Source organism: Triticum urartu, chromosome 6A (genome assembly GCF_056163025.1).
Source record: "Triticum urartu cultivar PI428250 chromosome 6A, HENAU_Tu73, whole genome shotgun sequence".
Taxonomy (NCBI): Eukaryota; Viridiplantae; Streptophyta; class Magnoliopsida; order Poales; family Poaceae; genus Triticum; species Triticum urartu.
The window spans coordinates 30,616,606-30,688,694 of record NC_141878.1 but is presented as its reverse complement, the minus strand read 5'-3'; the positions used below and the strand labels follow the sequence as shown (position 1 = coordinate 30,688,694).

General features: G+C 46.7%; 2 protein-coding genes across 2 annotated transcripts; both read left to right on the top strand.

The window, feature by feature from the left end:
• The first annotated feature begins 36,104 nt into the window (after positions 1 to 36,104).
• Positions 36,105 to 39,209, top strand: LOC125514296 (uncharacterized). Its single transcript, XM_048679608.2, has 7 exons — positions 36,105 to 36,217; positions 36,867 to 36,937; positions 37,166 to 37,657; positions 37,759 to 37,869; positions 38,221 to 38,373; positions 38,528 to 38,653; positions 38,784 to 39,209. Exons 2-7 carry the CDS (start codon positions 36,878 to 36,880, stop codon positions 39,039 to 39,041), a joined length of 1,200 nt encoding a protein of 399 aa, XP_048535565.2. The 5' UTR covers positions 36,105 to 36,217; positions 36,867 to 36,877; the 3' UTR covers positions 39,042 to 39,209.
• Positions 39,210 to 41,247: 2,038 nt separating this feature from the next.
• Positions 41,248 to 41,865, top strand: LOC125515685 (histone H2B.3-like). Its single transcript, XM_048681201.2, has one exon. It carries the CDS (start codon positions 41,314 to 41,316, stop codon positions 41,722 to 41,724), a length of 411 nt encoding a protein of 136 aa, XP_048537158.1. The 5' UTR covers positions 41,248 to 41,313; the 3' UTR covers positions 41,725 to 41,865.
• Positions 41,866 to 72,089: the final 30,224 nt, after the last annotated feature.

Below are 72,089 nucleotides of genomic sequence, written 5' to 3'. Positions count from 1 at the left end.
ATAACTACGCTCTGGAAATACCATGGGCAAAAGGGGAGGGGCACCATCACGGCACGCCCGAAACGCGGCTTAAACCGCACTAGGGGCTGCCGATTTCTTAATTTTCTCTTACTTTCAGGACTCCACTCTTTGGAAGGCCTCTCCGGCAGTACAATTGCCGCACAAGCGATACAACAACCAGGGGAGCAGAATGCTACGCCGCACTACGGAACTCTAAGGTGGTCTCTATAACGAGCAGTATACCTGTTTCACATAAAATTCCGCAGCTCGCCCCTGGAAAGGACATATTTGATAGTCCCATCTTTTGCTTATCGCACTATTTGTATCGTCCTGCTTTGATCGCAGCCTTTTTAAATAAACAATGCATAGCTTCCGTCTATTATTGCATTACTCTTTTTTATGAATATAAGTTCATTAATGACATGTTGCACCCGTACACTTTGGTACGGCCAATACGCCAGGGGCTTAAGTACCCCACAATACGGTGTGAGAAGTCTGAACACTTTCACAAGTGCGGCACCCCGAACTTATAGAATTATATGCATCGGCTCCGAATCATGTCTTGGGTCAATAGTTGGGTTTGCCCGGCTCCTATGTTTTGGTACCTTACGTTCCGTTATATCGGCTAAGGTAGCACTAGGAGAACTGCTGCGATTGTGCCCCAGTTGAGTTGGGCTAAGCACCTCAGTAGAGAAAGCTAAAACTGACCGTCATGATGAGGCGAGAGCTGGTCGCTGTTCGAGAGGTTTTCGAGTCCCTAAAGACTTATGCCGCTTAGAGCGAGGAGTCGGCTTTGTCCGGCCTAGGCGTGGATAGCGCCCCGAACTCGGTCTTCCGAACACTAGGGGCTTCGCCGAAATTTAAAATTATAGAATTCTATGGCTAAGTGAGAGTGTTCAAGCATTATAGTCCGATTGCCTTGTTCGTTGTGTTGAGCGCCTCCCTCGAAGGACCCAAGAATGGGAAAAAGAGCGCTCATGTTTATCCCGAACACCCCAGCACTCGTGCCATGGGGGCAGAAGCCGACGACTCGCCATCTCTCAAATTTGATAAACGGCCGCACAGAAGGTAATATTTTAAATTCAAAAGGCATTGCTTAGTGCACATGAACAAGTTTTCAGCGCACATGACAAAACGACGAGTTTACTGAAAAATTACATCCATGGAACATTCATCCGCCACAAGGCGGGCACCCTTCAGAATGCCCTCATAATACATCTCGGGCTTGCGATGCTCCTTGCCCGGCGGTGGCCCATCCTTCACAAGCTTCTCAACATCCAGCTTGCCCCAGTGCACCTTCGCACGGGCAAGCACCCTACGGGCACCCTCGATGCATACGGAGCGCTTGATGACTTCGAGCCTTGGACAGGCCTCCACCAGCCACCTCACCAGCCCGAAGTAGCTCCCAGGCATGGCCTCTCCAGGCCACAGCTAGACTATGAGGCCCTTCACGGCCTGTTCGGCCACCTTATGGAGCTCGACCAGCTGTTTCAGCTGGTCGCTTAAGGGCACTGGGTGTTCGGCCTCAGCATACTAAGACCAGAACACCTTCTCCGTCGAGCTCCCCTCCTCGGCTCGGTAGAAGGCGGCAGCATCTGACACGCTACGAGGCAAGTCTGCGAATGCTCCTGGAGAGCTCCGAATTCGGGTAAGTAACACTTTTACGTGCTTGCTTTGCATAAAGAATGCCTTACCCGCCGCTATCTTTTTTATTGCCTCAACCTCCTGGAGGGCCTTCTGGGCTTCGGCCTTGGCAGACTTGGCATCTTCAATGGCCGCTGTGAGCTCAGACTCTCGCGTCTTCGAGTCAAGCTCCAAACTCTCATCTTTTTCATGAGAGCCTGGAGCTCTTGCCGCACCTCACCAACCTGCGTCTCATGCTTCTCCCGCTCGGTGCGCTCCGTGGCCGCCCTCTTCTCGGCCTCGGACAGCGCTTGCTTAAGGTTCGCCACCTTAGTTGTGGCCCGTACAATAGCCGCGTTAATCCAGTCACTTTTTGCAATTGCACCATTCACATACTTCAATAAGGTATTTCTTACCTTCCGTCTCCTCGAGTTGCCTCTTGGCATGGCCGAGCTCGTTCTCGGACCGCTCGAGGTTCTGCTTCAGCGTGCCCACCTCCACAGTCAGTGCGGCGGATGCTAGCAGCGAAGCCTGCATACGCATATTGACTTACTTTTTTTAGACTCCTGCGAACGTTATTAGATCCTCTATTCGGCTTTTCTTTCCGAACGCCAAACAGAGCATCAGGGGCTACTGTCTATGCGGTAATATTTTTACATATCTTTTACTTACCTCAAAGCCTGTTAGAAGGCTGGCACAGGCTTCAGTCAGTCCGCTCTTGGCGGACTGAACCTTCTGGATCACCGCACTCATAACAGTGCGGTGCTCCTCGTCGATGGAGGCGTCGTTAAGCACCTCCAGCAAATTGTCCGGTGCCTCCAGTTGGACGGAGGTCACCGGCTCGGTAGGCTTGCTCCTCTTGGAAGGAGGCTGCCTACCAGAGTCCGGAACCGTTGAAGGTTCCGGCGCGGTGTCCGGCTCAAAGCCGGACTTAGAGCCCTTGGGGGTTCTATCCCCTTCACGCCTGGAGTCCGGGAGGTCGCCTTACGGCGCCTCCAGGACCACCTCCTCCTGGCTTGGAACCTGTTGGGATGCCACCTCGGCGTCGTCCGTAGGGTGGGGGGAGGTAGCCGCCGGAAGCGAATTCACATCCAACGAATCCAGGGAGCCGCTCGACGACTCGTCGAGCCCGGCCTTGGGCGGACTGCATAGATATGTTCGACGTAAGGAAAAGCTATGCAATGGGGGAATACTATGAATCACTCTGGTATCTGGATACTTACGATCTCGCCAGGGGCTTGGCCCTGTGCGGTGTCGGTGTACTAGAGTAGGGGTACCCTAGTATCCCGAACTTGTGCACGGGCAGTTGCAGCATCCCGCGGCAAGGCTTGCCGGGTGACCGCCAAGGTCCTCCGTGGTTCCTTTGAAGACCATTCAAGAACAAAGTACTCAAGCCAAGGCCCCGGCAAGAGGCGCTGGCCGGGAAGGAAACAAAACCCCGGCAAGAGGAGCTTGCCGGGAAGGCCAACCAAGGCATACCAAGAAAACTTGCCGCGACGCGCCGCGCGTCCCGGCAAGGCCCGGTGAGCAACAAGCTCCCGAACACGACAAGACGACGACCGCGGCAAGGAGCTTGCCGCGGGAAACCCCCACTTCGTGCCCGCGCTCCAGCACATCCACCAACGTGTCGCTCTGGGGCCCCTCCAGGCACACGTGGCGGGAGGCCGTGCAGCTAGGGGTGCGAGGTGGCAAGCAGGCGCTGACAAGATAACCATCGTGGCAAACGGTGGCGTCCCTAGCGGTCCCTTTCGGTACTGTTCAGGCGACACAGACAGGCATTTAATGCCCTTGTCCCCTGCCGTCAGGGTTAGGTATGATACACTGTAGCGGGTAGCTGTGCCTACCACAGCACCTTTCCATTTTTGCCCTTTACCTCCGTTGCCGTATGTCGGTAACCCCTTGAGCATATAAAAGGAGGCCCGTGTGCAACGGGGAGGGGGAGGAGCCAGTCCGAACACTCACGCTCGGTCTTGCTAGCTGCTGGTGTGTACTGTAGCACTCCGCGCTCCCGAGCTAGAAATCAATCCAAAACCACAAAGCAGGAGTAGGGTTTTACGCATCCGTGCGGCCCGAACCTGGGTAAATCGCTCGCGTGCTTCGCCTCGATCTGCTCTTTGCACGACCTCCGCCCCCGCCGAACCGAAAGGGACCCGGTCCGCCGGTCCCATAGGTGCCCGTGGATCAGCACCCCGACATCTCTGGCGCGCCAGGTAGGGGGCGTCGAAGTTGTGTGAACCAGATCCGGCGTTCTCGCGAGCTAGATCTTCATCATCTTCATCAACATGCCGCCGAAGAAGAAAGTTTCGGAGGCAGCTGCTCCGTCCGCGCCGAGCCAGCCACCGCCGGAGCAAACGGTTGGTGGGGCAGGCACCGGCGGAAGAACAGGCATCGACGAGGGAGCTCGCGGTGCTGCCAGGTCCCAGGACAAGGCTGCGCTGCCTATCGGCGGCGTAGCCGGCTCCCACAACGACCGGGCGCACTCCAAGACCTCGGCGTCCGTGCATGCACCACGCCCATCTCAGGAGGCGCGGGACCGGCAGCGTCATGGTACTCACGGTGCCATGCGTTCGCTAGATCAAGATCGAGCTGGTGGATCTCGGAGCGCTCAGGACCACCATGCGCATCAACCTGCTGGCGCGAGCGAGACACGGTCGCCTGGACGAGATACTGCTCCTTCTAACGTAGTAAGAAGTCCGAGCATATCCCGCTCCTCGCACCGTTCGCCACCCGCCACCGCAGTAGAAGCTTTGGCGCGAGCTTAGCTGCTCCTAGACTACCCTCCGGCGGCGGACAAGATCGATGACTGGAGGGCCACTATCTAGAGTCTCATCGGCTTCGCCAACGGCGACACTCCTCGGCAGCCGAGCACGTCGCAGCCGCAGCGAGCCAGCCAGGCACGAGCCAGAGATGACAAGACTGGTGGGGGTGCAACCACTGTGCACTCCCCACCCCGAGGGCCAAGATCGCCGACTCGCCGGGTCCACCTCGACAGCGGCTCCACCGCGTCGTCAGATCCGCGAGCTCGTCGCGATCAGCGCCAAGTTCTTCAAGAACGACAATAAGAAGACGCTCGTACTCGCATCGAGCGCCGGAGAGAAGCGCGGCGTCAATCAGATCAGTGCGCTGGGCCCTCTGTTGACATGCATGCGCCAGGGGAACCAGGCGACTTGCCGTACGCGGTAGGTTGCCCTGCGTTCACTCGTGAGCTGCGGCAAGTCCAGTGGCCCAGTACGAAGAATTTCAAACCAGATGTGCCAGAGAAGTACGACGGCAAATCGCATCCGTCGGAGTTCCTCAGCATCTACACCATCGCGGTGCAGGCTGCTGGGGGGCGGGACGATAAAATCCTTGCCAACTACTTCCCGTTGGTGCTCAAGCCCAACGTCAGATCCTGGCTCATGCACTTGCCGGACAACTCCATATCCTCCTGGGCTGATCTATGCCATCAGTTTGTCGGCGCCTTCACAGGCGGCCACAAACCTCATGGCCAAGAGAGTGACCTTCACCTGCTCGTCCAGAAGGAAGGGGAGCCCCTGCGCAAGTATATCCAGAGGTTCAGCCGTGTACAGCACAACATCCCAAATATCCACCCTGCCACGGTGATCAGCGCGTTCCATCAGAACGTGCGTAACCGCAGGATGCGGGAGGAGATGGCGATGTGCAAGATTCGGGACGTCAGCGAGCTATATGCCCTGGCCGACAAGTATGCACGCGCTGAGGAAGGGAGGAAATTCCCTGGAGAAAGCACTGGAGCAGGGGGATCTGACAGCGAGGATGCCGCCCCGGCAAAGAAAAACTGGCGGCGCAACAACAGAAAGAAGCAGAACAAAGAGGTGCTGGTCGTTGAGCAGTCCGGCAGCGACGGCGACGCCAAGCGAGCCAAGGTCAGTAGCTCCGGCAAGGAGGTTGCCGCATGCACCAACTGCCAGGCTGTGGCAGCCGCCGACAAGCAGGACGGCTCCGACAAGCAATACTGCAAGATTCACCGTACCAAGGGCCATGACCTCCAGAGCTGCAAAAAGGTCGAGCAGCTTGTCCAGCAGCAAAAGGCTGAGTACGAGCGGCGAGCCAAGGAGAGGGCCCAAGGTGGCGCCGCAGAATCTGGCAAGAAGCGCGCCGGCCAAGGAGGACGCCGCGGTAAGGCCAAGCAGCGGCAAGGAGACAGACCTCCCCGCGGCCGCGACAACGATGAAGACGACGACGACGACGAAGACATGGATGATGTTGAGACCAGTGAGCAGGAGTTTCAGAAAGCCACAGAGGTCTTGTGCATTGACGGTGGTGCTTCTCTGCATACCTCACACCGCCAACTCAAACAGTGGGTGCGAGAAGTTAATGCAGCAGAACCACCTATCGAATCACGCAAGCTTCTGAAGTGGTCCGGCACGCCTATCATCTTCGACATTGAGGATCACCCTGATCGCACAACTGCAGTCGGGTGTTTGCCGATGTTGGTATCCCCAACTATCCGCAACCTCAAAGTCACCAAGATGCTAGTTGACGGCGGGGCCGGCTTAAACCTGATCTCCTCCGCTGTACTCCAAAAACTCCAAATCCCCGACAGCGAGCTCGAAGAGACCGGCACGTTCCAAGGAATCAACCCGGGAAGGAGCAAGCCGAAGGGGAAGGTCACGCTACCGGTAACATTTGGCAGCGAGCTAAACTTCAGGACTGAGAAGGTCACATTCGACGTTGCCGATATTCCATTGCCTTACAATGGGATACTTGGCCGTCCAGCACTCGCCAAGTTCATGGCAGCCTCTCACTACGCATATAACATGCTGAAGATGCCAAGCCCGATAAGCGTCATTTCTGTCCCTGGCGACAAAAAGGATGCTCTTATCTGTGCCGACAAGATCTACCGGGAAGCAGCAGCCACGGCAGATCGCAATCCACTTGCCGCTGAGGCTCCCGGGGGGAAGAAGACCAAGTCCGGCAAGAGTTCTGATGCCCACTCCGGCAAGCGCACCTCTTCGGAGTGCTGCGCTGCCGTCGAGGACGCACCATCGAGCTCCACCGGCAAGTGCAAGAAGACGATGGCAGCTCCGCCGGAGACAAAGAAGGTATCCGCCAAGGAGGACAGCACTGGTGGTACCTTCACCATCAGTGCCACGCTTGACCCTAAATAGGAAAGCGCGCTCGTTACTTTCCTGCGGGCGAATGTCGACGTGTTTGCATGGCAGCCGTCTGACATCCCCGGTGTTCCCAGGAAAGTGATTGAGCACCACCTTGCCGTTTGTCCTCATGTGCGGCCCGTCAAGCAGAAAGTCAAGAAGCAGGCGGTGGAGCGCCAAGAATTCATTGCAGAAGAGATCAAGAAACTGGAAGCAGCAGGCCTTGTCAGAGGAGTGCTCCATCCCACGTGGTTGGCCAATCCTGTAGTCGTGCGCAAGGCAAACGGGAAATGGAGGCTTTGTATCGATTTTACCGATGTTAACAAAGCTTGCCCCAAAGACCCATTTCCTTTGCCGCGCATTGACCAGATTGTTGACTCCACGGCCGGATGTGATTTGCTTTCATTTCTTGATGCATACTCAGGATATCACCAGATCTTCATGGCAGAAGAGGATGAGAAGAAGACCGCATTTATTACTCCATGTGGCATGTACTATTTCGTACGGATGCCTTTCGGATTAAAAAATGCTGGCTCGACATTTGCAAGAGTAGTCCATATTGCTCTCGAGCCACAAATACACAGAAATGTGGAAGCCTACATGGATGATATAGTGGTCAAGAGCAAGGACAGAGCAACCCTGATTCAAGATTTAGACGAGACCTTTGCAAATCTGCGCAAGATCAGCCTCAAGATCAACCCAGAGAAGTATGTGTTTGGAGTTCCCTCCGGCAAGCTTCTCGGGTTCTTCGTGTCTCAACGGGGAATTGAAGCCAATCCCGACAAGATCAAGGCCATTGAGAAGATTGAAGCACCAAAGCGCGTCAAGGATGTACAGAAACTTGCCGGTTGCGTGGCTGCTCTCAGCAGGTTTATCTCTCGGTCTGCTGAGCGCGCCCTGCCGTTTTTCAAATTATTGAAAAAGGCAGGTCCAATGAAATGGACTCCGGAAGCGGAAGCTGCGCTGCAAGACCTGAAGAGATACCTGTCCTCCCCTCCAATACTTGTCGCACCTAAACCACAAGAGAAGTTGCTGCTGTACATAGCGGCAACCAATCAAGTGGTTAGTGCTGCGTTAGTAGCAGAGAGGGAGGTAGATGATGAGCCAGCAACCGCGGCAAGCGCATCCAGTGACAAGCAGGGAGCTTCCCTGACAAGCTCTGGTCCCAACAAAGATGGATCTGCGCAGATACACGACGAGATACACAAGAAGATGGCGCAGCGCCCAGTTTACTTTGTCAGTTCCCTTCTACAGGGGGCTAGGTCAAGGTACTCTAGTGTGCAGAAATTGCTTTTCGGCCTTCTCATGGCCTCGAGAAAGCTGCGCCATTACTTCCAAGCACATGAGATCACAGTTGTCACTCGCTTTCCGGTGAAGAGGATACTGCAGAATCCAGAAGCGACAGGCAGGATTGTTGAGTGGGCACTGGAACTGTAAAGCTTTGGCCTCAAGTTTGAAAGCACTTCAACTCTCCAGAGCAGAGCATTGGCAGAATTCATAGCAGAATGGACGCCAACACCGGATGAAGAAATTCCAGAAACGAGCATCCCCGACAAGGAAGCAAGCAAAGAGTGGCTGATGTACTTTGATGGTGCCTTTTCGCTGCAAGGCGCCGGCGCTGGCGTGCTGCTTGTCGCACCCACCGGTGAGCACCTCAAGTACGTGGTCCAGATGCACTTTCCCAAGGAGCAAGCAACAAATAATATTGCAGAGTATGAAGGCTTGCTTGCCGGTCTCCAGATCGCGGCAGACCTTGGGATCAAGAAGCTCATTGTCAGGGGTGACTCACAGCTTGTCGTCCGCCAAGTAAACAAGAATTATCAGAGTCCGTTGATGGAAGCCTACGTTGACGAAGTGAGGAAGCTAGAAGAACGCTTTGACGGCCTACAAATGGAGCACGTTCCAAGAGCTCACAACACCATTGCTGATGGCCTGTCAAAGTGTGCCGCACTTAAGTTACCTGTGGAACCAGGGATCTTTGTGCTCAAGCTGACTCAGCCGTCCGTAACGCCATCAACTGGACAGAGCAAGAAGAGGAAGTTGATTCCTGGTGACTACCTGCCGGCAGAGCTTCCAGAAGCCGCCGCCAAGAAGGTCCCTAAGATCAACACCGAAGGCGCTGAGGAGCAGTCTGCTCCGGCAAGCCCTAGGGTTTGTTCCGTTGAAGCAGAAGCTCCCGACAAGTTTTGCTCCGGCAAGCTTGTCGGGGAACGTCAAGCTCCGGCAGAGGTGCAGCTCCTCGCCGTAGAAGCGGATGTTCCCGCAGCGGCTGGGAACAACACCAAGAACGCTGAGGAGCAAGATGCTCCGGCAAGCCCTAGGGTTTGTTCCGTTGAAGCAGAAGCTCCCGACAAGTTCTACTCCGGCAAGCTTGTCGGGGAACGTCAAGCTCCGGCAGAGCCGCAGGTTCTTGCCGTAGAAGCGGATGTTCCCGCAGCGGCAGATTTGCCTTTAGTCCTTGTTGTCGAGCCACGGGCTCCAACATGGGCGCAGCAGATTGTCCGTTTCCTTCAGACAGGAGAACTTCCCGAAGAGCAAGAAGAAGCGGAAAGAGTAGCCCGGCAGTCAAGTATGTACCAGTTTGTTGACAAGACACTGTACAGAAGAAGACTGAACTGTGTGAAATTGAAGTGTATTCACCGGGAAGACAGACAAAAGCTGTTGGCAGAGATACATGGAGGCATATGTTGTCACCACATTGGCGCAAGAGCACTTGTCGGCAAAGCATTCCGGCAAGGTTTCTTCTGGCCAACAGCCCTCCAGGATGCAACTGCACAAGTAACCAAGTGTGAAGCGTGCCAGTTCCATTCCAAGCAGATACACCAGCCAGCTCAAGCTCTCCAGACGATCCCTTTATCCTGGCCATTTTCGGTCTGGGGGCTCAACATCCTCGGCCCCTTTCCCCGAGCTGTCGGGGGCTTTGAGTACTTGTACGTCGCAATCGACAAGTTCACAAAGTGGCCGGAAGTGGAACCAGTGAGGAAGGTGACCGCACAGTCAGCCGTCAAGTTCTTCAGGTCGATTGTTTGCCGCTTCGGGATCCCTAACAGGATAATCACCGACAACGGTACACAATTCACGAGCCGCACCTTCATGCAGTACGTCCAAGATCTTGGCGCCAAGGTCTGCTTTGCTTCTGTTGCTCACCCGAGAAGCAACGGTCAAGCGGAGAGGGCAAATGCTGAAGTGCTGCGCGGGCTCAAGACCAGAACTTTCGACAGGCTGCACAAGTGCGGAAGAAACTGGATCGAGGAGCTACCGGTGGTTCTTTGGTCGATCAGAACGACGCCAAATCGAGCCACTGGACAGACACCCTTTGCTCTAGTCTATGGAGCAGAGGCAGTTATCCCCACGGAACTCGTATACGGGTCACCTCGAGTGCTCGCTTATGATGAGCTCGAGCAAGAGCGGCTGCGGCAAGATGACGCGCTGCTCCTTGAGGAAGACCGTCTTCAGGCTGCTGTGCGAGCTGCTCGCTACCAGCAAGCTTTGCGCCGCTACCATAGCCGCAAAGTTAACGCCAGAAGTCTCGAGGAAGGCGACCTTGTTCTTTGGCGCGTTCAGTCCGCCAAGAATTCCAACAAGTTTACGCCGAAGTGGGAAGGCCCTTACCGGGTGAAGCGAGTCACAAGGCCTGGCGATGTCCGCCTTGAGACCGAAGATGGCGTACCAGTGAGCAACTCCTGGAACATCGAGCATCTTCGTAAGTTTTACCCGTAAGGCGCGGTTGTCGGACCCTGTCCGGCAACCACCCTTTTGTACAAGTCTTGCCGCTGTTGCATGTAATCCTTTGTACAAAGCTAGGCGCAGACCCTGAGCACAAGTAAATGAAGCGCTGGCACCCCGGGGTTATAGCATGCATGCTAGGTCGAGTCTCGTCCTTGGTTAGGGTTGATAGTGCCTAACAGCGGCTAACCCCTAGCTTAGAGGTCGAGTGTCCGTCCCTTTGCTTTTCCTTCGTTCGCAGGGCTCGCGCATCTTGGCCAGACCGCTTGAGGACGAAAAGGAGAAGAAGGGCGCGCCGGCACCTGGGCCCCGGCAAGCCAGTGTTGCTGGGGGCTGTGAGTGCCAAGATTCATCCACGGCAAGCCAGAGTTGCCGGGGGCTGCGATATCAGATAAGATTTTCGTCCCTCATCATGCATCCTCTAATGGACTGGGGAATGCGAAACCGCGTTTCTTCCCGAAAACTGCCGTGCTCCCTCAACTATAGGCCCTGGGGCTCGTTCTCGGGGCCAAGTTTGGTCGTAGTCGCGGCAGCAAAGGGATGAAACGAGGAGGCCGCACCCACCTCGTTCCCGCCTCCGTCAAAGGCGTGAGAAAGGTCGAGCGACATGGGAAGGCGGCAGGGCCTGTTGCCGGGAGATGGAATGTCTGTCCGAGGGATACCAAGGATTCGCTCCTTGGCATGGGTTCAACCCGCGAGACAAATAACCCGGCAAGCATCCCCTTTTCATTAAAAAACATCCCACTCAGGTACAGTCCATAGAGGATGAAAAACATGAAAGAGAGGATTACAAGTTTTAGATGCAGCTAAGGCCCGAAGGCTTACAAATTAAAAAGATAAGATGCCTGTAATCCCTTTCCTGTCCCTCTCTTCAGGAGGTAGGTCAAGGAGGCGAAAAGGGGAAAAGGGGCGCCTAGGCGAGCTACGGATGCCACAAGACACCAAGAGAACATCCCGGGGGCCGTCCGAAGGCTGGACGGTGATGGCGGCGCCGGGAGCGGGGCTCGAAGACGGGGCGGCAGGACGTCAGCACACTGTCGAGGGCACCACACCCTCGTACTCTGACCTGACGGCCTTGTCTCCAGCCCTCTTCCCCTTCCGCAGCCTCCCTACGCCAGCCGCCCAAGGAGACGGCCCCGGGGAGTTCAAGGAGCCGGCGACACGGATGATGGGGTCACCGGTGCCGCACGGAGCGGCGCCCGACACCTAGTCGGGCCCGCCATCCCGCCGCCCTCTACCCTCATCGTCGCTGTCGCTCTCCTCCTCATCACTCTCGCTCGAGGGGGAGCCTTCACTATCGGAGGAGCTGTCCACGCAGCACTTCGCCCGAGTGCCGAAGCACCCGAAGGCCTTGACGGAGAGGAGATCGCCCTCCGTCAACTTAAAATGGAGGGTAAACCCCTCCATCAGGCTGTGGATACGGGCGAACGTCTTCCACTCTCGATCAAGATACATCACATTAGGGGCTGGGAATACAACGCGGACTCGCGTGCCGCTGATCCCACAGCCCCTCATGTGCAGTCTCAGCGTCTCGGGCGGGTCCAGCTCCATCGCGCTCGCAAACGGAGCTGGAAGCCGGAGGCGACGATGAGGCGCCCGGCGCAGCCTGACGAAGAACTCACAAGGGTCGTCCCCTATATGGACCGCCGTGGGGAGAAGAACCGCCGGCGGAGGCGAAGCTGGCGCGCCGCCCCGTCCGCCTCTTCCCCGAGCGCCTCGACCTCGTCCTCGACCTCGTCCACGACCTCGCCCCCTCCCTCTTCCCCTTATGGCTGGCTCTGCCACCACGGGCGCGGGAAAGGGAGGGGTGCGCTGTCTGGCGGCGACCCTCGCCGCCACCGACGAAGGGCCAGGGTTCCCTTTCTCCATGACGAATGAGAGAAAGGAGAGCAGAAGCTCAAGAAAGGAGGAGATGAGAGAGTGCGGGCTTCTGTGCTCCCCTCCCGCCCTTTATAAAGGAGCGAGGTGGGGGCTCGGCCGCCCGGCTCAGCGAATCAAGGCACGGGAAGAGCAGGGAGTCGGGGCCGACCCGCTGCCTCTGCTCGCGACGGCCCAGTCTCCCACTTCCACCGTCCGCGACCCCAAGCGCATGGGAGCCGCGTGGCGGGGATGCAGAACCGAGGCGACGGATGAGGCGGCCTCGCCCCACCCCGTGATCGCGGGGAGTGGGCACCTCGAAAACCGCGCACCGGCCCCGTCCAGTAAATGCACCACGCCCCCACGCCTACCTCCGTTTGGGGAGGAGGGCGTGAGCCGTCCCCTTCATCATGGCCTGACGCATGCTCGCGGGGCTTGGCCCCGCGCACGCCGCCCACGTCACCCACGACGCTGCGTTTGACGCGTGCCATTCTGGGCGTGCGCGGTGGAAGCGGAGAGATATGCGGCGTGACCTAGGCGGCGCGTGCCCGTGCACTGTTTTGGGCTTGGCCCAACAGCGCTCGGCACCGTGTATGGCCCAGGCCCGGGGGCTCCTGTCGGTGTACTAGAGTAGGGGTACCCTAGTATCCCGAACTTGTGCACGGGCAGTCGCAGCATCCCGCGGCAAGGCTTGCCGGGTGACCGCCAAGGTCCTCCGTGGTTCCTTTGAAGACCATTCAAGAACAAAGTACTCAAGCCAAGGCCCCGGCAAGAGGCGCTGGCCGGGAAGGAAACAAAACCCCGGCAAGAGGAGCTTGCCGGGAAGGCCAACCAAGGCATACCAAGAAAACTTGCCGCGACGCGCCGCGCGTCCCGGCAAGGCCCGGTGAGCGACAAGCTCCCGAACACGACAAGACGACGACCGCGGCAAGGAGCTTGCCGCGGGAAACCCCCACTTTGTGCCCGCGCTCCAGCACATCCACCAACGTGTCGCTCTGGGGCCCCTCCAGGCACACGTGGCGGGAGGCCGTGCAGCTAGGGGTGCGAGGTGGCAAGCAGGCGCTGACAAGATAACCATCGTGGCAAACGGTGGCGTCCCTAGCGGTCCCTTTCGGTACTGTTCAGGCGACACAGACAGGCATTTAATGCCCTTGTCCCCTGCCGTCAGGGTTAGGTATGATACACTGTAGCGGGTAGCTGTGCCTACCACAGCACCTTTCCATTTTTGCCCTTTACCTCCGTTGCCGTATGTCGGTAACCCCTTGAGCATATAAAAGGAGGCCCGTGTGCAACGGGGAGGGGGAGGAGCCAGTCCGAACACTCACGCTCGGTCTTGCTAGCTGCTGGTGTGTACTGTAGCACTCCGCGCTCCCGAGCTAGAAATCAATCCAAAACCACAAAGCAGGAGTAGGGTTTTACGCATCCGTGCGGCCCGAACCTGGGTAAATCGCTCACGTGCTTCGCCTCGATCTGCTCTTTGCACGACCTCCGCCCCCGCCGAACCGAAAGGGACCCGGTCCGCCGGTCCCATAGGTGCCCGTGGATCAGCACCCCGGCATCTCTGGCGCGCCAGGTAGGGGGCGTCGAAGTTGTGTGAACCAGATCCGGGTCATAGACAGACAAAGAACCTTGCTTCAGATTGCGGAATTCCTCACGCTTGCTTTCAACCACGCTCTGCGGAATGTGATGAGCTCGGAAATCTCGACGGAAATCATCCCAAGTGATAACACGTCCACCTTTGGAATCCTTGTACTGCTGGAACCATTCTGTAGCTTGATCTTTGAGTTGGAAGGAAGCGAACTTCACAAAGTCCTCAGGCCTGACGTTGCTGCACTCGAAATGCTTACACAGATCCACAAGCCAATCGTCAGCATCGGTTGCCTCAACACAATTGTTGAAAGTCTTTGGCCCGTTAGCAACGAACTGGTTGAGTGTAGCAAAGTGACTCTGATTGCTGCCTTGATTCCCTTGACTGCCTTGATTGCGCTCTTGAAGAATTTGCATGATCAGCTGAGTGTTTGCATTGGTTGCGGCCATCACAGCTTGCCATGCCTCTGGAGGAGGTGGAGGCGGTGGCGGATCTTGATTCTGGTTCTGACTGGTGCTCTTAGCGGGAGCCATCCTGAAGATGTTGACCACCGTTAGCACATTGACAGATAAATATTTAAGCTGAATCCAACGGAATGAAAATTGCAACATATAGTCTTCACATCCGAACAAAATGAACGAATGCATTCCTCTTCAAATGGTCACATATCCATAAATTGAGAAGCCACGTAGAATTAAGGTAGAGAAATAAATCAACAAGGTACAGATCAAGAATGAATAATCGGTAAGAAATCCCAATCTCAAACCAATATCCGTGGAAGAAGAACTAGAGCTACTAGAATTCCCACCTATGAAACTCCCGAACCTTTCCGGTTATGCAATCAGGTGTTGGGGATACATGGGAAGCATAATATCTCACCCAAACTAGCAAATCCTACATCCAGCTGTATCCATCCTTCAACACATAACCAAGAAAACTTCGGAAACCATCTACCTCAACCTTCGAAAAGCATCCGTTATACAAGTTATGGCGATACTCCCGAACTCCCGCCCCAGTACTGGGTGGCGTCGAGGTTATCTCACCAACGAACTGCATAAAAGAGATTTTCGATGTCGGCGAACATATCTCAAGTATTCCAGAATTGCAACGATAAAATTATGATCACAACACCTCAGAGCTCAACTCCCCGGGACACTTCCACTAAACCCCTGACAGGAGGCACCAAGACAGTATTCTCATCATAAGCCATCGGAACAAATCCAAGATACTCGCGTGATCCTAAAAAAAAATTAGTGAAATTTGAGAAGAGAAGAGCCAAAACTCTACGTCAGGATGCCTTACCAGAGCGATGAGGAGACTGGGAAGTAAAAATAATTCCTAAGATCTCCGATATATAATTCCTAAAAGACTCAAAACATTTTTCTAGACACAACTCGGCTGCTAAAAACGATCAAGCAATGGGGCTCCTAAGGTCGGGGAAGGCTCTGATTACCAACTTGTAACGCCCTCGATGCGGCCATAGCTCCCACGTGTCGAGGCACGACTTAGAGACATAACCGCATTGAAAGCAATGTCGCAAGTCAGGCAATCATTACAACATCCCATGTAATATATGATAAAAGGGGGAGATACATAGTTGGCTTACACTCGCCACGTCACATCAAAGTACATAAATAACATCCATCATACAAACACTCATGGCCCGACTACGGCGCCAAAATGGAAAAGAACCCAACATGCGACAAGGCCCTGAATCGAACCCAACTAGGCACCACTACTGATCATCGGGAAAGGAAACATAATAACGCTGGGAGTCCTCGTCGAACTCCCACTTGAGCTCGTACTCGTCACCTGGAGCGAAATCACCTGGACCTGCATCTGGAATTATAGTATCTGTGAGCCACAGGGACTCAGCAATCTCGCACCCTCGCGATCAAAACTATTTAAGCTTATAGGAATGGATGAGGCAAATATATGTGGAGCTGCAGCAAGCGACTAGCATATGTGGTGGCTATCTTATACACAAAAGAGAGCGAGAAGAGGAGGCAAGCACGAGCGAGAATCTAGAAGGACAACCTGCGCAAGCATAACTCCAACACCGTGTCCACTTCCCGGACTCCGCCGAGAAGAGGCCATCACGGTAACTCACTCAGTTGATTCATTTTAATTAATTAAGGTTTATGTTATCTACAACCGGATATTAACAAATTCCCATCTGCCCATAACCGCGGGCACGGCTTTCGAAAGTTCAAACCCTGCAGGGGGGTCCCAACTTAGCCCATGACAAGCTCTCACGGTCAACGAAGGAATAGACCTCCTCCCAAGACGTTCCGATCAGACTCGGTATCTCGGTAACTCAAGACACTTCGACAGGTTAAAACAAGACCAGCAACACCGCCCGAATGTGCCGACAAATCCCGATAGGAGCTGCACATATCTCTTTCTCAGGGCACACTCAGATTGTCCTAGGTACGGGTAGGCCAGCCCAGAGTTGCCCCTGGTGGCCACCGGTAGCTGACAGGTGGACCAACACTCAGAGGAGCACTGGCCCGGGGGGGTAAAATAAGATGACCCTTGAGTCTGCAGAACCCAAGGGAAAGAAAAGGCTAGGTGGCAAATGGTAAGACCAATGTTGGGCATTGCTGGAAAAGCTTTAATCAAGGCGAACTATCAAGGGGTTCCCATTATAACCCAACCGCATAAGGAACGCAAATCCGGGAACATAACACCGATATGACGGAAAACTAGGGCGGCAAGAGTGGAACAAAACACTAGGCGAGAGGCCGAGCCTTCCACCCTTTACCAAGTATATAGATGAATTAAGGTAACATAGCAATATAATGATATCCCAACAAGTAAATAAATGTTCCAAGAAGGAACGGCCTCCAATCTTCACCTGCAACTAGCAACGCTATAAGAGGGGCTGAGCAAAGCGGTAACATAGCCAATCAACAGTTTGCTAGGACAAGGTGGGTTAGAGGTTGACATGGCAATTGGGAGGCTGACAAGCAAAAGGTAGGCATCGTAGCATTGGCATAGCAAGAGCGAGCAAACTAGCATAGCAAAGATAGTAGTGATTTCGAGGGTATGATCATCTTGCCTGCACAGTTGTCAGAGTTGACTGGATCCTCACAAGCAAACTCAACGGGCTCCTCGGTAGCAAACTCGTCTCTCGGCTCTACCCAACAAGACAAACAAGCAACAAGGATACAATCAACCACGTGCAAGACCAAGCAATATGATGAAATGATGATATGCTATGCGGGATGCGATGCGGGATGCAAAATGCAAGATATGACAGGAAATGCATGAACCTGGCCTTAAGTTGGAATTCCAAGGGTTCCACTGGATAGAGGGGATGAAATCGCTTGAAAACGATATAAAGATCATCGGGATCGGAGTTACGGTTTGGAAATGGCAAGCGTTTTAAGATATGACACCGGTCTGCGATTTACAGCAAGTAGGCATCTAAACGCAATGCAACGAACATGCTACAGCCACCAAACGTGACAGAAAAATACATGGCAGGGATGCACACAAGATGCTTAACAAAAGACTAGCACTGAGCCACGGCCAATTCATCCATTATGAGGTTCAAACAAGCATGGCAAAAACGCAAATGCAAAACAGATTCCAGACTTAATGAAATTAACACTTGTCTGAAATTTCAGATCACGAAGCCCTCTTCGGAGCAGCAAAACAACATGATACATGACCTGAACATGACAAGTAAGAACATGTCATGGAGCTACTCAACAAGCTCAACAAAAGACCAAAAGTGACCTGGGGCCAAAAGGGTTCACAAAATATATTAACGGGCACACGAACATAGCTAAAACACAATCAGTTTTCAGACTTAGTGAAAACTGAGACATGCTGAAATATAACTCACAAAGGCATGTAAACGACCTCGATGCACTCACCATGGTGCAAGTCACAGCAAGGAAATCATACATCCATTAAGAAGGCACAAAATACAAGCTAGACATGGCAAGAACAATGGCATAGCATGCACGGATCAACTACAACAACGCCGGCAAAATCGCAAACGAGTTGACGATCTGCCCAGATTCACCACGAAGCAAAAGTAGAGCTCGATTGACTCAAGCTATGGTGCTCCATAATTGCGAAAAAAGACATGGATGGATAGATCATAACATGAATAACGAAAGTCCCTTACTGATCATCCTCAAAAGAGGCACGGATCATTAGGAAACAAGCTGAACATATGGCATCATGAACTAAAATATCCCAGACTTCGTGAAAACAACTAAGTCCCTGGAAACAGATTTCCCGGGTGCCTCACTTTGCAAGCTTGCACAAGTCACCACACACATCCTAAAAATGCATGGGTTGCACCTCTGGAAAAAGACAAAATCCTTAAAAAAACATATGAAGGACTCACAGGCATAGCATGCACACAATAATCATGGCAAAAATGACAAAAGTCTAAGATGAACTAGCAGATCTGACAATTAACTCATGAAGCCTCCTTCTAACAGAATTTTGGGCACCAAGATGAACTCAAATGAAAATGATGCAATGGAATGAAATGATGTACTCGTCGAGGCAAAGATTTTAATATATTAAATGCCCAAATCGGAGCTACGGATGCAAAGTTACGAGCGGTCAAAGTAGGCATAAAAACTTAGGGGGAGAGGGAAAAAGTGAACCCTAGGAATTTTGGATCTCAGATCTGGAACGGGCACTGTTCATCGGGCGCGCGAACCGAGGTGCTCCGGCGAGCTCGAACCGGCTCCGGCGAGGTGGTGGCCGAGGAGGCCGGGTCCGGTGGCGGCTAGGTGGCGCCGGCCCGGGGCGGCGCGGGGCGGCGAGGGGTGACCGGGCCCCGACGGAAGGTGGCGCGGGGCGCCGGCGTCGGCGGCTGCCGGATTAGGTGGTCGGGCGGCGGGCTCCGGCGGTGGGGCGCGGTGGTGCGGTGGTCGGCGACGGGCGGCGGCCGGTCGCGGGGAAGACGAAGGCAGCGCGGGGAGATGGCCTCGGGCCCGGGTGGAGGAGGAAGGGGGCCGGCGCTGGGCCTGCGGTCCCGCGTCGGTGGCGGCGGCGATGCGGTCCCCCAGGGACACGTGGCGGCGGCTTACTGGATAGCGGCGGCGGGCAGACGCGTCCGGCCGGGGGCGGACGTGTCCGTCGGTGCGAGGATCTTCTTTTTTTTAGAACTAGGGTTTCGAGGGGGAAGACGAGATCCGAAAATGGAGGGGGTATATATAGGCATAAGTAGAGCTAGGAGAGTCCAAATGAGGTGCGGTTTTCGGCCACGCGATCATGATCGAACGCTCTAGGACATGGAGCAGAGTTTGGTGGGTTTTGGGCCAAATTTGAGGGGTGTTGGGCTGCAACACACACGAGGCCTTTTCGGTCCCTCGGTTAACCGTTGGAGTATCAAACGAAGTCCAAATGATACGGAACTTGACAGGCGGTCTACCGGTAGTAAACCAAGGCCGCTTGGCAAGTCTCGGTCCAATCCGGAAATGTTTAATCCCCACACACGAAAGAAAGCTAGAAATGGCCACCGGAGGAGAACGAAGTGCCGGAATGCAAAACGGACAACGGGGAAAATGCTCGAATGCATGAGATGAACACGTATGCAAATGCAATGCACATGATGACATGATATGAGATGCATGAAAACGAAAACAACACACAGAGACAAAGACCCGAACCCGAGAAATAAATATAACTTAACGCCGGAAACGGCAAGAGTTGGAGTACAAATTGGGAAAGTTACATCCGGGGTGTTACATAATGATAGTGCAACTTATTTGTGGCACTGCCGTTTAGGTCATATTGGTGTAAAGCGCATGAAGAAAATCCATGCTGATGGGCTTTTGGAATCACTTGATTATGAATCAGTTGATGCTTGCGAACCATGCCTCATGGGCAAGATGACTAAGACTCCATTCTCCGGAACAATGGAGCGAGCAACAGATTTGTTGAAAATCATACATACTGATGTATGTGGTTCGATGAATATTGAGGCTCGCGGCAGGTATCATTTTTTCTGATCTTCACAGATGATTTGAGCGGATATGAGTATATCTACTTGATGAAACACAAGTCTGAAACATTTGAAAAGTTCAAAGAATTTTAGAGTGATGTGGAGAATCATTGTAACAAAAATAAAAGTTTCTACGATATGATCACAGAAGTAAAATATTTGAGTTACGAGTTTGGCCTTCAGTTAAAACAATGTGAAATAGTTTCACTACTCACGCCACCTGAAACACCACAATGTAATGGTGTGTCCGAACATCGTAACCGTACTTTATTAGATATGGTGCGATCCATGATGTCTCTTACCGATTTACCACTATTATTTTAGGGTTATACATTAGAGACAACTACATTCACATTAAATAGGGCACCATCTAAATCCATTGAGACGACACCGTATGAACTATGGTTTGGCAAGAAACCTAAGCTGTCGTTTCTTAAAGTTTGAGGTTGCATTGCTTATGTGAAAAAGTTTCAACCTGATAAGCTCAAACCCAGATCGGAGAAGTGCATCTTCATAGGATACCCAAAAGAAAATGTTGGGTACACCTTCTATCACAGATCCGAAGGCAAGATATTCATTGCTGAGAATGGATCCTTTCTAGAGAAGGAGTTTCTCTCGAAAGAAGTGAGTGGGAGGAAAGTAGAACTTGATGAGGTAACTGTACCTGCTCCCTTATTGGAAAGTAGTTCATCATAGAAATCTGTTCCTGTGACTACTACATCAATTAGTGAGGAAGCTAATGATGATGATCATGTAACTTCAGATCAAGTTACTACCGAAACCTCGTAGGTAAACCAGAGTGAGATTCGCACCAGAGTGGTACAGTAATCCTGTTCTAGAGGTCATGTTACTTGACCATGATGAGCCTACAAACTATGAGGAAGCGATGATGAGCCCAGATTCCGCGAAATGGCTTGAGGCCATGAAATCTGAGATGAGATCCATGTATGAGAACAAAGTATGGACTTTGATTGACTTGCCCAATGATCGGTGAGCCATTAAGATTAAATGGATCTTCAAGAGGAAGACGGACGCTGATATTAGTGTTACTATCTACAAAGCTAGAATTGTCGCAAAAAGGTTTTCGACAAGTTCAAGGTGTTGACTACGATGAGAGTTTCTCACTCGTATCTATGCTTAAGTCTGTCCGAATCATGTTAGCAATTGCCGCATTTTATGAAATCTGGCAAATGGATAAACAAAACTGCATTCCTTAATGGATTTATTAAAGAAGAGTTGTATATGATGCAACCAGAAGGTTTTGTCAATCCTAAAGGTACTAACAAAATATGCAAGCTCCAGCGATCCATCTATGGACTGGTGCAAGCATCTCCGAGTTGGAATATACGCTTTGATAAGTTGATCAAAGCATATAGTTTTATACAGACTTGCGGTGAAGCCTGTATTTACAAAAAAGTGAGTGGGAGCACTACAACATTTCTGATAAGTATATGTGAATGACATATTGTTGATCGGAGATAATGTAGAATTATTCTGCAAAGTATAAAGGAATGTTTGAAAGGAGTTTTTCAAAGAAAGACCTCGGTGAAGCTGCTTACATATTGAGCATCAAGATCTATAGAGATAGATCAAGACACTTGATAAGTTTTTCAATGAGTACATACCTTGACAAGATTTTGAAGTAGTTCAAAATGGAACGATCAAAGAAGGAGTTCTTGCCTGTGTTACAAGGTGTGAAGTTGAGTAAGACTCAAAACCCGACCACGGCAGAAGATAGAGAGAAAATGAAAGTCATTCCCTATGCCTCAGCCATAGGTTCTATAAAGTATGCCATGCTGTGTACCAGACCTATTGTATACCCTGCCCTGAGTTTGGCAAGGGAGTACAATAGTGATCTAGGAGTAGATCACTAGACAGCGGTCAAAATTATCCTTAGTGGAATAAGGATATGTTTCTCGATTATGGAGGTGACAAAAAGGTTCGTCGTAAAGGGTTACGTCGATGCAAATTTTGACACTGATCCAGATGACTCTAAATCTCAATCTGGATACATATTGAAAGTGGGAGCAATTAGCTAGAGTAGCTCCGTGCAGAGCATTGTTGACATAGAAATTTGCAAAATACTTACGGATCTGAATGTGGCAGACCCATTGACTAAACTTCTCTCACAAGCAAAACATGATCACACCTTAGTAATCTTTGGCTGTTAATCACATAGCGATGTGAACTAGATTATTGACTCTAGTAAACCCTTTGGGTGTTGGTCACATGTCGATGTGAACTATGGGTGTTAATCACATGGTGACATGAACTATTAGTATTAAATCACATGGCGATGTGAACTAGATTATTGACTCTAGTGCAAGTGGGAGACTGAAGGAAATATGCCCTGGAGGCAATAATAAAGTTATTATTTATTTCCTTATATCATGATAAATGTTTATTCTTCATGCTAGAATTGTATTAACCGGAAACATAAGACATGTGTGAATACATAGACAAATAGAGTGTCACTAGTATGCCTCTACTTGACTAGCTCGTTAATCGAAGATGGTTATGTTTCCTAGCCATAGACATGAGTTGTCATTTGATTAACGGGATCACATCATTAGGAGAATGATGTGATTGACTTGACCCATTCCATTAGCTTAGCACTTGATCGTTTAGTTTGTTGCTATTGCTTTCTTCATAACTTATACATGTTCCTATGACTATGAGATTATGCAACTCCCGTTTACCAGAGGAACACTTTGTGTGCTACCAAATGTCACAACGTAACTGGGTGATTATAAAGGTGCTTTATAGGTGTCTCGATGACAGTTATATTATGAGTTTATGAGTTTTGATGTACCGAAGGAGTTTGGAGTCCCGGATGAGATCGGGGACATGACGGGGAGTCTCAAAATGGTCGAGACGTAAAGATCGATATATTGGATGACTATATTCGGATATCGGAAAGGTTCCGAGTGATTCGGGTATTTTTGGGGGTACCGGGGAGTTACGGGAATACGAGGAAGAAGTAATGGGCCTCATGGGCCAAGTGGTGGAAGAGAGGAGGCAGGGCGCGCGGCCCCCCTAGCCCAAACCGAATTGGACTAGGGGGGCGGCCCCCCTTTCCTCTTTTTCCTCCTTCTCCTTCCTTCTCCTTCTCCTCCTTCCTTTCCTCCTCCTAGTAGGAGTAGGAAAGGGGAGTCCTACTCCTACTAGGAGGAGGACTCCTCCTCCTGGCGCGCCCATAGAGGGCCGGCCGGCCTCCCCCCTTGCTCCTTTATATATAGGGGCAGGGGGCACCTCTAGACACACAAGTTGATCAGTTGATCTCTCCCAGCCGTGTGCGGTGGCCCCCTCCACCATATTCCACCTCGGTCATATCGTAGCGGTGCTTAGGCGAAGCCCTGCATCGGTAGCAACATCATCACTGTCACCACGCTGTCGTGCTGACGGAACTCTCCCGTGAAGTTCTGCTGGATCGGAGTTCGCGGGACGTCATCGAGCTGAACGTGTGCTGAACTCGGAGGTGTCGTGCGTTCGGTACTTGGATCGGTCGGATCGTGAAGACGTTCGACTACATCAACTGCGTTGTGCTAACGCTTCCGCTTTCGGTCTACGAGGGTACATGGACAACACTCTCCCCTCTCGTTGCTATGCATCACCATGATCTTGCATGTGCGTAGGAATTTTTTTGAAATTACTACGTTCCCCAACACCTTCCACCATTGCTAGCCTCTCTAATACCGCGCACTTCTCGCCGGTATCATACACCCACCATATACCTTCCTCAAAACAGCCACCATACCTACCTATTATGGCATTTCCATAGCCATTCCGAGATATATTGCCATGCAACTTATCATTGTTCCATTTATTATGACATGTTTTATCATTGCCATATTGCTTTGCATGATCATGTAGTTGACATTGTATTTGTGGCAAAGCCACCGTTCATAATTCTTTCATACATGTCACTCATGAGTCATTGCACATCCCGGTACACCGCCGGAGGCATTCATATAGAGTCATATCTTGTTTGTTCTCCGCTATTAGTGACTTTGGAGTGACTCTTTGTTGCATGTTGAGGGATAGTTATATGATCCAATTATGTTATTATTGTTGAGAGGACTTGCACTAGTGAAAGTATGACCCCTAGGCCTTGTTTCAACGCATTGCAATACCGTTTGTGTTCACTTTTATCATTAGTTACCTTGCTGTTTTTATATTTTCAAATTACAAAAACCTATATCTATCATCCATATACCACTTGTATCACCATCTCTTTGTCGAACTAGTGCACCTATACAATTTACCATTGTATTGGGTGTGTTGGGGACACAAGAGACTCTTTGTTATTTGGTTGCAGGGTTGCTTGAGAGAGACCATCTTCATCCTACGCCTCCCACGGATTGATAAACCTTAGGTCATCCACTTGAGGGAAATTTGCTATTATCCTACAAACCTCTGCACTTGGAGGCCCAACAACGTTTACAAGAAGAAGGTTGTGTAGTAGACATCAAGGTGACGGAGCCATTGTCTTCAGTGTTGAAGATGGACTTGGCAACGTAAACTGTAGCTAGAGCTAGACTTGCAACGCCAGAGTCGGACTCCTCCTCAGACTCCACCTCCGCCTCCTCAGAAGCAGACTCCTCCTTTGAATCCATCTCCTTGCCAACAAAAGCACGAGCCTTGCCAGATGAGCTCTTCTTGTGTGATGAAGACTTTGATGAAGACTTGGAAGAAGACTTTGAGGATTTCTTCTTCTTCTTGTCATCAAAATCATATTCCTTGCTCTTCTTCTTGTTGTTGTTTTCATTGTGCCACTGCGGACACTCAGAGATGTAGTGACGAGGTTTCTTGCACATGTGGCATGTTCTCTTCTTGTGGTCATGAGTAGAAACTTCATCATTTCTTGAGCTGGATCATGAAGACTTTCTGAAGCCTTTCTTCTTGGTGAATTTCTGGAACTTCTTCACAAGCATAGCAAGCTCCTTTCCAATGTCTTCAGGATCACCAGAACTGCAGTCAGATTCTTCTTCAGATGAGGAAGCAGCTTTTGCCTTCAAAGCGCGAGTTCGGCCAAAGTTGGGACCATAGATATCTCTTTTCTCAGGTAGATGAAACTCATGTGTGTTGAGCCTCTCAAGTATGTCAGACAGATCGAGTGTCTTGAAGTCAGGGCGTTCTTGAATCATCAGGGCTAGGGCGTCAAATGAGCTGTCAAGTGATCTCAGGAGTGTCTTGTCGATTTCATGCCTGGTGATCTCAGTGGCGCCGAGAGCATGAAGCTCATTTGTGATGTCAGTGAGGCGATCAAACGTGAGCTGAACATTCTCATTGTCGTTTCTCTTGAAGCGGTTGAAGAGGTTGCGAAGGACACTGATCCTTTGATCTCTCTGGATTGAGACGCCTTCGTTGACCTTGGAGAGTCAGTCCTAGACTAGCTTTGACGTTTCCAGAGCACTCACATGGCCATACTGTCCTTTGGTCAGATGACCACAGATGATGTTTTTGGCAGTAGAATCCAGTTGAACAAACTTCTTGACATCAGCAGGGGTGACACCTTCACCAGTCTTGGGAACGATGTTCTTGACGACATACCATAGATCGACATCAATGGCTTCAAGATGCATGTGCATCTTATTCTTCCAGTAGGGGTAATCAGTGTCATCGAAGATAGGGCACGCAGCAGAGACTTTGATTATCCCTGCAGTCGACATAGCTAAAACTCCAGGTGGTTAAACCGAATCACACAGAACAAGGGAGTACCTTGCTCTGATACCAATTGAAAGTGCTAGTTATCGACTAGAGGGGGTGAATAGGCGATTTTTATGAAAGTCTTCAAAACACGGGGGATTTGAAGACAAACAGTAGAAATGAACCTATTGATATGCAGCGGAAGGTAGACTACACTCCATAGTCAAGTAAGCAATGAAGTGAAAGCATGAAGACTATCAGCAGCTAGGTAGTATGGATCAAGATGGAAGAAAGTATGAACCAATTGACAACAGTCTTCACATAGTGAAGTCAATCATATCATGCATGAAGGCAATGACTTCATGAAGACAAAATGTAAGTAAAGAGAGAGGTAAGGATAGAACCAGTTGCTTTGTGAGGACAGATATTTGTTGGACCAGATCCTGTTGCTGTGACAAATGTACGTCAGGTTAGGGAGGCTGAGATTCAACTCAGAAGACTGCGTCTTCACCTTATTCCCCTTGAGCTAAGGACACACAGTCCTCGCCCAATCACTCTGGTAAGTCTTCAAGGTAGACTTCCAAACCTTCACAGACTTCGTTCACCGGCGATCCACAATGACTCTTGGATGCTCAGAACGCGACGCCTAAACGGCTGGAGGATTCACAGTCCTCAAGTGTAACAAGTCTTCAGATCACGTAGACAAAAAGACTTCAGTGATGCCTAACACTCTTTGGCTCTGGGTGTTTAGGTGTAACACCCCGGATGTAATTTACCTTATATGTATCCCAACTCTTGCCGTTTCCGGCACTAAGTTATTTTATTTCCTCATTGTCGGGTTTTTGTCTTCGTGTGTTGTTGTCTTTTTCATGCATCTCATATCATGTCATCATGTGCATTGCATTTGCATACATGTTCGTCTCACGCATTCGAGCATTTTCCCCGTTGTCCGTTTTGCATTCCGGCGCTCCTATGTCCTCCGGTGGTCCTTTCTAACTCTTTTCGTGTGTGGGTGTTAAACGTTTTTGGATTGGACCGAGACTTGTCATGCGGCCTTGGTTTACTACCGGTAGACCGCCTGTCAAGTGTCGTGCCATTTGGACTTCGTTTGATACTCCAACGGTTAACCGAGGGACCGAAAAGTCCTCGTGTGTGTTGCAGCCCAACACCCCCTCCAAACTGGCCCAAAACCCACCTAAACCTCCTCCATCATCTAGAGCGTTCGATCACGATCGCGTGGCCGAAAACCTCACTCCATTTGGAGCTTCCTAGCTCCCTCTACCTCTATAAATAGGCCTCCCTCTCGAAATCCCGGGTCTTCTCCCCCTGAAACCCTAAAAAAACCTCGCGCCGCCGCCGAACATGTCCGTCCCTGGCTGGACACGCCGCGCCGCCGCGCACCACGTGTCCCTCCGTCCTCTCCCACCGCCGCGGCCCGTCCCAGCCCAGGGAGAGCCCCCGCGGCCCGGCCGCACGCGCTGCCGCCCATCTCCGCCCGCCTCCACGCCGCCCTTGCCCGTACACCGCCCGCGCTGCCCCGTCTCTTCGTCTGGCCGGCGAGCTCCCAAGCCCAGTAGCCGCAGACTCCGGCGGACCTCGCCGCCCGGCGCCGGCAGCCGCGCCCCTCGCCGCCCCAGCGTCGCGCCCCGGTGAGCTCCCCGCCTCTCACTCCTACTCCGGCGAACTCCGGCGGTCCCCAAGTCCGACTCCGGCGAGCTTTCGTTCCAGGCGAACATCGGGCTGCGCGCGTGAACAGTGTCTCCGGCCGGATCTGGATCTGGAGCATCACTCGGTTGACCTAATTTCCCCCGAAACCCTAATTTTCTTGCATACTTTGACATGCCATAACTTTGCATCCGTAGCTCCAATTCGTGCGTGTAGCATATCAAAATGTTCGTCTCGACGAGTACATCATTTCATCTCATTGCATCATTTTCATTTGAGCTCATCTTGATGCCCGAAATGCTATTGGGAGAGGGCTATGTGAGGAATATTTCAGATCTGTTTCAGCAAATGGCATTTTGTCATTTTTGCCATGATTAATGTGCGCATGCTATGATCCGGAGCTCTACATGTGTTTTGTAGAATGTCATGCCATCTTTACAGGGGTGTATGCCATGTATTTTTGTGATATTTATGGTGACTAGCACAAGCATGCAAAGTAGCTTAATCATTGATGTTGATTTCAGGGACTGATATTGTTTTTATGCCATATGTTCATGTTGTTTCCTTGTGATCCGTGCCTCTTTTGAGGATGATCAGTAAGGATGTTTTGTTAATATTATTGTGCTCTATCCATCCATGTCTTTGTTTTCAATTATGTAGCAACCTATCTTGAGTCAATCGATCTCCACTTTTGCTATAAATTGTTCCTGGCAGATTGTTGACATGTTTAGCAATTTTGCCAAGCTTGTTGTTGTTGATCCGTGCATGCTATGTTGTTGTTCTTGCCATGTCTAGCTTCTATGCCATGTCTTCTTGATGGGTGTATTCTTAGATTGTCATGCCATGCTTTGTAGTGAGTGCATCGAGCTCGTAAACATGCCTACTCGTTAACTATTTTGCATGCTCCAGTTTTTCACCAAGTCTGAATCTGTTTATGTTTTTGCTATGTTCACATGCTTACAATTGTATTTTCTGCTCTCTTTTGGCTCAAGGTCACTAAGGGACTTTTGTTATATGCTTAGAATAGCTTCATGACATGCCTTGCTTTTCCATGATATGTTCCTGTAGCATGTAGTTTTCATGCTCTAAAGATTGCTTCCTGATGATAAATTCCTGACTTGTGTTAATTTCACTAAGTCTGAAACCTGTTATCATTTGCACTTTTTCCATGCTTGTTTGAACCTGTTAATGGATGAATTAGTCGTAGCTCAGTGTTCATCTTTTGTCAAGCTTCATGAGTGGATCCCTACCATGTATTTTGTTGTCGTGTTTGAGTGCTGTAGCATATTTATCTTGATGCATTTAGATGGCTACTTGCTGTTTATCGCAGACCGGTGCCATATTTGTTTTGCTTGCCATTTCCAAACCGTGCATCCTATTCCGGTGATCTTTACATCGGTTTCAACCGAATCAACTCACCTTTCCAGTGGCACTCTTGGTTTTCCAAGTTGAGGCCAGGTTCAATCATTCCTTTGCAAATCATGCATATGCATCACATATCGCATCCCGCATATCATACCATGTTTGCATCATGTTGCTTGAGCATTGCACGAGGTTGATTGTGTTCCCTTTTGCTTGTTGTTCTTGTTTGGGTAGAGACGGGAGACGAGTTCGTGAACGAGGAGCCCGTTGAGTACGCTTTCGAGGATCAAGGCAACTCTAAGACCTTTGCAGGCAAGATGACCATACCCTCGAAATCAATTCTATCTTTGCTTGCTAGATGCTCGCTCTTTTGCTATGCCTATGCTACGATACCTACCACTTGCTTATCATGCCTCCCATATTGCCATGTCAAACCTCTAACCCACCATGTCCTAGCAAACCGTTGTTTGGCTATGTTACCGCTTTGCTCAGCCCCTCTTACAGCGTTGCTAGTTGCAGGTGAAGTTTGGAGATCGTTCCTTGTTGGAACTTGTTTATTGTTGGGATATCACAATATTATCTTGTTTATCTTAATGCACCTATATACTTGGTAAAGGGTGGAAGGCTCGGCCTTATGCCTAGTGTTTTGTTCCACTCTTGCCACCCTAGTTTCCGTCATATCGGTGTTATGTTCCCGAATTTTGTGTTCCTTACACGGTTGGGTTATAAAGGGAACCCCTTGATAGTTCGCCTTGAATAAAACTCCTCCAGCAATGCCCAACCTTGGTTTTACCATTTTCCACCTAGCCTCTTTTTCCCTTAGGTTTCCGGAGCCCAAGGGTCATCTTTATTTTAACCCCCCCTGGGCCAGTGTTCCTCTGAGTGTTGATCCGAACTGGGCAGCATGCGGGGCCACCTCGGGGAAACTCGGGGGTTGGTTTTACTCGTAGCTTGACCTATCTGAGTGTGCCCTGAGAACAAGATATGTGCAGCTCCTATCGGGATTTGTCGGCACATTCGGGCGGTGTTGCTGGATTTGTTTTACCATTGTCGAGGATGTCTTGTAACCGGGATGCCGAGTCTGATCGGATTGTCTTGGGAGAAGGAATATCCTTCGTTGACCGTGAGAGCTTGTGATGGGCTAAGTTGGGACTCCCCTGCAGGGATTTTGTCGCATTTGGGGGTTGATCTTTATTTTGGTACCGTAGTCGGACCCTGAGTGTATTGGATGAATGTAATGACTTATTTATGTATTTGTGTGACGTGGCGAGTGTAAGCCAACTATGTACCTTTCCCCTTTATTTATGTACATGGGTTGTTTGCGAAGATTACCTTACTTGCGATATTGCTTTCAATGCAGTTATGCCTCTAAGTCGTGCTTCGACACGTAGGAGATATAGCCGCATCGAGGGTGTTACAAGTTGGTATCAGAGCTGACCCTCGCGGTTACACGGATGGTTGCGGACAGGTGCGTGGTCATGTTGTTCATGACGTTTGTGACCCGTCGTGGCACACGGCATGGAACATGTACTGGACTGGAAGCACAGACATATGTGCCAAGAGAGAACGTTCATGTGGCCCGACGAGGACGTCGGTTCCTCTGAGTGGGGGTGCATGTCACTACAAGAAATCTGTTAATACATGACGGATTTCTCATGACAAATTCAAAAACTGTCATGGATGACCTAGTACAGCCCACAAGCCCACAAAAGCCCGCCCAAACCCAACCTCGTATATAAAACCTAACCCTAAGACACTTCTTCCCCAATCTCTCTCCCCCTCCGCCGCCACCCCCTCATCTTGTCACTCCTCCTAGATCGGCTCCTCTCTCGCTCCTCCTTGATCCCCACCTAGATTCACTCCTCTCTCCCTTCTCTATCCCCACCTAGATTCTCTCCTCTCTCCCTTCTCCTCGATGCCGATTTTTTTAGAGCAAGCAGATTGGATCGATGGTGACCGCATGAGCGTGCCGCCGCATGGAATCGCCTTGCCGCTGCGTGGAGTCGCTTTGTCGCTGCCTCCCGTTGCCACTTGCCAGTATGGTAACTTCGTCCCAACCACTGCTCACCTCCAGGTCCTCTCGTGCTGTTGCTTGTCGTGGTCGTCTTGTCCGCTGGGCGCTTGCTTCTTACTGACATACTACATGTGTGCTTGCTGCTGCCGTAGTACATGCGTGCTTGTTGTTTCATAGTACATACGTGGTTGCTAGGTGATGGGTTGCGTGCTTGCGTGATTGATTTCCTTCATCTTGCAGGTGCACACACGCACCTCACATCCAGGGAAGTCCACCATCTGAACCACCACGACCATCCCTCTTGGCTAGCACAAGCAGCGCCATCGGCACTTCGAAAGTGAAGGCAAGCAGCCAAGAACTGTATAAAATCCTGAATTTGTGTAAGTGTTTTCTTATTGATACAAATTTGTTTATTTGTATTTGTCGTATATATGGTTTAAAAACACTAAAATAAAACATATCTTCCTAAAAGATATGTCTGCAGAAGAAGACAAGTTGTGTGGTAGTTCACGTTCAGTCCCTAACAAAAAATTAGACCATGCCAGTGATGAATAAAGCATATTAGTGTTCTTCTCCTTTCTGTTGTTATAAATCTGGCATATCTCTATATTTTTTTATATTATTTACCACTTTACTCCCTGGCATAGTTGCAAACTAATAATTGACGTTGTGTATGTTCTTCACTGAGAAGTGGTTGTTTGATACAGTATACCAGTGTGCATTTTTATTTGCAGCAGAACTTGTCTAAGTTAGATGTACTCATCTTTGTTGCTATTAGGATCAAATATCAATGCTACATTCGGTAAAAAAATCTCCTTCGGCTTTAGTGTATTGTTAAGGTTCTGATAAGTTCAGATATACTACCTCCATTTCAAAATATAATGCGTTTTTTGTAGGCTAAACTGAGGTAGTATTTCTTAGTTCTGACAATGCCTCGCTTAATACTGATCGGTAATCATGAATTTGTTTTCCTGCATATATCTGTACATGTTCCTATCTGAATTAATGCTGGACGTTTTTTGGTGTGTGCGTGTGACATTCAAGTCACATTTTCACAATATATGTTGGTATATGGTCTTGTTTGAAACTTATGAAATTCGACATACCACAGCAAGCTTTAGAAGTAACTTCCTTCCATCTACAAAAGCTGAGAGGGAGGGGGAGAGGCACACAATTTTACCACCGAATAAGCTGCTCCCTGACCTGGAGGGGGAGGCACAAGATTCACCACTGAATAAGCTAATACACTCAACATGATTGAGGCTCTAAAATGAAATAATGAAAGTGTAGCAATCGACAGCTTTGGAGATTTAGAGGCACACAAACATAATGAGATAGTGTAATAATTTGCAGCTTCGAAAATTTTGATTTTTGTTTGCAGCAAATAACAATATTGGTGTTTCCATTGCACTTTGGCCTCCAATGAAATTCTTCTTTGTGTCAATAATAATTCTCTGTCAAAAGTTTTAGTTTAACAGTATACTAATTTTTGTCAGTTGCTTTGCCCAGGTCTATCTCATGGACACCCAGGTTGATATACAGTTTTCTCAACACCCAGATTTGTGGAGCCTGATGTTGGACAATTAGGATGGGACTGCAGACCTTTAGATTTTGGTGCTGAGATTTGTGTGCCCCTCGCTACATGTAAGCCACGTTTATGATGTTGATCTTTCTACTATGGATTGTAGTTTGGTTCCACTACTAGCACCTTGAAGACTAAGGGTGGTGTTGTCCTGGCTGTGAGAAACGTATCACCTCACCACTGCTGGTAATTTTGCATCTCCACTTATTGCTTTATTATCGTTCCAGTCGAATACAAATTCTTCAGCTGTATACTTAACCGTTGATGATCTCTTGTGGCTGCAAGAGAAATGTATGGGCAAAATGTCAACATTCTTAGATAGGTCAATTGTTGTGTCCTTCATAGCCTTTTGATTTTATTTTTACTATTTCTTTTTTTGTTCTAAGTTTCAACTATCAAGTCTCAACAAGATGTGGACATTGTTCTTCAGGGCATATATGCTTTCTTAATGCTCTAACAGGGTAGATTCTGTGGTTGCTTAACCTAATTTATGAAAATCGGTGGTACCCAAAGGCGCCATTCAATAAGTATTGAAAAGTTGATCCATTCCTACTCACTGCACTGGAAAAATATTGTACAACTGGACAACTGTAGATGTATGTAGCTGTTTGTCGCTGTTTGTCTTCTCAACGCATAACTATCCCTTCTTGTATCTTCATAACATATCATCAGGGAGCATTGGACATATGACAATTGAATGAATCTTGTGCACTGCATTATGTATTGTCCCCCTTTGTGAGACAAGTGTTTTTCTGTTTCTTGTTTGGACGATATGCAAAGTACTTAGCATTTCATTGTTTACTCATAACTTGGTTGTGTTAATTAATATAGATCTACATGATACTTATATGTAGCAAATACTATGCTAGTGTAAGATCTAAGAATTTTGGACAACACGTGATCTATTTTTTAAATTTTTTGCACTTCTCTTACATCTATCTATTCATATCTACAAATATCTAACGGTCTTGTAAATATGCTAGGTATGATTGCATAGCGGGCTACTTGGCGCTGCCCATCACAATCTGCATGACGTGATAGATAGCGTCCATCAGGAGTGTCGACGGCAAGAACATGAATAACTACTTCAATAGTTTAAATGTATAGTTTGTGTGAACTGGATTGTACTATTTCTTAATTTTTTTGAGTGATATTTTGTTAAGCTATGTTGTAAAATTACCATTTTATGGAGGTTTTTGTAAACTACTATGTTGTAGATACCTCTCGATGGTTGAATGAAACTTTGGAAATACTTTTGTCTTGGGCCAAAGTTTGCATTATGATTTCTGTAATGCATTATGCTTAAAAATGTACTTGGTGAAAATTAGGCCGAATTAAATAGGCTAATGGGCTGAACTAAATTTAAATTTTGCTTAAATCGATGACGGTTTCTATGACGAAAAATAGATGTCCACGTTGGCAGCCACGTCAATCCAGTTGCTTAATTGATGATCCTATGTGGCGTCGTTGCATGACGGTTTATTCCGTCACAATGATTTGGGCCTTGGGCGGGCCTCGAGCAGATCCATGACGGCCAAGATCCGTCATGGTCAGTACGATGTCAAATTATGACGCGATATACATGACAGATTTCAAGTCCGTCATGGGTGGGCACCCATGACAGTTTTCTGTTGGTCTGTGACGGATGATGACCGTCATGTATTAACAGATTTCTTGTAGTGTGTGATGGCCTGGCTTATTAGGGATGATAGACTACTCATATCAATAAGGAATTCCTTCTTTTCCGGAAGCCCATTCGGACAGAACTCCAAAGTTAAGCGTGCTCAGCTTGGAGTAGTGTCAGGATGGGTGACCGACCGAGAAGTTGCTCCCGGGTGCGCATGAGTGAGGACAAAGTGTGCAGAAAAGACTAGTATTGATCTATGGGGCCAGTCTAGATCCCACCAGGAGTAACGACTACCAGCGAGTGTGTCCGGGGCGTTACATTAGGGCTTTGTCCTCGCAAGGATTTCTCTCTCAAAGGCTTCGAGGTGGGTTGCTCTCAAACGACAAAAGCCGTGTACTCACTCTGAGCAGCCACCAATTTATGGTGTAGGGGGTGGGCTATTTATAGTCACTAGGCAACCCGACCTGATTTGTCCAAAATGACCCTGGGTCACTAAGGAACTGACACGTGTTCCAACGGTCAGATTTCAAACACATGCGGCAACTTGACTTGGGCTACAAGTAAAGCTGACTCATCCGGCTCTGGATAAGATTTGTTCTCATTGTATTCGCTTGAAGACATAGGATTTGGTTGAGCATCACTTTAGTCACTCTGACTTTGTTCACTTGGACCCCACTTAACAGTACGGTGGTTCCTATGACTCAACAAAGAAGAAAATGAAACTACGAAACAACTATGTCTTCGCGCTCCAAAGACTTCATCCGATGTCTTCTCATGTCATAGTCTTCAATGTGAATATCTTCACATACCACCATTATCTTCAATGTCTTCACACATTTTTAGGGGTCATCTCCGGTAGGTAAACCGAATCAATGAGGGACTACTACCTGTGTTATCCTGCAATTCTCACAAACACATTAGTCCCTCAACCAGGTTTGTCGTTAATACTCCAAAACCAACTAGGGGTGGCACTAGATGCACTTACACTGATGTGGTCGGAAGTAGCGGAGCAAAGCCCGCACGCACAAGTTACCCAGGTTCGGGCCTCCGGAGAGTAATACCCTACATCATGGTTCTTCTTCTTATTCATGGTGGAAGGGTACCTCATGCGAGGGAGTACAATTGATAAGATTGCTACCGAGAGTTGTTTGGTCTAGGAATAGTTGGGGCCTCTAGCCTTCCCTTATATACATGGTGAAGGCTAGGGTTTACAAAAGGAGAGATGCAATATAGGCCGCCACCACTCTTGACTTGGGAGGCAAGACAATTGTAAGGTGGTTACCTCCTCCTTCGGGCTTCCTTCGTTTACTGGGCCTTATGGGCCCCTTGGTAGGCGCCCTAGCGAACCCATCTTGGTGAGCCACCCCTGGTGTATGGCACCGTCACAAAGCGGGTGTCATTTTTGTTTTTTTCACCTGTAGTTGTATCTTTGAACATCATGGTCATGCAAGCATCTACTCGGCACAATATGATTCTAAGTGCCGCCAAGTTGATGTCTAATAACCCATGTGCTGCAATTTTTTGAGTGCAAACATTTGTGTTTGAGTTGTATCTAAGGTGTAGATCATTTCTTTAGTATCTTGCTACTAAGAATATTCATATGTTCATAAATATATTATTCTATTGTTGTGTATTGAATTAGTCTTGTAACATTTCCTTGTAAATATAGATAATGAGGATTGATGCTTGTTGGAGCAATTGATGTTATCCCCCAGCATATGATGCAGCAAAGAGACGTCAGCTTTCTCTATAATCTACTGGATGTGAAAAGATTAGCTATGTGGAACCCGTAATCTCTTGATCTTGTCTATGAATCTGTTGGATTGTCTAATAATCACCATTTTTTAGGTCTTTACCTTGATGCTCTTTGAGACCTGTAATCTTTTGATCTTGTCATTTTACTAGATGTGAAAAGATTAGATATGTGGAAAGATTGGATTTTTTTATTTTACCAGACTATGTAGACAGAGTTGTAAGTGTACTAATTTTTGTTTCCGCAAAAAAAAGATGCACTGATTTTTAGGTCAGTCTATATCCAACCGGTCATTGAGGCCTCAAATTTCTGATTAAATGGGCTGGCCCATGGCCTGATATATTGACCTTGGGCCACGGGGGCAGGTCCAAGGCCTAGGCCTTTTTTTTTCTTTGCCTGAGTGACGCTGCGTGTCGTCTTTCTCCATTTCCTTTCCTCAACTTTGTCTAAAAAGAGCCAACTAACCTACCTGTGGTTAGATGGTTAGAGAGACTGTGGTATTTCTGTGATTACGGTGACTTCATAAGGGTGAGTGTATATGAGCGTTTGTGTCTGTACTGATGTTAAAAAAAACTTTGTCTAAAAAGAAATCCCTTCCTCAACTGCATCGGGGCTCACTTGGCGGAGGCGGCGCCCCCTTCCAGATCCGCTCCGACGCCGGCGTGCAGGCAACTCCGGTGAGTCCACTTGACGCAGTGTACCTCGCGCAGTTCTTTTCCTCTCTCTCTCTCGCGGGACGGTGGTTGGGCGGGGGCGCAATCAGCGGTTTGCAGAGAGGAACTAAATCCGTCGGGATGCTGCTTAAATTGGACTGCGAGTTTTTTTATTATTATTGTAGGGATGCTGCTGCTGTGTTTTATTTTCTTTTTATCTTGATTGATGAAATGGATGCAATCACAGCCCCAATGTTTCTTTTGTCGGATTTTTTAGAGATGCTGTTGCTGCTGCTTTCTTTTGTCCCAATTGGCGATGAACTGGGTGATCTCCTACGATAGTTTCCACATTACCATATGGGCGGTTCTCACATAACCACAGGCGGCACAATCGTCATGTATGCTGGCGCTTCTTTGCATAGAGTAGTTGACATATATGCAGTTGCTACATTTACTCATTAGTGCAGTCGCCATATATGGCTGGTGCTTTTTGCATAAAGCAGTAGTCTGTGCTGTGCATCCATGCAAGCTCAATCAGATAAGCCACTGAAGGCGCTGATTTTTTTTTATCTTCACTTATGTGTGCAAAACTATAGCGCGCAGCAGGGATGTTTTAACCAGTGGCCCTCTCTCACGGCGTTCTTTTTTACTCTCCGTGTTTTAAAATGAGCAGGGTTCTTAAAAATGCCGAGGAAGAAGATCCGGCTGGATCCAGTTGCAGGCGGCAGGCAGATAGCCAATAAGGTTTGTGTTTTTTTTACTAATTTACTGCCCTTTGTTAGTCATCACATTGCCAACATCATGTTGATCACGTAGTCAAATATCCATAGCATTTTTTTTGCATAGCTAATTTCTTCATATCAATTGCGGCACACATACCCCTTCTTACCACATTTTTTCATATCAATTGTCGCTTTTTCCCAATAGTACTTGCCAAAATCATACTACATAGTTGCCAATTTTTTTAATCAGGCTCAGGTTGATGGAACTGAGCAGACATCGCCACATGCCATTTGTAAGCTCTACGAGCACATCAACGAAGGTCAACGCGTTGCTGTCAGAGCCATGGGGACTGGGCCGCTCCTGGACCTCAAGTGTGCATACTTAGACAACACCGTCCTGACATGGTTCACAAGGTTGTACCACTCAGGAAGGAGAGGGTTTGTCGTGCCCGGACGCGGGTTCATTCCACTGACCGAGGAGTCTGTATATCAGATTTTGGGCATCCCTCGTGGAGACATTGAGGTCAAGTATGAAGCCGACTGTGACATGGAAGAGGAGCTCGCAGCTAGTTTGTTTTGGGGCGATGGCAGCAGGCCAAAGATCACGACAGTTGCTACTGCAATCATCAACCATAACGAGGCTGATGATAGATTCAAGAAGTTATGGCTTATTTACATTGTCTCAACTGTGTTGGCCCCTACGACGGATGCACGGGTCAGCAACAAGTGCTACCCCATGCTGGTAACACACTCTTCTATGAGATTTCATATAGCCGCAGCACCTCTTTTGTTTGTTTCTCCCTTGCTTGCTTTGACACTTTTTTTCCTTTTTTTTTTGAAAAGGCGGATATCAACCGGGCAGACAGGTTGAACTTGTGCAAATTTGTCGTGGACCAGCTCCACGAGCACCTCTCAAAGGGGAAATACACAAATGGGTGCTTACTTTACTGCATGGTGAGTGACACCCCATCCAAAATTTTCTTGGTTTCTCAAAGTAAACATACAAGTATACTTACTAGGCATCTATTTTTAAGCATGTTTCTGGTGGTTTTTTTTCTGGCAGCTACATTTTTAGTACTCCTTCCGTCCGAAATTACTTGCCTAGAAATGGATGTATTTGTTTTTCTTAGGCAACCACATAAGTATAATATCAGGCAACTATGTGCTCCTCCATCTTGCCCAACTATGTGCTCCTCCATCTTGCCCAATCTGGGTTTACTAGCCATTTTGGGGTTCCGCGCATTTTTGCATGTCCCACTCTGATTTATATCTCTTTTTTTCTGTCACTTAATCTTGCACCCGCAGCTAAGGTACCTCGATGCTTTGGATTGTGATGGCATGGAGCTTGAGTTAACTGACACACCATATAGAGTAAACGCATGGTCCAAGACCCAGGTTGATGTTGTCGCTGAGCTGGACATGTTAGAGCATGATCCACCCTGTTTTGGCAGACTTCAGGTTCTTTTCACCTCATCCTCCCTCTTTTTATTTCCACACAACATTAATGACAATAAGTTCATTTTACAATAGTAGGAGTATTTCCAGAGAATCAACCTCTCTCATGGAGGATCAACCCTTTTTTTGATCTTTTTTTTCAAACATGTACATGCAGCTAAAGGAAGAATTCAGAGAGGAGGCTGCTAGTGGATCGGGCATAAGCATATTGAGTCTGTTCGGAGGCCCTGGTGGCTTCGAAACCTGGATGAAGCAAAACACCCACCCAAGTTGCTCTGAAAATGTAAAAACAAGAATCCTTTTTTTCTTTTTCTTTGACAAGGATGTGCCATCTACCCTGTATCACCTTTTCCCACACCCAAACCTCACCCCAAAATGCTCTGATAATGCTTTTTACTGTTTTTTTTCTGCAGAACAAGCTTAAAGTACAGGGGATCATCCACAAGTTTGCGTCAGGGTTGGAGACTCTCCTTGGTGATCTCGTACAGGGGATGACAGCCCCAACAGCAAGTAATTCAACCAAAAGTAGGAGGGGCAGGCGCAATGAAATAGAAGAAAATGATGATACGTTGTTTGAAGATTCGTCATCATCAGAATCTGACGGCGACACGGATGGGGACGATGATACGTCGTTTGCGTCATCTTCAGAATCCGTAGTGCTAGCAGAATGAAATATTTTCTGGTTTACTTTGTACTGGTTGCTATATTTATTTTGATATTTTTCTCGGATCTATCAAGTGTGATGCAATCTGTATGCTGTCCCCTCTTTGCTAGTGATTCATAACCAACAATACTAGAGCATTTTCAGACTTCGTTTATCAACATAGGATTATAATAATTGTCATTTGACATCGCTGTTCATTTGGGACATTATAATTCCTAATGTTCGGTCGGAGTTATTTTCTCAGCATGTCTTTGTCACTCATATGTAATTGGGCCATTAGCCTATAGAGTTTCTAGATGCTGTCAGGTAGTTATGGGTCATCGTTTCTATGATCCTAGATTCCACATTCACGCTACCTCGTACTATGAGATTTTAAGACTTTCAATGCATGGATGCTTAAATGAGGTGCTAAGTGCATTAAAAGAATTAGCAACTAAACTCCCCAGCTCCCTTCATTTAATTAGGCATAGACTCAGATTTGTGTTTTCACCTAGGTACACCGTATCGTTTCTTCCTATATAAAGCAACGACCAATCATCATGCAACTCAACACACTCCACTCGACACCCCAACGCACACACTCAAGGCATGATACATGAACGATAAGAACAGGTACACAAAAGAGTCGTGTATGACAAACCGGGAGCTCTAAGACGGCGTCTTCAAGAAGAAAACAACACCTAAATGCCGCCACTGCCCGATCCAATGATCGGGGATTCCCCCGGATGGAGAAGAAGAAGAGTTGTGATGAAACCTTCAAGAAGGGGATGACACCGTAGGCGCCGCAGCCGTCAACCTGGCATAGCCGGAATGGGTTTTCACCCCGGCACCACGCCATCGTTTACAAATAGGGTACACCAAGCCATCGTTTGCCACACCACAGCCACCGCACACAGACCGCCACGCTGCTCGCATGACCATGGCAGCCAGACCACACCCTAACCCTGAGCTCCGCCCACAAGCAATATGGCTACCACCAGAAGGTCACCGGCGCGGAATGAAGACCCCTAGACGCACAACTACGACGACCAAAGAGACGATCGGAAGGAAAGGACCCTCCTTTCCCACCCATGGGCAACCCCAAGACCCTCCCCCCCCCCATGTCATCCAGATCTGGCCACCACTGCCCCGCACTGCCGCTCCCGGACAATGGACGAGCTCACCGGTGGCACACCACCAACCAAAGGGAGGCAACGATAATTCCTCAGCCCTCCTGGCAGGGGAATCGTCCCTTAATGGTGGACGACAACTGGGAGAGGGCCAACCCTTCGGCGAAGACAACATATGTGCAACGAGGAGAGGAGGCAGAGGTCGAAATGGTCCACTTGCTGATGAGCCGACACCGAAGAAGCCAACCATCACTGTAGCTAGAGCTGTCAAGCTACCATGTAGCGTCGCGTTGTAGGAAGACCAGCGCACACTGGACCTCACCTCGCCATCGCCGCCCATGGTTAGAGAAGCAACCATGCCAAGCTATTTGCCCCAACCCGCGCCACCCGCCAGCCACAACAAAAACAGAGACCGCCGGGGCGCCAACCACCATCACAACATCTGCGTCCTCCACACCCTGGCCAGATCCACCCGGAACCTCGCCAGCCCACACCAGAGCAACATGGAGCCAGCCGCATCACCACCACCTTAACAGGGCCGCCGGTCCCCCCCTCCCCCCGGTACGGCCGCTGCTAACCGCCAACGCTAACTGGATTTGGGCAGGGACTCCCAGATCCGCCGCCAACACGTCCCAGGACCTCGGAGCCCCAGAAGCCATCACTGCATGGGGGAGGGGGGGAGGCTGCTTCAGTGGGCCACTAGGACGTTGAGAGGAGGGGGGCGGCGCGGAGCAAGAGCAGGCTCGCCGCCGCCGAACAGAAGGAGACGAAATGGGTCATCGCGCTGGGGTTGGCCTTAATCCAACATATATGTATTAAAAAAGTGTAAATAACCAAATATACCTTTTTTTACGGGAATAGCCAAATACTAGTATACCTTAGTAGGTGGCTGGTGATAAATGCCCAACAGATTTTGGCCAGGTCACCCATCCGCGCCAAAACGAACACTGTCCGTCCATCTCAAACACCAGCGAACGGCTGGAACTACTCCGAGGCATCGATCCGGAGCACCAACCTATCCACCGATCACAGCTCGCTTCCTTCCTCCTTCCTCCTTCCTATTTAACGATCTCGCCGCCTCCTCCCATCGCAGCGTCTGAACACTCCGCCTCCCGCATCTTGCCGCGAAACTCCACCTCTCCGCACCCTCGATTAGTAGCACCAGCGTCCATGGCACCCAAGGCGGAGAAGAAGCCGGTGGCGACGGAGAAGGCCCCGGCGGGCAAGAAGCCCAAGGCCGAGAAGCGGCCGCCGGCGTCCAAGGAGGGCAGTGAGAAGAAGGGCAAGAAGAAGGCCAAGAAAAGCGTGGAGACGTACAATATCTACATCTTCAAGGTGCTCAAGCAGGTGCACCCGGACATCGGCATCTCCTCCAAGGCCATGTCCATCATGAACTCTTTCATCAACGACATCTTCGAGAAGCTCGCCGGCGAGTCCGCCAAGCTCGCGCGCTACAACAAGAAGCCCACCATCACCTCCCGGGAGATCCAGACCTCCGTCCGCCTCGTCCTCCCTGGCGAGCTCGCCAAGCACGCCGTGTCCGAGGGCACCAAAGCCGTCACCAAGTTCACCTCCTCCTAGATTTCATCCTTGTATGGACGAATCGATGGTGGCATTATGTACGTAGTTAGCTGCCAGTCTGTGTTCTGAAGATGTTATCTCGTGAGAATCAGATTGTACCGCTTGCCGGTCTGAAGAAATAGTAATGTTCTCTTAGTGTAACTTGCTGCCTTTGTCTGATTCTTGAGTCCTGCTGACTACTATGATTTGATTCTTGCAAGTCTTTGCAGATACAACCTCTGAAGTTGTGGAGAGGTTGTTTTTGTTCTACTATAATTCTGTACTAGTATTTTTAGTTTTCTTTTCTGTCATTATTAATTCATGATTCATGTAGAACTGTCCATTGTGTTGCGAGGCAGCTAGGCTTTGAATCTTTGACCAGGAGGCCTTGCTGAAAAGGAAGGGATTACTGTCTCCACGATCGACCTGCATATTTTGTGTTCTCTGTTCTACAATGTGACCGAGACGTGAAGGTTGCATATGCACAATGGAGAGGCTGAATAGCACTGACGAGTAGGCACGTGTAGAAATTCGGTGTGAAGATGGATGATAAATTTGGTGATGTTTATGCAAATTTGCCGAGCAAGCTCCCTCTGATGCAAATGGAGTTTTGGTGCGTGCATTTGATGAATCATTCCGGGTCAGGCAAGAATGAACACTGTACATGCTATTTCTATCACCTTTTTTTTGCGGGGTGTTACTCCTATTACTTACCATCATGCAAAAGAGTATCAGTTCAGATCATGGTGAAGTAGCACAAACGATCAGTTGAAGTAAACAATGCCGTTACTCTTAAACTAATGTTGATCTCTTCCGACTTCCGTGGATCCACAAACAAAATGCAGACAGATAAGTGTACCCGAGAGGAAGATCAGAGAACGTACACACTTTCTTTAGAATATAACCCAGAGCAACTTTAACAAAGGTGCATATATTTGACAAAAAAAAGGCGCATAGAGTACCGTTTAGAAGAAATTTGGGAAAAAATGGTCTCCAACAGATCTTGTAAACATAGAATAAATTTAGAGGATCATGCAAATTTGACATGAACATCCCTCTACTTTAGGGGAAGTATTACAACCCGTAATATTTTCGCCAACTGAAACTTCAGGCCACCATGCACGGCACATCCCCCCCCCCCCCCCCACACACACACACACCGTTGCCGCCGACCCGCCAACGCGGCCCTGGTGCGGTGTGAGCTCCTGGTGCTCTGGCCACCCCCCGCCCCCCCCCCCCCCCCCCACACACACTGCTGCTTCGTCGGGGCTCCGCTGCACAACCAAGCCATCGTTACGCCGCCGCGGCCCCGGTGCGGTGTGGGCTCCTTCTGCGGCCACCCCGCCTCCTCCCCTGCCCTGCTCCGTCGATGTGTGCTATCCTTCGCTCAAGAATCCAACGTGGCGAATGTATTCGATGATATTCTTGACCCAATTTTTTACGTTTTGAATTTTTTTTGTACCACAATGCCTTTGATCATAGTTTTTTCTTGTTCATTGTAGGTGAACGCTCTTTTTCAATCTTTTTCTCGGGACTCATCCTCCGACGAGGATGAAGAAATCGGCCGTGTGATGGCTTTGCACACAGATACGATGGCAAACAAGAAGCCGAAGTAGGAAGGTTCGGTGGCTCGTCATCATGTGCTCCGTCGGAACAGGGACTACTTTGGAGAGAATCCGGTATATGGTGCAAAAACTTTTAGGAGAAGATTCCGAATGTCAATGAGTTTGTTCTTCCGCATTGCTCTTGCCATCGAAGAACACCACTCGTTCTTTCAACAAAAAAGAAATGCAGCTCGTCAACAAGGTCACAACAGTTTGAAAAAAGTTTGTGGTGCCGAGAGAATGCTTGCATATGGATGTCCAGCTGATTCTGTTGATGATTGGATTGGAGTGGCAGAGAGTACTTGCCAGTTTGAAAAAAAAGTGCTATCTTCGTTGAGATATTTGGAGAAGAATATCTTCGAGCTCCAAACGAAGAGGACACGGCAAGATTTCTTGAGATGGGTGTGTCAAAAGGCTTTCCAGGAATGCTTGGAGGTATCGATTGCATGCATTGGAAGTGGGAGCTTTGCCCTACGACGTTGCATGGACAATTCAAAGGAAAGGGTAGAGCCGCAATTATAATTCTAGAAGATGTGACATCAAATGGCATGTGGATTTGGATTGCTAGGATCTAACAACAGTCTAAATGTTCTGCAAAGATCTCATCGATTTTCAAGGTTTTCTGTTGGAGAGGCACTCTAGTGAATTTTGAAATCAATGGGCGTCAATACAACATGGGCTACAATACATATATTTGGAATTGTTAGCTTTTGTGAAGACAATATCCAACCATGGAGGTAACAAGAATACTTGCTTTCCTAGGAGACAAGAAGCATGTAGAAATGATGTTGAGCGGGCATTTGGGGTTCTCCAAGCTCGGTTGCCATTGTTTGTGGTCCTACACACTTTTGGCATCAAAAGGACTTGTGGTGTATTATGATCACGTGCGTGATATGGCATAACATGATGATATAGGATGAGAGGGAACAACTGCATGCCTATCGCTATGAGAATGAGGGGAACAAAATTTACATGCCACCAGTTTAGCCACACAGGGATGAACGACGATTGTAGAAATTTCTCAAAATGCATCGACGCATAGAAGCCCGTGCCGGTTCTCACCAACTCAGGCATGATCTAGCTAGTTGAGCATTTGTGGACACTTCATGGCCAATAAATTTTGCACTATGTTTTATTTGCAATGTTTTTGACCATTGATTATGTTTAATCGGACTTGAATGCCATACCATTTTGAAACTATTATCAAGTATGTGACTTGTATGTATCATTGTTTGAATTATTATGATGATATTAGACATATGCATATGTCATTTCTAATTATGTTTAATGAAAAAAAGGAGAATTAGGCTTTTAGGGGAAGAAATTTACATGATCTGACAAAAGTTGCTATGAAGGAACTTCCCCTAAAATCTGTAAAAGCTATTTTACAAGGAGTTTTTTTTAGGGAAACTGTTAGAGTCACCCTTAGCAATTGTTCATTGTGTGGCTAAATATTAGTGATATTTTGTTTAATAAAAATTATCCCCCTTTTACTCTTTTGTGGATTAGGATCACGTGGTAAAGGCACCGTGCAACATTCCTAGTAAGTTGGTTGATCCTACATGTTTGAACTTTTTTTGTTTTAAATATACCACCAATGGTGAGTTTGCGCCCTTACTCACAGGGTTAGGGTAACTCCAACGTGGATCACCAAATGGACGACATCAAATATCCACGCACACATCTAACCGTGTTCAAGATTGATGGGCGGGGCATCGACCATACAGCCGTGGACACCAAATATCTGGTCCATTAGAAACGGAGCTCTCACAGACATAGATGAAACTGAAATGAAACATACGTAATTTAAACAACGATAGATACATTATAACTAAACAGACGAATTAAATAAGTTCAACCTAAAATCAAACTAATCATAACTAATACTGTAACGCCCACGATGCGGCTATATCTCCCACGTGTCGAAGCACGACTTAGAGGCATAGCCGCATTGTAAGCAATGTCGCAAGAGGGGTAATCTTTACACATCCCATGTACTGAATAAGGAAAGAGATACATAGTTGGCTTACAATCGCCACTTCACACAATACATGAGTAAAGCATTACAACATCCAGATACAATCAAGGTCCGATTACGGAACCAAAATAAAAGAAGACCACCCCTAATGCTACAGATCCCCGATCGCCCCAACTGGGCTCCACTACTAATCAACTGGAAACGAAACAATATAACGAACACGGACTTCATCGAGCTCCTCCTTGAGCTTGGTTGCGTCACCTGCACGATATCATCGGCACCTGCAAGCTGGTTTGGAAGTAATCTGTGAGTCACGGGGACTCAGCAATCTCACACCCTCGCGATCAAGACTATTTAAGCTTATGGGTAGGGAAAAGGTATGAGGTGGAGCTGCAGCAAGCACTAGCATATATGGTGGCTAACATATGCAAAAGAGAGCGAGAAGAGAAGGCAAAGCACGATTGAGAATCTATGATCAAGAAGTGATCCAAATCTACTTACGTTCAAGCATAACTCCAACACCGTGTTCACTTCCCGGACTCCGCCGAGAAGAGACCATCACAGCTACACACGTGGTTGATGCATTTTAATTAAGTTAGGTGTCAACTTTTCTACAACCAGACATTAACAAATTCCCATCTGCCCATAACCGCGGGCACGGCTTTCGAAAGTTCAAATCTCTGCAGGGGTGTCCCAACTTAGCCCATCACAAGCTCTCACGGTCAATGAAGGATGTTCCTTCTCCCAGGAAGACCCGATCAGGCTCGGAATCCCGGTTACAAGACATCTCGACAATGGTAAAACAAGACCAGCGAAGCCACCCGATGTGCCGACAATCCCGATAGGAGCTGCACATATCTCGCTCTCAGGGCAACACCGGATGAGACATCCTACGAGTAAAACCAACCCTCAAGTTTCCCCGAGGTGGCCCCGCATTCTACTCAGTTCGGACCAACACTTAGAGAAGCACTGGCCCGGGGGGGTGTTAAAATAAAGATGACCCTTGAGTCTGCAGAACCCAAGGGAAGGTGGTAGGTTGTTAGTGCAAATGGTAAAACCAAGGTTGGGCCTTGCTGGAGGAGTTTTATTCAAGGCGAACTGTCAAGGGGTTCCCATTATAACCCGACCGTGTAAGGAACACAAAATCAAGGAACATAACACCGGTATGACGGAAACTAGGGCAGCAAGAGTGGAACAAAACACCAGGCATAAGGCCGAGCCTTCCACCCTTTACCAAGTATATAGATGCCTTAATTAAATAAGAGATATTGTGATATCCCAACAAATATCCATGTTCCAACAAGGAACAAACTCCAATCTTCACCTGCAACTAGCAACGCTATAAGAGGGGCTGAGCAAAGCGGTAACATAGCCAAACAACGGTTTGCTAGGACAAGGTGGGTTAGAGGCTTGGCTTAGCAATATGAGAGGCATGATATAGCAAGTGGTAGGTATCGCAGCATAGGCATAGCAAAAGAGCGAGCAACTAGCAAGCAAAGATAGAAGTGATTTCGAGGGTATGGTCATCTTGCCTGCAAAGTTCTCCGAGAAGACGAAAGCTTGATCCTCGAAAACGTACTCAACGGGTTCCTCGAACACAAACTCGTCTCCCGGCTCTACCCAAAGTAAGAACACAAGAAAAGGGAACAACAATCAACCACGGTGCAATGCGCAAGCAACATGATGCAACACATGACATGATATGCGGGATGTGATATGCAATGCATATGCATGCTTTGGAAAGGAAAGATTGAACCTGGCCTCAATTTGGAAAACCAATAGTGCCGCTGGAAAGATGAGTTGATTTCGGTCGAAATCGATATAAAGATCACCGGAATCGGATGCACGGTTTGGAAAATGGCAAGCAAAACAAATATGACACAAAGCTGCGATTAACAGCACGAGGCCATCTAAATGCATCAAGAACAACAAGCTACTGCACTCAAACATAACAACAAAATGCATGGCAGTGATCCACTCAAGATGCTTGACAAAAGATGAACACTGAGCTATGGCTAATTCACTCAATAGCAGGTTCAAACAAGCATGGCAAAAGTGTAAAAGGTATCAGGTTATAGACTTAGTGAAATAAACAACATGTCAGGAATTAACATCAGGAAGCAATGTTTAGAGCAAGATAACAACATGCTACAGGAACATATCATGGCAAAGAAAGGCATGGAATGGAAGTACTCAAAGCATACAACAAAAGTCCCTTACTGACCATAATCCAAAAGGGATCAGAAAATACAATGGCAACCATGTGAACATAGCAATTATCATTAATAGATTCAGACTTAGAAGAAAACTGGAACATGGCAAAACAGATATCAAGTAGGCATGTTTGCGAGCTCGATGCACTCACCACAAGGCATTACATGACAAACTAAGCATACACCCAGCAAGTAGACATGGCATAGAAGCTAAACATGTCAAGAACAACAACATAGCATGCATGGATCAACTACAACAACCTCGGCAAAAAGCTAAACACGTAAACATTCTGCCAGGAACATTTTATAGCAAAAGTAGAGCTCGATTGACTCAAGCTAGGGTGCTCCATAAATGCAAACAAAGACATGGATTGATAGAGCACTACAATATCTACAAAACATCCTTACTGATCATGCTCAAAAGAGGCATGGATCACTCTATACCAACATGAATACATGGCATAAAAATAACAGCAGGAAAATGACTTAGTGAAATTCTAAGTCCCTGAAATCAGCAACATCACGAGAGCTACTTTGCATGCTTGTGCTAGTCACCACAAAGATCACAAAAATACATGGCATACACCCCTGTAAAGATGGCATGGCATACTTCAAAACACATGTAGGACTCAAGATCATAGGAGGCACACATTAATCATGGCAAAAATGACAAATGTCCAATTACTGATATGGATCTGAAACTAATATAAACTAGCACTCTTGCAACAGCATTTAGGGCATCAAGATAAACTCAAATGAACATGATGCAATGAGATGAAATGAAGTACTCGTCGAGACGAACAATTCGATATGCTACACGCCCAAAACGGAGCCACGGGTGCAAAGTTATGATGTGATGAAGAAAGCTAAAAATGTTGGGGACTTGGTGGAATTTTACCCTCCGGAAACTGGATGGTGTGGTTCCGGATCGCGTTTGGTTCACTGGGTGCTGGACGAGGTAGATCTGGAACGGGCGTGGACGGAGGGATCCTGGTCGGAGGTTGAAGAAGGTCAAGCCGCACGGCGGCACTCGGGCTCCGGGGACGAGGGGAGATGGCGGGGAGGCACAGATCCGGGAGCGGGGACTCCATTCCCGGCGACGAGGATGCTTGGGGCGGCCCGGGTGCGGAGATCCCTGACGGCCATGGAGGGGCGGCTCCCTGGGAAGCAACAAAGAGAGAGGGAGCTCGGGATGAGAGAAAGAGAGAGCAAGGGAAAAGGAGAGATGGCGTGGGGGCGGCGACGTGACCTCAGGACGGTGGTGGCGGAGGAGCGGTCCGGCGAGGTGCGGGGCGAAGCGGGAGGAGCACCGGGGAGCGGGCGGCGCTCGGGCGAGCACGGGCTGCTCGGGGCGCGAGGCAGACGGGCGGCGGCGCGACGATATGGGCCCCGCGGGCCCGATCCGGGCCGCGCGGCCCGGCGGCGGGGCTGGAGGAGAGAGAGGTCAGCGACGGTGACATGTCGCGCCCGGATTCGTCCGGCGCGACGGCTGGACCCGTCCGGTCCGGGACGGACATGTCCGGCGGCGCGAGGAAGAGGGAGGCTAGGGTTTCGTCCGCGAATTTTCGGGGAGAGCCACATATATATATAGGTAGAGGGAGTTAGGAGACTCCAAATGAGGAGCGGTTTTCGGCCACGCGATCGTGATCGAACGACCGAGATGATAGAGGGGGTTTAGGTGGGTTTTTGGGCCACTTTGGAGGGGTGTTGGGCTGCAACACACACGAGGCCTTTACGGTCCCTCGGTTAACCGTTGGAGTATCAAACAAAGTCCAAATGGCACGAAACTTGACAGGCGGTCTACCGGTAGTAAACCAAGGCCGCATGACAAGTCTCGGTCTAATCCGAGAACGTTTAACACCCACACACGAAAAAGAGGCAAAAGGGGACACCGGATGACATAGGGGCGCCGGAATGCAAAACGGACAACGGGAAAAATGCTCGGATGCATGAGACGAATATGTATGCAAATGCGATGCACATGATGACATGATATGAAATGCATGACACGCAAGCAAATGACAAGGCAACAACAGCGAATAACTGGAAGACACCTGGCACATCGGTCTCGGGGCGTTACAACACTCCACCACTACGAGTGGATCTCGTCCCGAGATCTAGAATGGCACCGGAGGGAAAAACGGAAGAGAAATAGAAGAGGTAAAACTAGTTGCTTCTTTGACAAACGAGTGAAACCAAAGAACCTTGAGAAGTTAAGCCATTTGAGAAAAGAATACAACGGAGATGAATGTAGTTGAAAACACTCTGTTAGAAAAGAGGAACAAGGAAGAACAATTTCGGGCAGCACTCCGGTTGAAAAGTGATATCAGACTTGATAAGATGAAAAGAACTTGAGCAGAGGGCACAACACTCCGGTTAAATGGATAAACATGAAAAGAACATGATTCTCACCATTCGAGATGATGATTGAAAAGAGAAACATCACAAAGCCTCCGGGAGAAAGAATAGAAGATAGATAATTGAAATAAAAGAATGGAGAAGAAAATGCCAACTTCTGCCACAATTGAGCTTGAAAAGGCATCCTTAGGAGAAGGGTCGAACGGAGTTGTTGGAAAAACCAGCAACGAAAGGATTAAGCTTGAAGTGGGCTTATGGAAAACATCTCAAAAACTGAGGTGAAATTCTGCCACTAACGGAAACGATAGACTGGATTGACATGAACAAGGAGACGAGAAACTTATTCACCTGGAGGATAAATGAAGAACTTGGATCATATATGAGCACCATAAATAGCAACAATCCTTAGGGAAGGCTTTAGGTGAAACATGACACAAGATAACTCCAACGAAGAGGTTGATTGGATTGAAAAGATGTCTTGAACGCAGAGAAAATGATGGATTTAGATATGTCACTTTTGAAAACATGTGAATCATGAAGCACGAAGGGAAATTATCAACAATGACATAACACCACCTCAAAAGATAAGAGAGAACAAATGCACTCTGGATTACAAAATGAAGAAAAAACTTGAGCTCCTCTGAAAAGAATCTTGATGAAGGCTTCGAGAAGGAATTAAATCCTTGATGAACCAACATGTAAAACCTCCATGAAGAACTCCGGTAACAAAAGGATGATCAAACGAAAGGAAAGAGAAGTTGAAAACATAAGGTGAAGACTTGCAATGATTTAGATGGAGCCTCGTGGCAAGATAAAGCATAAGACCTGGAACTCCGGAAAAAGAAAGATGAAACAAATGAAACCGAGAATTTGATGAGCCTCCCGGAATAAGGAATTAATCACTTGGATGAACACAAGAATAAGAATTATGTTATGCGTATCCTTCATCAATTAAATTGATGACAAACAATGGATTTGGCACATTACTTATTCTCGTAGAAAAGATTAAGAGAGATATAGAGCAACCTTGAGAAGGTCTTCAACGATCCACCGGTAGAATTTGGAAAGCATGAATGAATAAATTGATATGATAACGAAGGAAGAAGAGTCTTGGGAGAACCACCGTAAGAATTGAAAATGAACGAAGAAAAGATAAAGAAACACTGAGAAGAATTAGCAAATGAACGAAAATGCTTGCTAGGATTTAGATACAAATGAACGAAGAGATCCCGAGTTGATTAGAGGATATCTGGACAATGCACCGGTAAGATTTGGAGAGCAATAGCTGAAAGCTGAGGATGAATAAACCTGAAATGGTTGCCTTGGGAGAATCAAACTGAAAAGACTCCTAAATTACTTCAGATGGGTGAAAAGAATTCTCATAATCAAAACAATTATGAGAGGATGGCAACAAGCTAGAATCATGAATCTTGAAAACTCTTCTTCGGTCTTCAAATGCAGAGAATGACGATAAGAAAGACCACCAAATTGTTGAGATACTTCGGAATGACGAATAGAAAGGTTGAGCCAACTGTGAAAAGAATTTGGAAGATCTTGGAGAAACCATCTGACTGATGAAGAATCATTCTTACATCAAACTCCGAAAAGAATTTGAGGATAGCTCCGGGAAAATAAGAAGAGTCAGGTAAGATCCTGGACAAAGACTTGTGGGTTAGGGCCCACTCAAGAGAAACACCGTTGAAATGATTACTTGAAAAGGAGATAGCACCGGTTGAATTAAATGGCTTGAATAAGATAAAACCTCGAAATAGGTTGAACGGATCTTGGATGACAAGACGAGCCTTCTGAGATATCTTCAGCACTCTGGAACAGTAGAATAGCGAGAAGTGGATGATTATGAGGTGCAACGGCATGGGAAAGCATTTGAAACGAGGAAAAGAGATATGATCAACACCAAAAGCTTGAATTGAATCCACCGGAGAAGATAAAAGAAATGAAGAATGATGAACTTGAAGCTCCGTTAGCATCTTCTTGAGAATCACCGGATAATTACATTGACAGAAAGAATGGAGAGGCTTCCCATCAATAAAAGGATACTTTAATAAGAAATCTGAGTCCTTGAAGAAACAAAGGGAGGGAGGGCGGGAAAAACAAAGGTAACTTGGGACGGATGAAGCAAACACCGTTGCAAAGAATTGAGATCGTCATTGAGACATTCTCTGCATTTGAAGACCGAAGCAAAGGATTGGCTTGCAAAATAAACTGGAAGGATTAGTATTCACATAGGAACATGAGAACACCGCTTAGGAAAGGTATGGAATCAACACTTGACTTCGAAGCAACTCAACTACCACAACTCAAAAATAAAAACAAAGGATTGGCTTGCAAAATAAACCGGAACAAACATATGATAGAGATTTCGTCCGAAGTTTTCGTGGTAGGTCCTACACGGGCTCGATCGTACAACAACATCATGTACAAGGCAGTGCACATGACATACGAAGCATCCCCGAGTCAGCATAGCCAAGGACTCTTTAAGACACAACGAGACCACTGTAAAACCAACCGTGGATAGGCGGACCACTAGACGTCGAACCCCAATTTCATATCATACATCTGTCGGAAAGATATCCTAGGAGCTACTTGAATTCCCACTTATAAACTCCCGAACCTTTCCGGTTATGCAATCAGGTGTTGGGGATACAGGGGAAGCATAATATCTCACCCAAAACTAGCAAATCCTACATCCAGCTGTATCCATCCTTCAACACATAACCAAGAAACCTTCGGAAATCATTTACCTCAACCTTCCAAAAGCATCCATTATACGAGTTATGGCGATACTCCCGAACTCCTGCCCCAGTACCGGGTGGCATCGAGGTTATCTCACTGATACGTCTCCGTCGTATCTACTTTCCCAAACACTTTTGCCCTTGTTTTGGACTCTAACTTGTATGATTTGAATGGAACTAACCCAGACTGACGCTGTTTTCAGCAGAATTACCATGGTGTTGTTTTATGTGCAGAAAACAAATATTCTCGGAATGACCTGAAACTCCACGGAACATCTTAGAAAAAACAATCAAAAATCCTCGCCAAAGATGAAGACCAGGGGGCCCACACCCTTCTCACGAGGGTGGGGGGCGCGCCCCCCTAGGGCACGCCCCCTACCTCGTGGGCCCCCTGTTGCGTCTCCGACTCCAACTCCATATATTGAGTTTCGATGAGAAAAAAATCAGAGAGAAGAAATCATCGCGTTTTACGATACGGAGCCGCCGCCAAGACCTAAAACCTCTCGGGAGGGCTGATCTGGAGTCCGTTCGGGGCTCCGGAGAGGGGGATTCGTCGCTGTCATCATCATCAACCATCCTCCATCACCAATTTCATGATGCTCACTGCCGTGCGTGAGTAATTCCATCGTAGGCTTGCTAGACGGTGATGGGTTGGATGAGATTTATCATGTAATCGAGTTAGTTTTGTTAGGGTTTGATCCCTAGTATCCATTATGTTCTGAGATTGATGTTGCTATGACTTTGCTATGCTTAATGCTTGTCACTAGGGCCCGAGTGCCATGATTTCAGATTTGAACCTATTATGTTTTCATGAATATATGTGAGTTCTTGATCCTATCTTGCAAGTCTATAGTCACCTACTATGTGTTATGATCCAGCAACCCCGAAGTGACAATAATCGGGACCACTCCCGGTGATGACCATAGTTTGAGGAGTTCATGTATTCACTATGTGCTAATGCTTTGTTCCGGTTCTCTATTAAAAGGAGACCTTAATATCCCTTAGTTTCCAATAGGACCCCGCTGCCACGGGAGGGTAGGACAAAAGATGTCATGCAAGTTCTTTTCCATAAGCATGTATGACTATATACGGAATGCATGCCTACATTACATTGATGAATTGGAGGTAGTTCTTTGTCACCCTATGTTATGACTGTTACATGATGAACCGCATCTGGCATAATTATCCATCACTGATCCGGTGCCTATGAGTTTTCCATATACTGGTTCTCGCTTATTTACTTTCCCGCTGCTACTATTACAATCACTACAAAATACCAAAAACATTACTTTTGTTGTCTTTACTTTTGTTGCTGCTACCACCACTATCATATTACTTTGCTACTAAACACTTTCCTGCAGATACTAAGTTTCCAGGTGTGGTTGAATTGACAACTCAGCTGCTAATACTTGAGAATATTCTTTGGCTCCCCTTGTGTCGAATCAATAAATTTGGGTTGAATACTCTACCCTCGAAAGCTGTTGCGATCCCCTATACTTGTGGGTTATCAAGACTAATTTCTGGTGCCACTGCCGGGGAGCGTAGCTATATTCTTTGAGTCACTTGAGATTTATATCTGCTGGACACTATGAAGAACTTGAGAGATCCAAAAACCAAGATCTATCCCTAAACTACGAGGGGAGGTAAGGAACTGCCATCTAGCTCTGCACTTGATTCACCTTCTGTTATGAGTAAGTTTGCGACACCTACACCTGCTTCTGCTATTCGTTCTGATATGTCGCATGTTATTGATGATGCCACTTCTACTATACATGATACTTATGATGAAACTGCTTCTATGCCTGATACTACTGTGCCCCTTAGTGATTCTCTTGATGAACAAATTGCTAGGGCTAGAGAAAAAGAAATTATTGAATCTGAATACGATGATGATAGTGATGATGAGAATATGCCTGTTATTCCTGAGGGTTATCTTTTTGATATGGAATCTTCTGCCGCCATTTCTGCTTGCAAAGATAGATATGAGCTTAAGAGGTTATTAATTAAATGGAACAAAGAATCACTTAGAGATAGAATGAAAACCGACCCTGCTTTTGCTACTTCACCTATATGTGTTCCTGATAAATATTATGAATTCTCTGTTCATCCTGATATAATTACTTTGGTTGAATCTGATCCATTTTATGGCTATGAATCTGAAATTGTTGTGGCACATCTTACTAAGTTAAATGATATAGCTGCCCTATTTACTAATGATGAGAGATCGTGTTACTTTTATATACTCAAAATATTTCCGTTCTCATTTAAAGGGTGATGCTAAGATATGGTTTAATTCTCTTGATCCTGGTTGTGTGCATAGTCCCCAGGATATGATTTATTACTTCTCTGCTAAATATTTCCCTGCTCATAAGAAACAAGCTGCTTTGAGGGAAATATACAACTTCGTGCAAATTAAAGAAGAGAGTCTCCCACAAGCTTGGGGGAGGCTTCTCAAGTTACTTAATGTTTTGCCTGATCATCCTCTTAAGAAACCTGAAATACTTGATATCTTTTATAATGGACTAACCGATGCTTCCAGAGATTACCTGGATAGTTGTGCTGGTTCTCTTTTCAGGGAAAGAACACCGGATGAAGCTAAAATTCTATTGAATAATATGTTGACAAATGAAAATAATTGGGCACCTCCTGAGCCAGCTCCTGCTCCAATTACTGAGCCTATTCCTAAACCAACTCCGAAGAAGAGAGGTGTTCTATTTCTCAGTCCCAAAGATATGCAAGAGGCAAAGAAATCTATGAAAGAAAAAGGTATTAAAGCTGAAGACGTTACGAATTTACCTCCTATTGAAGAAATACATGGTCTTAATATATCGCCTGTTGAAGAAACATATGATCTTAATTCTTTATTTACTGAAGAACCTCCTGATCCCGATATCCCGACACAGGTAGTAAAGGTAAATTCTCTCTATAGATATGATAAAGCTGAAGTCCCTCCTACTAAAATTGCTAGTCAGTGCTTGGATGAGTTTGATAACTTTATGTTTAAGCAAGATGACTTCAATGCTTATTTTGGTAAACAATTAAAAGAAAATGCTTATATGATTAGATGCTTGGGTGATTATATGGCTAATATTAAAGGTGAACTTAAACTTGTTAGCAAACATGCTTCTATGGTTACCACTCAAGTAGAACAAGTACTTAAGGCTCAAAAAGAAGTTCTTGATGAAATGAATAGTAAGAAAAATGATTATGCTGTTAGAGTGGCTACTAGAACTGGTAGAATGACTCGGGAACCTTTGTATCCTGAAGGCCACCCTAAGAGAATCGAGCAAGATTCTCAAAGAAATAATATTGATGTTCCTAGTTCTTCTAAAAAGAAGAAGAAGAAAAATGATAGAACTGTGCAAACTTCTAGTGAACCTATTGCTGAACCACCTGATAATCCAAATGATATATCTATGTATGATGCTGAAACACATTCTGGTAATGAACATGAACCTGGTAAAAATATTAATGATGACGTTCATGACGATGCTCAACCTAGTAATGATAATGATGTAGAAATTGAACCTGTTGTTGATCTTGATAACCCACAATCAAAGAATCAACGTTATGATAAAAGAGACTTTGTTGCTAGGAAACATGGTAAAGAAAGGGAACCTTGGGTTCAGAAACCCATGCCTTTTCCTCCAAAACCATCCAAGAAAAAGGATGACGAGGATTTTGAGCGCTTTGCTGAAATGATTAGGCCTATCTTTTTGCATATGAGATTAACTGATGTGCTCAAAACAAATCCTTATGCTAAATATATGAAGGATATCATTACTAATAAAAGAAAGATACCGGAAGCTGAGATTTCCACCATGCTTGCTAATTATACTTTTAAGGGTGGAATACCAAAGAAACTTGGAGACCCCGGAGTACCTACTATACCTTGCTCCATTAAAAGAAATTATATTAAAACTGCTTTATGTGATCTTGGAGCCGGTGTTAGCATTATGCCTCTCTCTTCATATCGTAGACTTGACTTGAATAAGCTGACCCCTACTGAAATATCTTTGCAAATGGCTGATAAATCAACTGCTATACCTGTCGTATCTGTGAGGATGTGCCTGTTGTGATTGCAAACGTTACTATTTTAACGGACTTTGTTATTCTTGATATTCCCGAGGATGGTAGTATGTCTATTATTCTTGGAAGACCTTTTCTTAATACTGCAGGGGCTGTTATTGATTGCAACAAAGGCAATGTCACTTTTCATGTTAATGGTAATGAGCATACGGTACACTTTCCGAGGAAACAACCTCAAGTTCATAGTATCAACTCTATTGGAAAAATTCCATCCATTATATTTGGAGGTTTTGAATTTCCTCTTCCTACTGTCAAGAAGAAATATGATATTCTTATTATTGGGGATGTGCATATCCCCGTTGAGGTAACTTAGTGTTATTCGAAATTTCTCCGGTTTCATGATTATCGGAATGGGTTTGTTAACAAGACTTGATCAACCTTGTTAGTGGATTCTTTTTGATGAGCATGAGATGGATGAAACTAGAAGCACAGCCTTCTGTACCCCACTTTTACTTTCTATTATTTATATTAAATAAAGTAAAAATAGTATTTTCTGTCTGTTTCCTGACTTATCTGTGCAATATAAAAATATCCCGAAAATAAAAGTCTTCAGAATGCCATGCCAATTTAATATGATTTTTTCGGGAATATTTGAGGATTTACTGTGCAAAAATTACCGCGGGAGGAGCTGCCACCTGGTCACGAGGGTGGTGGGCGCCCCCCTATAGGGCGCGCCCCTGCCTCGTGGGCCCACGGTGGCCCTCCTCCACTTATCCCAACACCCATCTTCTTCCTCTATCTCACACAAACCCGAAAAACCAACTCAAGCACGAGTTCCAGCCACTTTTGCTGCGATTTTCGATCTCCTTGCTCAAAGCACCTCTCGCAAAACTGCTTGGGGAGATTGTTCCTTGGTATGTGACTCCTCCATTGGTCCAATTAGTTTTTGTTCTAGTGCTTTATTCTTTGCAAATTTGTGCTGCATAGGTGACCATGTTCTTGAGCTTGCATGTCAAATTTATATGGTTCTAAGTAGTTCTAATGCTTGATATAGGCTCTAGGCACTTGTAGGAGTAGTTGCTATCAGTTTTATTGAAGTTGGTTCACTTTTGTTTGAAGTTACTAAAAATTTCAGATTGTTTCAGAAAAATAATGAGGAGATTTTTGAGGGGCTCGTCGAGTCAAAGCTCGAAGGAAAAGGCACTGAAGCCTAAGTATAATTTGCCGCGCACCGCGGAGATTCGGGCGTGTGAATGGCCTTCTGAAGATTTCTTGAGAGCAACCGACATCTATGAAGATTTTCATGAATTGGCTCACAATGCAGGCCTCACTGCTTTCCTCCACGACCAATGCGATCAGTATCTCTTACTCACAAATACCTTTGTGCAAAACTTTCATTTTCATTTTAGGAACTCACCACCTACGGTGGAGTTTCATTTATATGATGAGCATAAGGAGATGTCACTTTATGATTTCTGTCGGATTTGTTTAGTCCCTTTTGAGGGCAAGACAGAAGAACCACATCATGATGATGTGGCTGGGTTTATTGATAATATCACTGTAGGAGAAACCAGGAAGGTTTCCGACGCACGAATCACTAGCATACATTTTCCTGTTTTGCGTTACTTTGCATTATTTGCTAGTCGTTGTTTAATTAGATGCGGAAACTCTGGAAACCTTAGTATCCCTGATTTAATTATTCTGCTCCAAGGTTTATACAGTGATAACACTTTTAGTTTGGGCGGTATTATTGCTAGACGGTTAAATATGAACCGTACTAAGGGCCCCATCTTTGGAGGCATCTATGCCACACACCTAGCCGCACATTTTAACATACCTATTAGGCATGCTGAGAAGGAAGAAAAGGTGTTGCCCCGTGTTTATCTAGATCATAAAAGTATGGTGGCACATGATTTTATTGTTAAAAATAGGGCAGGGGAGCTTAAATATCAATTGTTCTTTAATAAACATCATCCTGAGACTATTACCTTGCCTGCTCCTTCTTTGTTTGATTTGACTGCAGGCACGTACCTTGTTCCGTTGACGGCTATTCACGCCTACCGGAACCCTGCACCAGTCGAGGAGCCAGAACAGGAACCACAAGATGAGCCTCCACGACAATCTGTTTATTCTTGGGATCCAGAGATGACTGTCAGCCAGTGGCAGTCAGAGTCTTCTTCTTCATCACAGTATGATCCCAACTATTCTTCCTCATCACAGTACGACCCCAACAACTATTATTATGGATATCCGCCAGGCCAGCCGTGGCCATAGACCAACTTAGGCCAAAAGCCTAAGCCTGGGGGAGTACGTATTTTTCACCGACATTACATTATGTTCACACACACTCATTGCTAGATGTCGGTGCTCATACTTTTTTATTGTAATATCCATGCTAGTTTATTTTCCTTTTCCTGCTTTCTTCTTGTGTGTTTGTTAAACCTTAAGAAAAACCAAAAAAAATTAGTAGTAGTTTATTTTTCTACTGTAGTAGTAATAATAAAAAAGAAAACCCAAAAATATTTCCCGTTCTTCTTCTGCTTGTTGGGAGCTTTCCCGTGTAAATAGTTTATTTCTTTTCTTTTATTTGGGGGTCGGTAGGAGAAGACCTTAATTAAATTGATGAAGTGGCTCTTATATGCATTATTGTTGATTTAACCAAGAGCCCATATTGCCTTGTCTTCTCCTGTTTATTGAATGCTCGCATATTCCAGCTTAGTCCAATGCACGTGCACTCTTATTATTATTCACACCGTTCGGTCGTGCAAGTGAAAGGCAATTATGATGATATATGATGGACTGACTGAGATGAGAAAAGCTGGTATGAACTCGACCTGTTTTGTTTTTGTAAATATGATGAGTCCCTCGTTCTTGATTCAGCTTATTATGAATAAACATGTTTGCAATGACAATTAGAGATCATAGTTGCTTGTGCCATGCTTGATTACCTATGAGTTATAATGGTTTACCTTGTGTGCCAACATGCTATTGAGATGATTATGATGTGGTATGTGAAGGAAATATGCCCTAGAGGCAATAATACATAGACAAACATAGTGTCACTAGTATGCCTCTACTTGACTAGCTCGTTGATCAAAGATGGTTATGTTTCCTAACCATAGACATGAGTTGTCATTTGATTAACGGGATCACATCATTAGGAGAATGATGTGATTGACTTGACCCAGTCCGTTAGCATAGCACTTGATCATTTAGTTTGTTGCTATTGCTTTCTTCATGACTTATACATGTTCCTATGACTATGAGATTATGCAACTCCCGTTTACCGGAGGAACACTTTGTGTGCCACCAAACGTCACAATGTAACTGGGTGATTATAAAGGTGCTCTACAGGTGTCTCCGAAGGTACTTGTTGGGTTGGCGTATTTCGAGATTAGGATTTGTCACTCCGATTGTCAGAGAGGTATCTCTGGGCCCTCTCGGTAATGCACATCACATAAGCCTTGCAAGCACTACAACTAATAAGTTAGTTGCAGGATGATGTATTACGGAACGAGTATAGAGACTTGCTGGTAACGAGATTGAACTAGGTATTGAGATACCGACGATCAAATCTCGGGCAAGTAACATACCGATGACAAAGGGAACAACGTATGTTGTTATGCGGTCTGACCGATAAAAGATCTTCGTAGAATATGTGGGAGCCAATATGAGCATCCAGGTTCCGCTATTGGTTATTGACCGGAGACGTGTCTCGGTCATGTCTACATTGTTCTCGAACCCGTAGGGTCCGCACGCTTAACGTTACGATGACAGTTTCATTATGAGTTTATATATTTTGATGTACCGAAGGTTGTTCGGTGTCCCGGATATGATCACGGACATGACGAGGAGTCTCAAAATGGTCGAGACATAAAGATCGATATATTGGACGGCTATATTCAGATACCGGAAGTGTTTCGGGTGATTTCGGAGAAAACCGGAGTGCAGGAAGGGTTACCGGAACCCCCTGGGGAAGTATTGGGCCTTAGTGGGCCTGAGGGGAGAGAGAGGGCAGCAGCCCAGGAGGTGGCGCGCCCCTCCCATGGGGAGTCCGAATTGGACTAGGGGAGGGGGCGCGGCCCCTCTTTCCCTCTCCCTCTCCCTCTCTTTCCTTCCCCCTCCCCTCTTCCTAGTTGGACTAGGAAAGGCGAGTCCTACTCCTACTAGGAGGAGGACTCCCCCCTCCTTGGTGCGCCTCAAGGGCCGGCCGGCCTCCCCCCTTGCTCCTTTATATACAGGGGCAGGGGGGCACCTCTAGACACACAAGTTGATCTTCGTGATCGTTCTCTTAGCCGTGTGCGGTGCCCCCCTCCACCATAATCCTCAATAATATTGTAGCGGTGCTTAGGCGAAGCCCTGCGACGGTAGAACATCAAGATCGTCACCATGCTGTCGTGCTGACGGAACTCTTCCCCGACACTTTGCTGGATCGGAGTCCGGGGATCATCATCGAGCTGAACGTGTGCTAGAACTCGGAGGTGCCGTAGTTTCGGTGCTTGATCGGTCGGGCCGTGAAGACGTACGACTACATCAACCGCGTTGTGCTAACGCTTCTGCTTCCGGTCTACGAGGGTACGTAGACAACACTCTCCTCTCTTGTTGCTATGCATCACCATAATCTTGCGTGTGCGTAGGAATTTTTTTGAAATTACTACATTCCCCAACAGTGGCATCCGAGCCTAGGTTTTATGCGTTGATGTTGTGCATGAGTAGAACACAAGTGAGTTGTGGGCGATATAAGTCATATTGCTTACCAGCATGTCATACTTTGGTTCAGCAGTATTGTTGGATGAAGCGGCCCGGACCGACATTACGCGTACGCTTACGCAAGACTGGTTCTACCGACGTGCTTTGCACACGGGTGGCTAGCGGGTGTCAGTTTCTCCAACTTTAGTTGAACCAAGTGTGGCTACGCCCGGTCCTTGCGAAGGTTAAAACAGCACCAACGTGACAAACTATCGTTGTGGTTTTGATGCGTAGGTAAGAACGGTTCTTGCTAAGCCCATAGCAGCCACGTAAAACTTGCAACAACAAAGTAGAGGACGTCTAACTTGTTTTTGTAGGGCATGTTGTGATGTGATATGGTCAAGACATGATGCTAAATTTTATTGTATGAGATGATCATGTTTTGTAACCGAGTTATCGGCAACTGGCAGGAGCCATATGGTTGTTGCTTTATTGTATGCAATGCAATTGCGCTGTAATGCTTTACTTTATCACTAAGCGGTAGCGATAGTCGTGGAAGCATAAGATTGGCGAAACGACAACGATGCTACGATGGTGATCAAGGTGTCACGCCGGTGACGATGGTGATCATGACAGTGTTTTGAAGATGGAGATCACAAGCACAAGATGATGATGGCCATATCATATCACTTATATTGATTGCATATGATGTTTATCTTTTATGCATCTTATCTTGCTTTGATTGACGGTAGCATTATAAGATGATCCCTCACTAAATTATCAAAGTATAAGTGTTCTCCCTGAGTATGCACCGTTGCGAAAGTTCTTCGTGCTGAGACACCACATGATGATCGGGTGTAATAGGCTCTACGTTCAAATACAACGGGTGCAAAACAGTTGCACACACGGAATACTCAGGTTTAACTTGACGAGCCTGGCATATAACAGATATGGCCTCGGAACACGGAGACTGAAAGGTCGAGCGTGAATCATATAGTAGATATGATCAACATATTGATGTTCACCATTGATACTACTCCATCTCACGTGATGATCGGACATGGTTTAGTTGATTTGGATCATGTAATCACTTAGAGGATTAGAGGGATATCTTTCTAAGTGGGAGTTCTTAAGTAATATGATTAATTTAACTTAAATTTATCATGAACTTAGTACCTGATAGTATCTTGCTTGTCTATGTTTGATTGTAGATAGATGGCTCGTGTTGTTGTTCCGTTGAATTTTAATGTGTTCCTTGAGGAAGCAAAGTTGAAAGATGGTGGTAGCAATTACACGGACTGGGTCCGTAACTTGAGGATTATCCTCATTGCTGCACAGAAGAATTACGTCCTGGAAGCACCGCTAAGTGCCAAGCCTGCTGCAGGAGCAACACCAGATGTTATGAACGTCTGGCAAAGCAAAGCTGATGACTACTCGATAGTTCAGTGTGCCATGCTTTACGGCTTAGAACTGGGTCTTCAACGACGTTTTGAACGTCATGGAGCATATGAGATGTTCCAGGAGTTGAAGTTAATATTTCAAGCAAATACCCGGATTGAGAGATATGAAGACTCCAATAAGTTCTATAGCTGCAAGATGGAGGAGAATAGTTCTGTCAGTGAACATATACTCAAAATGTCTGGGTATCATAATCACTTGACTCAACTGGAGGTTAATCTTCCTGTTGATAGAGTCATTGACAGAGTTCTTCAATCACTGCCACCAAGCTACAAAAGCTTCGTGATGAACTATAATATGCAAGGGATGAATAAGACTATTCCTGAGCTCTTCGCAATGCTAAAAGCCGCGGAGGTAGAAATCAAGAAGGAGCATCAAGTGTTGATGGTCAATAAGACCACCAGTTTCAAGAAAAAGGGCAAAGGGAAGAAGAAAGGGAACTTCAAGAAGAACAGCAAACAAGTTGCTGCTCAGGAGAAGAAACCCAAGTCTGGACCTAAACCTGAAACAGAGTGCTTCTACTGCAAGCAGACTGGTCACTGGAAGCGGAACTGCCCCAAATATTTGGTGGATAAGAAGGATGGCAAAGTGAACAAAGGTATATGTGATATACATGTTATTGATGTGTACCTTACTAATGCTCGCAGTAGCACCTGGGTATTTGATACTGGTTCTGTGGCTAACATTTGCAACTCGAAACAGGGGCTACGGATCAAGTGAAGATTGGCTAAGGACGAGGTGACGATGCGCGTGGGAAATGGTTCCAAAGTCGATGTGATCGCGGTCGGCACGCTACCTCTACATCTACCTTCGGGATTAGTATTAGACCTAAATAATTGTTATTTGGTGCCAGTGTTGAGCATGAACATTATATCTGGATCTTGTTTGATGCGAGACGGTTATTCATTTAAATCAGAGAATAATGGTTGTTCTATTTATATGAGTAATATCTTTTATGGTCATGCACCCTTGAAGAGTGGTCTATTTTTAATGAATCTTGATAGTAGTGATACACATATTCATAATGTTGAAATCAAAAGATGCAGAGTTGATAATGATAGTGCAACTTATTTGTGGCACTGCCGTTTAGGTCATATCGGTATAAAGCGCATGAAGAAACTCCATGCTGATGGACTTTTAGAACCACTTGATTATGAATCACTTGGTACTTGCGAACCGTGCCTCATGGGTAAGATGACTAAAACGCCGTTCTCCGGTACTATGGAGAGAGCAACGGATTTGTTGGAAATCATACATACAGATGTATGTGTTCCAATGAATGTTGAGGCTCGTGGCGGATATCGTTATTTTCTCACCTTCACAGATGATTTAAGCAGATATGGGTATATCTACTTAATGAAACATAAGTCTGAAACATTTGAAAGGTTCAAAGAATTTCAGAGTGAAGTTGAAAATCATCGTAACAATAAAATAAAGTTTCTACGATCTGATCATGGAGGAGAATATTTGAGTTACGAGTTTGGTCTACATTTGAAAAAATGCGGAATAGTTTCGCAACTCACGCCACCCAGAACACCACAGCGTAATGGTGTGTCCGAACGTCGTAATCGTACTTTATTAGATATAGTGCGATCTATGATGTCTCTTACCGATTTACCGTTATCATTTTGGGGTTATGCTTTAGAGATGGCTGCATTCACGTTAAATAGGACACCGTCGAAATCCGTTGAGACGACGCCTTATGAACTGTGGTTTGGCAAGAAACCAAAGTTGTCGTTTCTGAAAGTTTGGGGCTGCGATGCTTATGTGAAAAAGCTTCAACCTGATAAGCTCGAACCCAAATCGAAGAAATGTGTCTTCATAGGATACCCAAAGGAGACTGTTGGGTACACCTTCTATCACGGATCCGAAGGCAAGACTTTTCTTGCTAAATTCGGAGTTTTTCTAGAGAAGGAGTTTCTCTCGAAATAAGTGAGTGGGAGTGTAAGTGCATCTAGTGCCACCCCTAGTTGGTTTTGGAGTATTGACGACAAACCTAGTTGAGGGACTAATGTGTTTGTGAGAATTGCAGGAAAACACAGGTAGAAGTCCCTCATTGATTCGGTTTTACTACCAGAGATGACCCCTAAAAATGTACGAAGACATTGAAGACAATGGTGGTTTATGAAGATATTCATATTAAAGACAATGACATGAGAAGACTCCCTATGAAGCTTTTGGAACTCGAAGACCTAGATCCTTCGTAGTTTTATTTCATTCATGTTGTGTCATAGGAACCACCGTACTGTTAAGTGGGGTCGAAGAGAACCAGTCAGAATGACTGAAGTGATGCCTAATTCAAATCCTATGTCTTCGAGCGAAGCCTATGAGAGAAAATCTTGTCCAGAGTCAGACAAGTCAGCTTTACTTGTAGCCCAAGTAAAGTTGCCATGTGAGTTCAAAATTCGACCGTTGGTACACGTGTCAGTTCCTTAGTGACCCAGGGTCATTTTGGACAGATCAGGTCGGTTTGCCAAGTGGCTATAAATAGTCCACCCCCCACAACCATAAACGGTTGGCTGCTCAGATTTCAGTGCACGGCTTTTGTCGTTTGAGAGAAACCCACCTCGAAGCCTTTGAAAGAAAAATTCCCAGTGAGGAGAAAAGCCCTAACCACCCAGAGCTAGAGTAAATTGGGCATCACTCAAGTCTTCGTGTCTGTGTGATTTGAAGACTTATTACACTTGAGGACTGTGCATCCTCCAGACGGTTAGGCGTCGCGTTCTGAGCATCCAAGAGAAATTGTGGATTGTCAGTGAACGAAGTCTGTGAAGGTTTGGGAGTCTACCTTGAAGACTTACCTGAGTGATTGGGCGAGGTCTGTGTGACCTTAGCTCAAGGAGAAAACGGTGAGGACTGGGTGTCTTGGACTAAGTGTCCTTGACTGGGTGTCCGGGACTGTGTGTCCTTTGGTTTAAATACCTAGCCGCTCCAACCAGACGTACAGTTGTCACAGCAACTGGAACTGGTCCAACAAATCATTGTCTTCAACGTGTCACTGGTTTCATCTTCACTTCCTTTCACTTACAGTTATTCATTGTGAAGCCATTGCATGCTTGCTTTATCTTTTGTCTTCACAACATGAATGTATGATCTGTTCGGCTTCATAACTTCTTCCTACCTGATCCTTATTACACTGAAGCTGTTTGTCATTGCGCTTTCACTCTATTGAATACATGACCATGGCTGGCCTAGTGTAATCTAACTTCCGCTGCATAGTAATAGGCATGATCTTCACTGTTTGTCTTCACAACTCTCACGTTTTGAAGACTTTCATAAAAATCGCCTATTCACCCCCCCTCTAGTCGATATAACGCACTTTCAATTGGTATCAGAGCATGGTGCTCCCTTGTTCTGTGTGATTCGGTTTAACCACCTGGAGTTTTAGCTATGTTGACTGCAGGGATAATCAAAGTCTCCGTTGCTTGTCCCGTCTTCGATGGAACTGAATATCCCTACTGGAAGAATAAGATGCGCATGCATCTTGAAGCCATTGACGTCGACCTATGGTATGTCATCGAAAACGGCGTTCCCAAGGCTGGAGAAGGTGTCACTGCTGCTGATGTCAAGAAGTTCGTTCAAATGGACTCTACTGCCAAGAATATCATCTGTGGTCATCTGACCAAAGGACAGTATGGCCGTGTGAGTGCCTTGAAGACATCCAAACTGGTCTGGGATTGGTTCTCCAATGTTAATGAAGGCATATCAACCCAGAGAGATCAAAGAATCAGTGTCCTTCGCAATCTCTTCAACCGCTTCAAACGAAATGACAATGAGAATGTCCAGCACACCTTTGATCGGCTCACTGACATCACAAATGAGCTTCAAGCCCTCGGCGCTACTGAGATCAACAAACATGAAATCGTCAAGACGCTGCTGAGATCACTTGATAGTTCGTTTGACATTCTGGCCCTGATGATTCAAGAACGTCCTGATTTCAAGACACTCGATCCGTCTGACATACTTGAGAGGCTCAACACACATGAGTTTCAGCTTTCTGAGAAAAGAGATATCTACGGTCCAAACTATGGGCGAACTCGTGCCTTGAAGGCAAAAGCTGTCTCCCCATCTGAAGAAGAATCTGACTGCAGTTCTGATGATCCTGAAGACATTGGAAGAGAACTTGCAATGCTAGTGAAGAAGTTTCAAAAATTCACCAAGAAGAAAGGCTTCAGAAAATCTTCACGATCAAGCTCAAGGAATGACGAAGCTTCTGCTCATGACTACAAGAAGAAAACATGTCACAAGTGCAAGAAAACTGGGCACTTCATCTCTGAGTGTCCACAGTGGGACAATGAGAACAGAAGGAAGAAGAAGAGCAAGGAATATGATTCTGACGACAAGAAGAAGAAGAAACACTCAAAGTCTTCTTCCAAGTCTTCATCAAAGTCTTCATCACACAAGAAGAGCTCATCTGGCAAGGCGCGTGCGTTTGTAGGCAAGGAGATGGATTCAGAGGAGGAATCCGCATCTGAGGAGGCAGAGGTGGAATCTGAGGAGGAGTCTGATTCTGGCATTGCGAGTCTGGCTACAGCATACGTCGCCAAGTCCATCTTCAACACTGAAGTCAATAATTGCATCACCTACACCGACGCAAATGACAAGAACGACTCCACTCCTACCTACTGCTTCATGGCACGCGGTGCCAAGGTAAACTCACGCACCACTCGCTATGAAACATCCAGTGATGATGACTCTGAATGTGATTCAAAACCTAGCTACAAAACACTTGCTAAAATTGCAACTGAACAACAGAAAGCTATGGAACACATTCAAAAACTGTTAGACAGAAGCGATGATCTGTTGGGTGCTGAAATGACTCGATCTGAATCCTTAATTGAAGACATAAAAAACCTTCACGTTAAGTATCAGGAACTTGAAGATCGTCATGATACTCTCTCAACAACTCATGAAAAGCTTTCCTATGACTATCTTCAAAGGAAGCAAGAACTTGAGAGATTGAGGGTGGCTCGTGAAGATCTTCAAAAGGAAAACGAGTCACTTCGCGCCGAACAGATCAGTTCCGCTCAGGAAGGATTTGAACCACCATGTCTTAAATGCATTGAGCGTAATAATGCTAATTCTATTGCTGAATGTTCCACTGCTACTACTGTTCCAATATCTTCAACTGTTGATGTGGCAACTAACCCCTCTGCTGAGGATACCACTGCTATTGCTGATGAGAATGCTAGGTTGAAGACATTGCTTGAAACAGGGATGTACAAAAGTCTGAAAGGGCATCAAACATTATGTGATGTCCTTAAGAAGCAGATTCTGAACCGAAACCCTAGGAAAGAGGGTGTTGGGTTCGTGAGGAAAATCAATGCAGATGGCTCTTACTGGAAACCTGAGCAGTACCCCAAAACTACATGGGTTGCTGCAAAGGAACTTTCAGCAGATCCATCCAATTTATCTGGCTTCACTTGTGCTAACCCAATTATCATTGATGAATCCTTTGATGCAAACTATAAACTGTTTAAGAATCAGAATGGTGAAGTGTTTGCCAGGTACATTGGTACTAACTGCAGGAATGGACCGCCTATGAAGAAGATCTGGGTTCCGAAAACATGTCTGGAAAATCTTCCTGTGAATGTCCTCATGACACCTCACTTGAAGAAGACAAACCTCGGTCCAAAGGCTTCATACAGACAGAGGACTCACCTGAGTCACACTAACGCAAATGTTTTGCAGGGAAACCACACTCAGGCATATGAATATGAGAGCGGTTCATCGAACCGTCATGTTCATATGACCAAAAATCTTTCTGCTTATGCCTATGAGTATTATTGTCCCCCTGCTAGACTGTTTGCTAAGGCTTCAAAGCCAAAATTCTCAGATGCTGCACTTAGACTCATAGCTTCTAAGCCACCCTTGAAGATGTGGGTGGTTAAGAAAGCTTAACTCTCTTTTGCAGGGAAAGGTCTCCAGCACAAAAACAAAATCTTCTGATGCTATTGCTGGGGACCATAAAAATCTTGTGGGGCGCAAGATAAACTGCCCAAATGGCATCATTATGTACTTCGTTCCTGAATCGCATGCTACTCTCCCCATTAGTCCTAATCTGGATCTAAGTTTTCATAACCCACTGGTTCGTCAAATGTTTATGCTTCACAACACTCTTCGTGAAGCCTATCCCCCTAACTGCACTGTAGGGTACGATACCAGCGACTTCAAAGTCTTCAGAATGGATTATTGACAGTGGGTGTACAAATCACATGACTGGCAGAAGAAGCCTTCTTATGGACTCAACTTTACGTCCATCCGACAAGAGCCACATTACATTCGCTGACACTGGTAAAAGTAAGGTATTGGGTCTAGGTAGAGTTGCAATCTCAAAGGATCAACACATGGATAAAGTCATGCTTGTTGAATCCCTTGGCTTCAACTTAATGTCTGTCTCAATGCTTTGCGATTTGAATATGATTGTAATGTTTGGCAAATATCGCTGCCTGGTGCTAATGGAATCTGACAAATCTCTAGTGTTTGAAGGGTATAGGAAAGGTGATTTGTATGTGGTAGATTTATCAACAGGACCACAACTTGCAGTATGTCTTCTTGCAAAAGCTTCAGAATGCTGGCTTTGGCATCGAAGGCTTGGGCATGCTGGCATGAGGAACCTCCACACCCTTGCGAAGAAAAAGCACGTCATAGGCATCGAGGGCGTCAAGTTCAAGAAAGATCACTTATGCGGTGCCTGTGAAGTAGGGAAGATGACAAGGGCAAAACATCCTTTGAAGACAATCATGACCACTACTCAACCCTTCGAACTGCTCCACATGGATCTTTTCGGTCCCACTCACTACTCAACTTTTACTACTTCTGCATGCCTCTATGGCTTCGTAATTGTTGATGATTATTCTAGATATACTTGGGTGCACATAATCCTTTACAAGACTGAAGTGCAGGATGTCTTCAGACGCTTCACAAATCGAGCTATGAACAATTTTGGCGCCAAGATAAAGCACATCAGAAGTGACAATGGCACTGAATTCAAGAACACTGGCCTTGATACATATCTGGATACCTTGGGCATCACACATGAATTCTCAGCTCCATACACGCCACAGCAGAATGGCGTCGTCGAACGCAAGAACAGAACACTCATTGAGATGGCCAGAACAATGCTAGATGAATACTGGACTGAAGCCATTGATACTGCATGCCATACAATCAATCGTGTTTATCTTCACAAGCTTCTGAACAAGACATCCTATGAACTCCTAACTGGCAAGAAGCCAAATGTCAGTTATTTCAGAGTATTTGGCGCAAAATGCTGGATCAAGGACCCACACCACACATCAAAGTTTGCACCAAAAGCACATGAAGGCTTCATGCTTGGATATGGAAAGGATTCGCACTCCTACAGAGTCTTCAATCTCTTCCACTACAAAGTGGTTGAAACAGTGGATGTGCGATTTGATGAAACCAATGGATCACAAAGAGAGAAATTGCCAAATGTGCTAGATGAAGTTCCAGCAAATGAATCAATCAAGCTTATGGGAACTGGAGAAATTGTACCTTCTGAAGCTCAACCTGAAGAAGAACTTACCATCTCAGCACCTGATCCACATGAAGACAATGCTCAGCCTGAAGATATACCTTCAAATGACCACATAGATCAGCAAGAGCAAAGTCTTCGCCCCACACACCCTCGGGTTGCAAATGAAGTACAAATTGACAAAATACTGGACAGCATCAATGCACCTGGTCCACTCACTCGTTCAACGGCAACTCAGCTAACAAACTTCTGTGGGCATTTCGCATTTGTCTCAATATCAGAACCCAAGAAAGTTGAAGAAGCCTTCATGGAACCTGAATGGATTCAAGCTATGCAAGAAGAGCTTCAACAGTTTGAGCTGAATAATGTATGGGAACTGGTTAAGCGTCCTGATCCACGGAAGCACAACATAATAGGCACCAAATGGATATACCGCAACAAGCAAGATGAGCATGGTCAAGTTGTCAGAAACAAAGCTCGTCTCGTTGCTCAAGGATATACTCAAGTGGAGGGCATTGACTTTGATGAAACATTTGCTCCTGTGGCTAGGCTTGAAGCCATACGCATACTGCTGGCCTATGCAAATCATCATAACATACTTCTCTATCAGATGGATGTGAAAAGTGCCTTTCTCAATGGCAAAATTGAAGAAGAAGTGTATGTTGCACAACCACCTGGCTTTGAAAATCCAAAACATCCTGATATGGTATACAAGCTCAACAAGGCACTGTATGGCCTCAAACAAGCCCCTAGGGCCTGGTATGATACACTCAAGTACTTTCTGAAAAGCAAAGGCTTCATACCTGGTTCCCTGGATCCCACTCTTTTCACGAAGACATATGATGGTGAACTGTTTGTGTGCCAAATATATGTGGATGACATTATCTTCGGCTGCACCAATCAGAAGTATAGTGAAGAGTTTGGATATATGATGCAAGAGCAATATCAGATGTCCATGATGGGGGAGCTGAAGTTCTTTCTCGGTCTTCAAATACGCAACAACGCAACGGCATCTTCATATCTCAAGAGAAATATCTTAAAGAGTGCCTGAAGAAGTTCGGTATGCAAGATTGCAAAGGCTTCACAACAGCAATGCCAGCCAAGCATCATCTGGGTCCCGACGACAATGGTAAAGAGTTCGATCAAAAGGTATACCGCTCCATGATTGGGTCTTTGCTTTATTTATGTGCATCTAGGCCAGATATCATGCTTAGTGTTTGCATGTGTGCTCGATTTCAAGCGACACCAAAGGAGTCGCATCACTTAGCTGTGAAGCGAATTCTTTGATATTTGGCTCACACCCCAACTCTAGGATTATGGTATCCAAAGGGCTCAGAGTTTGATCTGGTTGGATTTTCGGATGCTGATTATGCTGGTGACAAAGTTGATCGCAAATCTACATCAGGCACATGTCATTTTCTGGGACGATCACTTGTATGTTGGTCTTCAAAGAAGCAGAACTGTGTATCTCTCTCCACTGCTGAATCTGAATACATTGCTGCTGGATCTTGCTGCGCTCAGCTTCTGTGGATGAAGCAAACACTCAAGGATTATGGCATTCATCTGAAGCAAGTGCCACTTTACTGCGACAATGAAAGCGCCATCAAGATTGCCAACAACCCAGTTCAGCACTCGAAGACAAAGCACATTGAAATTCGTCATCACTTTCTCAGAGATCATGTTGTGAAGGAAGACATTGATATCATACACGTCAACACTGAAGAGCAATTGGCAGATATCTTCACCAAGCCCTTGGATGAGAAGAGATTTTGCAAGTTACGGTGTGAGCTAAATATCTTGGAATCC

Bases quoted from the DNA above. Each gene is read 5' to 3' on its own strand.
- LOC125514296 (XM_048679608.2), top strand. From the start codon at position 36,878: ATGCCGAGGAAGAAGATCCGGCTGGATCCAGTTGCAGGCGGCAGGCAG. The intron at 36,938-37,165 runs GTTTGTGTTTTT...TTTTTTAATCAG, and splicing joins GCAGGCAGATAGCCAATAAG to GCTCAGGTTGATGGAACTGA. The intron at 37,870-38,220 runs GTGAGTGACACC...TTGCACCCGCAG, and splicing joins GGTGCTTACTTTACTGCATG to CTAAGGTACCTCGATGCTTT.
- LOC125515685 (XM_048681201.2), top strand. From the start codon at position 41,314: ATGGCACCCAAGGCGGAGAAGAAGCCGGTGGCGACGGAGAAGGCCCCG.